At 38.4% G+C, this 57432-nt stretch overlaps 2 protein-coding genes across 7 annotated transcripts; one reads left to right on the top strand and one right to left on the bottom strand.

The window, feature by feature from the left end:
• Positions 1-8556: 8556 nt before the first annotated feature.
• Positions 8557-34432, bottom strand: CILK1 (ciliogenesis associated kinase 1). The gene is made up of 14 exons (XM_070954820.1): positions 34343-34432; positions 31652-31924; positions 31078-31132; positions 30016-30137; positions 27276-27355; positions 26065-26197; positions 23985-24156; positions 20314-20481; positions 19071-19373; positions 16445-16632; positions 14864-15006; positions 13395-13523; positions 12376-12504; positions 8557-9944 (listed from the first exon to the last, which is right to left on the bottom strand). The coding sequence occupies exons 2-14, from the start codon at positions 31750-31752 to the stop codon at positions 9790-9792; spliced, it is 1878 nt and encodes a 625-aa protein (XP_070810921.1). The 5' UTR covers positions 31753-31924; positions 34343-34432; the 3' UTR covers positions 8557-9789.
• Positions 34433-35807: 1375 nt separating this feature from the next.
• Positions 35808-56284, top strand: FBXO9 (F-box protein 9). Of its 6 annotated transcripts, none has more exons than XR_011599772.1 (14): positions 35808-36152; positions 39145-39222; positions 39603-39755; positions 40452-40509; positions 44032-44131; positions 45946-46073; positions 47046-47160; positions 48296-48414; positions 49969-50059; positions 51104-51199; positions 51563-51656; positions 52683-52837; positions 55074-55239; positions 56089-56284. XR_011599772.1 is itself a non-coding variant. In XM_070932945.1 (13 exons), the coding sequence occupies exons 1-13, from the start codon at positions 36150-36152 to the stop codon at positions 55180-55182; spliced, it is 1299 nt and encodes a 432-aa protein (XP_070789046.1). In that variant the 5' UTR covers positions 35808-36149; the 3' UTR covers positions 55183-56284. The 6 variants fall into 6 exon arrangements, 4 of the variants coding, with proteins under 4 accessions (XP_070789046.1, XP_070789048.1, XP_070789047.1 ...); XR_011599771.1 differs by having other exon boundaries at positions 55074-55778; XM_070932945.1 differs by having other exon boundaries at positions 55074-56284.
• The last annotated feature ends 1148 nt before the right edge of the window (positions 56285-57432 follow it).

Below are 57432 nucleotides of genomic sequence, written 5' to 3'. Positions count from 1 at the left end.
ACAGCCGCATTCTGGACCAGTTGGGGCCTCCGCGTGCACCTCAAGGGGAGCCCCATGTAGAGAGCATTACAGTAGTCCAGTCGAGAAGTGACGAGGGCATGAGTGACTGTGCATAAGGAGTCCCGATCTAGAAAGGGTCGCAACTGGCGAATCAGGCGAACCTGATAAAGACAGCCGCGTGTCCAGGAGGACACCCAAGTTGCGAGCCCTCTCCGTGGGGGCCAATGTCTCACCCCCAATAGTCAATGATAGTATCAGCTGGCTATATCGGGATGCCGGCAGCTACAGCCACTCGGTCTTGGAAGGGTTGAGTCGGAGCCTGCTTCTCCCCATCCAAGTCTGCACGGCCTCCAGGCACTGGGACATCACTGCAAGGGCATCATTGGGGTGGTCTGGGGTGGAGATGTACAGCTGAGTATCATCAGCGTAAAGATGGCACTGCACCCCAAAACCACGGATGATCTCACCCAGCGGCTTCACATAAATGTTGAACAGAAGAGGTGAAAGGACCGACCCCTGAGGCACCCCACAAGTAAGGTGTCTTGAAGTTGACCTCTGTCCTCCTGCCAACACAGACTGCGACCAGTCGGAGAGATAGGAGGAGAACCACCGTAGTACAGTGCCTCCCACTCCCAGCCCTTCCAGTCGGCGCAGCAAGATACCATGGTCGATAGTGTCAAAAGCCGTTGAGAGATCTAATAGAACCAGGATAGAGGAGCAGCCCCTATCTCGAGCACTCCAGAGATCATCAACCAATGCAACCAATGCCGTTTCAGTGCTGTAACCAGGCCTGAAGCCGGACTGGAACGGATCTAGATAGACAGTTTCATCCAGGTACTGCGGGAGTTGCTGTGCCACCACACTCTCAACAACCTTAGCCACAAAGCGAAGGTTGGAGACAGGATGGTATTTTGCTAGAACAGCTGGGTCCAGAGAGGGCTTCTTGAGGAGAGGCCTCACCACCGCCTCTTTCAAGGCGGAAGGCAAGAAACCCTCACTCAGAGAAGCGTTTATAATCCTCTGGAGCCAGCCTCGTGTAACCTCTCGGGAAGCCAGTATCAACCAGGAGGACACGGGTCCAATAAACATGTGGTCATGTTCAACTTCCCCAGTAATCTGTCCACATCTTCAGGGATCACAGGGTCAAACTCATCCCAAATAATATCCTCAAGATCCGCCTCCATCACTCCGTCTGAACCTACCCAGTCAGAGTCCAAGCCTTTCTGAATTTGAGCGATTTTATCATGCAGATATTGTGCAAAATCCTCAGCTCGACCTTGTAAGGGGTCTTCCTGTGCTCCCAGGTGGAGGAGGGAGCGAGTCACCCTAAACAAGGCGGCTGGGCAATTATCTGCCGATGCAATAATAGCGGAAAAATAGTTATATTTTGCCGTTGCTATCGCCACTAAGTAGGTCTTAATATAGGACCTCACCAGTGTTCGGTCAGATTCGGAACGACTGGCTCTCCAACTACTCTCCAGGTGTCTTTTCCGGCACTTCATTTCCCTCAGCTCCTCGGAAAACCAAGGAGCCGGGCGACTTCGACGCTGGGTCAGAGGCCGCAAAGGCACAACCCGATCCAAAGCACCAGCAGCCATCCTATCCCAGTCTGCCGCCAGGTCTTCAATCAAGTTGTGAGCTAGAGTCTCAGGAAATGGCCCAAGCTCCATCTGGAATCTATCAGGATCCAACAGGCGCCTGGGGCAGAACTACTTAATCGGTTCCGCCTCCCTGCAGTGGGGTGTAGCGGACAGAAAGTCAAGCCTAAGGAGAGAATGGTCTGACCATGACAAGGGTTCGATGACTATATCCCCTATATCTAGACCATTCAACCACTGATCAGATACAAAAACCAAGTCCAGAGTGTGTCCCCCCGTGTGAGTAGGGCCATGAACTAACTGGGTCAGGTCCATGGCCGTCATGGAAGCCAAGAACTCCCGAGCTACCTCAGACTTTTCACTGATGGACGGCAGGTTGAAATCTCCCATGACCAGAAGCCTAGGAGTCTCAACCGCCACCCCAGCTATTACATTGAGGACCTCAGGCAGGGCTGCTGCTACGTGGCAGGGAGCCAGGTACGTGATCAGCAGGCCCATCTGTAACCCATGACCCCATTTCACGAGGAGAGACTCACATCCGGCTGTCTGAGGAACAGTGGTCTCCCTAGGATCAAGACTCTCCTTTATAATAACCGCCACTCCTCTACCCCTACCCTGTGCCCTTGACTGATGGAATGCACGGAAACCTGGTGGGCACATCTCTACAAGGGGGACCCCCCATTCATGGCCCAACCAGGTCTCTGTAATACCCGCCATGTCTGCTTTCCCCTCCTGAATTAGTTCACAAATGAGGGGGGCTTTGTTAGCTGCGGACCTGACGTTGCGTACATCCGCCTAAGGCTCGGGCCCTGAGATTCTAGCTTGATGAAGAAGCTAGTGAACCTTCCTATTGTAATTGCTTTGAATCATTAGTGCACAAAGAACAAATGGGCTTTTCAATGTGAATATGTTTTCAGAGCATAATGTGTGCTGAAACTTTGTCATTAATTTTAACTGAAATAACTATAAAATAATCAGTGAGAACTCATTGGAACTGAAGCCATGCTTGCCATACCGAACCCAAAGTGAAAAAAACAAGCAACATATATACTATAAGAATTCATCAAGCTTTTAAATTCTTCATACATTGTGAAAACTAGTTAAACTATTTTGATTATGAAAAAATAGAGAAAGAATAAAGTAATAGAAATTTAAATCCTCTAATGTTATATAAGAGATACTTTTCATGAAAGTGCTAATGTTGGAAGATGTAATAATTTATGTTAGAGGTCAACCATATAATGCCCCTAAGATAGTGCAACACCTGTGAAGAATTTTATTGTGACAGCCTGCGATATACACTGCTCAAAAAAATAAAGGGAACACTTAAACAACACAATGTAACTCCAAGTCAATCACGCTTCTGTGAAATCAAACTGTCCACTTAGGTAGCAACACTGATTGACAATCAATTTCACATGCTGTTGTGCAAATGGAATAGACAACAGGTGGAAAGCATAGGCAGTTAGCAAGACATCCCCAATAAAGGAGTGGTTCTGCAAGTGGTGACCACAGACCACTTCTCAGTTCCTATGCTTTCTGGCTGATGGTTTGGTCACTTTTGAATGCTGGTGGTGCTGTCACTCTAGTGGTAGCATGAGACGGAGTCTACAACCCACACAAGTGGCTCAGGTAGTGCAGCTCATCCAGGATGACACATCAATGCGAGCTGTGGCAAGAAGGTTTGCTGTGTCTGTCAGCGTAGTGTCCAGAGCATGGAAGCGCTACCAGGAGACAGGCCAGTACATCAGGAGACGTGGAGGAGGCCGTAGGAGGGCAACAACCCAGCATCAGGACTGCTACCTCTGCCTTTGTGCAAGGAGGGACAGGAGGAGCACTGCCAGAGCCCTTCAAAATGACCTCCAGTGGGCCACACTCCATGAGGGTGGTATGAGGGCCCGACGTCCACAGGTGGGGATTGTGCTTACAGCCCAACACCATGCAGGACGTTTGGCATTTGCCAGAGAACACCAAGATTGGCAACTTCGCCACTGGCGCCCTGTGCTCTTCACAGATGAAAGCAGGTTCACACTGAGCACATGTGACAGATATGACAGGGTCTGGAGACGCCCTGGAGAACGTTCTGCTGCCTGCAACATCGTCCAGCATGACCGGTTTGGCAGTGGGTCAGTAATGGTGTGGGGTGGCATTTCTTTGGGGGGGCCGCATAGCCTTCCATGTGCTCGCCAGAGGTAGCCTGACTGCCATTAGGTACCGAGATGAGATCCTCAGACCCCTTGTGAGACCATATGCTCGTGCGGTTGGTCCTGGGTTCCTCCTAATGCACGCAAATGCTAGACCTCATGTGGCTGGAGTGTGTCAGCAGTTCCTGCAAGACGAAGGCATTGATGCTATGGACTGGCCTGCCCGTTGCCCAGACCTGAATCCAATTGAGCACATCTGGAACATCATGTCACGCTCCATCCACCAATGCCACATTGCACCACAGACTGTCCAGGAGTTGGGGGATGCTTTAGTCCAGGTGTGGGAGGAGATCCCTCAGGAGACCATCCGCCACCTCATCAGGAGCATGCCCAGGCATTGTAGGGAGGTCATACAGGCATGTGGAGGCCACACACACTACTGAGCCTCATTTTGACTTGTTTTAAGGACATTACATCAAAGTTGGATCAGCCTGTAGTGTTTTTTTCCACTTTAATTTTGAGTGTAACTCCACATCCAGACCTCCATTGATTTCTATTGATAATTGTTGTGTGATTTGTTGTCAGCACATTCAACTATGTAATGAACAAAGTATTTACTACGAATATTTCATTCATTCAGATCTAGGATGTTTTATTTTTGTGTTCCCTTTATTTTTTTGAGCAGTGTATATTGGGAAAACATCATTTTGTAAATGCAGAGGCTGCTTTAGTGGTGATGGAGACTTAGATTCTATTGATAGCTTTCTTAAGATGATCATTGTACAAAGTCTTTTGTAAACAAAGAAAAAATCTTCAGAATTACTGATGGATAAAGTGCTGCATTGCATTAGTACCTAACCATTCAATTGTTTGTGCTTAACCATTGATGGAAGTTACAAAAATCTAGAAATAGTGAAAATTCAGCTCAAATATCAACAACCAACAAAAGTATTATGTGACACCCAAAATGTATTTAGGGATTTATTATTTATTAATAAATGTATGACCACCCAACTTACAGTAACTCAGGGTGGCTTAAAAAAATAAAACTCCAGTGCAAAAACCAATAAACCCCCACCCTCCATGTTGACAACCACTCAATGGGTTCCATACTGAGGTCCCCAGACTCGTTGGCAAAACTGTGTCCTCAGGTCCTTTTGAAAGTGTGTCAAAATGGGAGCCAATCTTACTCTAGCAGGGATGATGTTCCACATTAGGGAGAGAGCCACCATGGAGAAAGCCTTTCTGCTTGGCCCTGCCAGATGGACCTCTTTAACAGAAGGGACCCGTAACATACCCTGCCTCCCTGCTTTGGTGGGTTGGGTAGATATAACTGGGAAAAGATGGCTCTTCAAATAACTTAGCCTCAAGCTATGTAAGTCTTTAAAGGTGACAGCCAGCTGCTTGAATTGGACCCAGAAGCAAACGGGTAGCCAATGCAGCTCCCGCAGGAAAGATCACACATGAGCAAATCTAGACTTGCACAGAGCCATGCAGGCTGCCACATTTTGAACCAATGGTAGCTTCTGGATACTTGTCAAGAGAAGTTCCACGTAGAGCATATTGCAGTCAAAATAGGAGTGACTGTAAGCAGGGATTGCTGATCCAGGAAAAGGAATAACTAATGCACAATCTGCAATTGTGTAAAGGCCCTCTTGGCCACAATTGCCACCTGCTCCTTGAGTAGGAGTCATATGAGTCCAGGAGAATCCCCAGATTACCCACCAGGTCTGTCTGGGGTGGTGTGATCTTATCCAAGACCAAAGCGGGCAATTCTCCATGGACCAAAAAAGTCCAAACCCAGACCCATTCTGTCTTGCCAGGGATGTTTCTGTTTCTTGCTCTGTTGATTCCCATTCAGCCCTTAACAGCCGCAAGGTATTGTGAGAGGGAGGAATAAAAATAGAAATATAAAAATCAGATTTCTCCATGCCCAGGTAAATATTCTGTATTATTATCTGAAGTACCTGAGCATATCAGGAATTTCAATGTCTCACAATGGACCTAACAAACAAAAGACTGGAGTTTTACTTGAAGTATCAGGGTTTTCTTTTGCTCTTTTCTTTTTAAACAAAAGGGAAGACTTTTGAGTGGAAGTTTCAAGGTTTATTTTCCTATATGCCCCCATCTTTTTGAGAAATGCAGCCCTTTCTTCTATCAGCTATATAATTGTCATTGCGATTGGGGGAATGTTAATTTTACATAAGGACTTGTTCTTATGTTTTATAGAAGTAAAGCTATGGAAGTAGAAGATTTTGAAGATTATTTATATGCATACAGATACAGACATAGATGCATGCAAATGTATGCATTCAAAGGAGGGTTTTTTTAAAATGCTTAAAAAAACCATATGCAGCCCAGGGGCGGGTTTCAAAACCTGTTGCTACGGTTTGCTCGTGGGCACGAGCACCCTCATGTGCGACGCTTCTGTGCATGTGCAGGTGGGCAAAGCCTCCCATGCCGCTACTGGTTCGCCCGATTCGGGGTAGCAACCCACCACTGGTGCAGCCTCTTTCATTTAAACATATTCTATACTGTGCACTATATTTTATAAACTACACTACATGCAGTTACTGGGGGAAAAAAATCTCATTTAGAGGAATAGCTAGTTTCTCTTGCCATATTCCTTGTTCAGCTAGAACATTTGGTTTACTAATAAAACGGCAATTATTGCATGCTCTGAGTACTTCTGATACTTAATACTCTACAGAATTTCTCACAATCATAAAAACTCACAACTGGCTCTTAGCTAGTTAATTTTGAGAGCCATCTTAGCTCTTCACTTTTCGATTATAAATATTTACATCATTATTTCCTAAGAGCAAATAAATCACCTTGGAAAAATGTGATATATATTTTCAATTACACAGCAACCAGAAGACTTCAAAGTGTATTTCTTTTCAAAGAGTATTTAGGAAATCACCACCACATTTGTTATTGCAGAAATTATGAAACAGTAATCAAACAATGTTTAAATAATTTTATTTTGGAAAGGACTTTCTGAGATAGAAAAAGAAGCAAGCACAAACACAAAGGAGGAAAAAATGAACAATTTTCATTTGTCAGATACACCTGCTTATTCAAATTAAATTTTAATACTTTCTATACCTACTGTTCTCAACCACAGGACACAATACTTTTATTTTAAAAAATATCTAAAGCTTTCTATGGCTGCAATGATCTGCAAGTCATAGATTTCTGATGGCAATATAGTAACCTCATTCAACACTGATAAATTTGTACTGACAGAAGTATTAACAGAATTATTTTTATATCCTCAACAAATGCTATGAATAAGTATTGCTCAATAGGATGACAGAAACTTTGTTTACTCATAAGTAACTTCCCAGGAATGTATTACAATGAGTAATTATATTAAGGATGGTTTAAATAAATGAGAAATAGATTGGTTTGCGTTACTTTAAAATAGGATAAAGGGAGCATTTATCTTTCAAGTTCTGATCTGCTGCATGAGTATATGAATGAGTTTGCAGTTTTTATCTGGTACAGATCTAATTTTACCACTAATTACGCATGCATTCTTCTTAAATCATCTCACGTTTTTGATAGAATTTTTTAAAATGGCTCCGGGTTTTTTTTTTCCTTTCCAGGTTACTTCCTTCCAGACAGAAAGAACTATGGAGGACTATAGTGGCATGGATTGCTTTTGTGCATATTCCACTATATGATTATATTATTTAGTGGTTTCTCAAAATAACTAATGGCCAAATATAGCTGGTATATAATTTCAATTTAGACAATGAGATATTTTTAAACACTGCAGATTTTTTTACAATTTAGAAAAAGCATAAAATCCAATACCAGTGAAAATGGCTAGAGGAGTTTGCATATTTTTGTCTTCAGCATAAATGCTGATCAATTTATATAGCACATCCGTTTGGGGGGGGGGAAATCCTGCTCTCTTAGGATAATATTGGACTAGCCTTGTTGAAAATTTTATTTTCCAAGGCACTTCTGTTGTCTTTGACATTGTTGCCTTTAGTAATCAACTGCGATTGAACAATTCTGATTTATATTGACAGTTCTGCTACATTGTCGCTTCTCACAAGTTGAGCAGCACCAGGGAGGAAAACTCTGCTGCAACCAATGAGGAAGAAGGTATGCAACAAGGTGTCCGAACAAATGAGTGCTTTTTTCCAGCTTTAATCTGGAGTTTTCAGATCCAGCACAAAAGACAGATACTTGATTAGCTATTGAACTAATTGTCTTAATAGGGAGAACTTAACATATACAAACTGTAGCTTTTCTATCTACAGTGTCAGTTTTATGAAAAAGAGAAGTAAATAGCATGCAATAGACTGAGGGGTCTAGAAAACAGCACTACAGAAGAGAGATGGATGCTACATCCAAGACTTAACTGGAATGCTTATTTGGGATTATTATTTCTCCCTGAGAAGATGCAGCCTCCAGCCTTCTCTGTGATTTGACATGCATAGAGTTTAATTCTTCCTCTTTTTTTCCAGCATAAGAGGAGATAGGGCCACTGAACTTCAACACCTGGATTCTTTTTCTTTAAAATAATGCACTGTAACTTTTATTACCTTTTTCCATCCCAAAGCTCCAAGATTTCCACTTCTGATGTACCAAAAAAAAAAAAAAAAAAACCAGAAAAAAACAACCCCAACCCCCTATGTTGATTTCTAGAAGGGATGAAATTTACTTCTAAATACTCTAAAAATCAGCAATGTCAACTTATTCCTGAAAGTAAGACTTTAATTATATGAAATAAATTTTTTTACTCACTTTATACTGAAGCAACAAAATTGCATTTGGGCAAAAGGAAAGCTAAGGAATTAAAAATAAAATGTAGGCTATGAATATATAAAAATCTTCAACTCTGATGCTGCCGCTGGTACTTATTTTAATACTTTATACTTCATTATATTACTGTACAAACCCAGCTTTGTCATATTTAATATTGCTTTAAATAGTTTCCAAGACTTACTACCCTACAAAACATATTGCTCGCAACTGAAGCAGGATCCCCTATAATAAATTTAGTTTTCACTGTGAAACGAGGCTAGTGTTAAGTATGAAATGGCATGGGGTCCAAATGCGACCATCTTAGTACATGACTACTTTAATATTTCACTGCCATTAACAATGAGCAGAATCATGTTGTAATGCTTATGGTGAATTATACCAACCAGTAACTTTAGAATTCCATAGAGCAGAGATCTTCAAACTTGGCAGCTTTAAGACTTCTGGACTTCAACTCCCAGAATTCTCTAGCCAGCTATGCTATGAAGTCCACAAGTCTTAAAGCTGCCAAGTTTGAAGACCTCTGCCATAGAGATATGATACTCTGACCAAATACTGTTCAAAATATAATTAAAGAACATACTTCTTTCCCTGCCAAAAGTACATTTTACCATCTATATCCTAAAATTATACAACTGGGGGGTGGGGTCAAGATTGTGCTCTGTTGATTTTATACACTGGCCTAATAATTCCCAGTCATGTAAAAACAAAATGCCCATCTCATATTTTACTACAGAAAAGTGAAGCTTTGTACCATCACTGTGGCTATTCCATTATGGAGTTAGAGAAGAAGGTAGCTACTCAGTGGATTATTTGCCCAGCATACCATATTCAGAAACTTAACTTATAGAATATTTGGTAAATGTCGTTACAGTATGAACCGTATCGTAATTATATTAAATACTGCCTTATTGCTACATTTATTCGTTTATATAAAATGTGGTCAAAAAAGAAAAGAAAAAATCCTTTTCTTTCTAAAAATGTGAATTTTAAAAGTTATTTAGAAAAGCCCCCAGAACAAAAAAATTCCACAATTCTATGCTGATATACAAATGTGCATTGGTCCTATGAAAATAAATGCCTCAATCATAAAATAAGAACAATACAAAAGTTACACAACTTTGCATTCAAATACATACAACTAAAAAGTAAACTCTCTTAAAAGGTCCTGAAATGTCACAGTCATAGAAAAAATGGACAGAAGAAATGTTACAGGAGACTGGATGTTTAGCCAATGTCATGGAAGGCATGCTCCATCCCATCATTCAGCGGTGAGCAGCATATTTTGAAGACCAGTCAATCCTTCCATGCACTGGTTGAACAGGAGGTGGGGCCGGCAGCAACCCTGGTGTGCTTTTCATAGATATGTTAAATGATGGCCTCACAATATGAGCTCTGATAGTCTTCATGGAACTGTAATCTACAAATAAAGAAGAAGAGCATGAAAAAGAAGGAGCAAGTCAAGGTGACAGTCAGACACGGAACTCGGATTAAAGCATCCTATTTCAAATTAAAGCACTGGATTCAGAATTCTGCGAATAGAAGACACGGTTGGATCTTGGTTCATCCAAAATCTATTCAGATTTTGCCACTGTTTTTCCCAAATAAAATATAGTTGGGAGGGGTGATGTTCTATATCAGAATAGGGAACGGTAGGAAAGAGTTCCTCTCCTAATAACAATTTAATCAACAGGCAAGCAAAATGCTGTCTTTTTAATTATAAAAACTACAATGGCCAAGTTCTAGTTTGCCTAGAAAGACGTCGGCAACAGCAGGCGGGATCACCAGGCTGAATACCAGTAAGAAGTGTTACTGAAACGTCTGCAGGATTTAAGTCATTCTGATCCCCACCATTACCAGTTTTCTGAATGGGATACTTCTAAAAGATCCCTGAACCAAGACCTTAAAGGCATTCTTAGTTTGATTGAGTTCATTGTGTACTTTCTTCCTAATAATTCTGGTGTTGATAGCTCTGTAGGCATCCCATTACACAGGTGTTGGTCACAGAGGTGTTAGCCCTGTGAGGTAGTCCAGACAAGAAGCACAACCAGTAGTAACAGCACTATCTTTATTGTAAGGTTACATTAAGCAAAATCTTGCAATCTCCTATTGTTGTAGTCTCTGGAAAAGGTCCCTCCTGAAATGCTTCTCATGGTGTTTTTTTTTCCACCTGCAGACTGAGCTGCTGGTTATCAGACTGGGCTGGGGGGGGTCTTCCTTTTGCCGCTTAAGGTCATTCCCACATACCATCACAATAGGGCAGAACCAACATGCCCATAAGACAGACTCTTCTCAGCTAAATAAATAATCACCATCAATCACTTGAAATAATGGTCCTAAAATAGGACCATCCATCCAGGACCAGAGCAGGGATAATCCTCCCAATGAATGAACCTCACTTCCCTAAAAGGAAACAGTTGGGCAATGAAACATCTACCCCCCAAAAGCCAAGCTCAAGAGAAATTCAACAATGCAATAGCTGTGTAAGGTTTCCACATAGCTTAATCCATATATTTTTCTTCAAACTAAACTAAAATCTCTCCACTGAATCTTTCAATTTATTCTGTGCAGCTCCCAGAGGTGAGTTTTAAAAAACAAAAACACATTCCTTACACCTCTGCTTCAAAAAGCCCCTCCCTACTCCCCCCCCCCCCAAATGACAATCTCTGGTTAACATACAATAACTTATCAACAAAGGAGAATATTTGTAGCCCAGGGTTGAAATAAGAGGTCTTTGGTGCTTTCGGAGCTTGGTTGTTTTCTTGCAGATATTTCATTATCAAAACTAGGTAACATCATCAATGCTAGGATCATCAGATAGTGATGATATTACCTTGTTTGGATAATGAAATGTCTGCAAATAAATAACCAAGGTCAAAGAACACCAAGGACCTTTCATACTATAACTTATTCTATTAGTAGTACCCATAGTCATAAGGAGAGCATAGTCATAAGGAGAGCATAAGGCAGAAGCCTCTTTTGCCTTATGAAGACTTATTTGGGCATTGTCTAAGCAGTCTTTGCTACTGTAAGAACTAGAAATGTTCTAAAAAAGAGAAAGAAAAACCAAGATGAATTCCCAAGTTCCAAGTATAGAAAAAGCACTGGTCATATTCAAGAGCACACTTCTCTACTGAAGAAGAGAACATTTTCTGATTAGTTATGTTTTCCTGATTCTTGGTTTTGTTCTTTTGCTATTTACTTGTTTGTTGAATGTTAATCCCAGTTTATCTAAATTTTAATACATAACATTCAAATGAGACAATAAAAATCCCTAAAAAGGAAACAGTAAGACCAGAACATATATTCTCCAGCAGTCAACACCCAGATAAGCAGGGATTAACACCTGACAAACAGTCAAGCTAAAAGCAGTGCCCTTATCAAGGAACTATCAAGGATAAAACCAACCCCCAACAACATTGGCAGAGCAAGCCCCATACTCATTATCACTGCTAGTGGGGTAATGAAACACCTGCAAGCAAACAACCAAGCTCAGAGACCACTTAGCACTCCACCATTCAACTCTGAGCTACGGATATCCTCTTTTACTGGAAGAGAACATTATGTAGAACAGTGCAAGGCACAATAGAGCATACAATATAAGCATCTATATTTCTTGTTGTTTTTGACTGTCCAACACAAAAAGTCAAAAGTTTCCAAAAGAAAAGATCCTTTCAAAGCAGTTACTTATTAACATGAGGTTTGCCTGGCTGGTTGCCCAATTAACATCGAGTTGAAGCCCAAGAAGCTGTGAACTGTGAGGATTTCTCAAACGAAATGCCAGAGTTTCTAGAGCGGTGGCTTTACTATCATAGTGCATATCATCATTTCCAGAGGGAAACAGAGCTTACGAGAAGATGAATCTGCAGGAGACGGATCAAGAATTGGTGCCAACTGCACTCTCTGGCCAGCAGAGCCAACTTCTTTTTTCAGAAAGGAAGGGACATAAGCACCCAGTAGGCCACTTGATCCTGTGCAATCTAAAATAAATTACAAAAAGAAAGGGGATGCATCAATGCAGAAGGTCAAGATAAACATTCCTTAGCCACCATACACCATTTGCAATTGATTCTTTAAAAGTAACATCAGTTAATGCCTAATCCAAATATGTTAGACACCGGCATTTAATTAACATAACTTCAAATGCAAACATTATTTCAATCAGCATAATAAGCCCCAATTTTATATATATTTTGAGCTATATTTTAAGGGTCTTGTTTTAATAACCTATGGGGAAAAATACCCATGCCATCAATCTCTAAAGAAGGGGTGTCAAACTGGTGGCCCGCTGGCCAGATGTGTCATGCGCAGGCCACGCCTACCCCAGCTCCACAAAGGGGGGAAATGTCGCGACACATCACATGACAGCAATGCAGCAAGTTTGACACCCATGCTCTAAAGGAACACTATCCCCACTACTTTCGTTAAAAATGATGCTTATTGGAAGCTGTTATCCTTGTAATAAACCTCGGTCCATATGAAATGATGCCATAACGGTAGCTTCATTTCTCTGATAAGGTTACATAAAGCAGCAACCTGAATGAAATATAATACACTAGCAATGGGCCAAGATTGTACTATAGCCAGCAGACTTTCTGAACTGACAGTGAAAGGCATACTGTTAATTTTAAAAAGGAGTGATTTTTTTTTGTCATAATAATCTTAAAGGTCCAATTCATAGGAAATCAAAAACTGTAATTCTATTCAGAATTATTAGGAAGAAAGTACACAATGAACTCAGTCAAACTAAGAATGCCTTTAAGGTCTTGGTTCAGGGATCTTTTAGAAGTATCCCATTCAGAAAACTGGTAATGGTGGGGATCAGAATGACTTTAGTAAATCCTGCAGATATTTCAGTAACACTTCTTACTAGTATTCAGCCTGGTGATCCCGCCTGCCGTTGCCGACGTCTTTCTAGGCAAACTAGAACTTGGCCATGGATTTGGTAGGACAGAATCTTTGCTTGAACTAGATACCAAATTATTTCTTGGACTTATTCCTAAGGTCAAAACAAGACAGCTGTTAAAATGCCACAGATATATTATATATTAATATATCTTTTTCTCTTCTATTTCTGTGCTATTGTAATTCCCAACTAACTTATTTGCCAAATGTTACTGCTGATTGGTGCTGATTATTCTTTTCAGAATAAGAATATTCTTAGAAGTTTGTTTCTTCTTAGAAGGAATCTAGACATTTGGACAGTTAATCAGTATGTGGCTTTAGAGAAAAGAAAAAAGAGATGCTGGAATAATGAAGAAATGGCAAAGTGGACTGCTCAGAGATAACATTGTGTCACTTTACTTAGTTAATTTAAACAGCTGGATGGTGCAAATATATTGTGAAAACTGACTACTAATTAGCACAAAAGATCTTTCTTTGGCATTCTTAGTTTTCAACCAGATGATGACTTCCCAATGTCCTCCTGAGTTTCAACACAAAACCACAAGTTTGCATTCTGTCTAGTTATGATAGATACACCATTTAGTTTGGATATCACCATTGCTTTGTCTGAAAAGCTGTTTGATTGCAGTTGCTGACCCTATAGAGCAAGGTGACCAACCTTCCGCCAGCTAATTATTGTAGGCTTTTGTTTATTTTATTTTATATTTTTGAAGGATGCGGTTAAGAGCCACAATGAAAGAAGAGATCATTGTCTGATTAGAGGGGAGAATTATTTTGCTTGCTTTTGGGTGTGTTAAGGCAACAAAAGTTGACATCCCTTTAAAATGCTTTCTACCAAAAACTGATGGGAAATTCAGTTTCTGTTTGCTGCTTTGGTGGTATATTTTCTGGAAGTGACAGAAAGGCTAATGTTGCCTGCCTCTTTTGCAAGCTATATTTTGACAATTTACAAAGGGGGGAAATAATTTGTGATACATTTCAAGTTTTAGACAAGACCAATTTATGTTGAACTTTGAAACTCAACAGTTTGAGCAACTTGCTCCTTTGAAATCTGGCATAATTCACAGGATTTCTGTGAAAGTAAACCAGCTACTATCAAAAAATAGACTGAGCTCTGTGGAGGAAGGATGGCCTAAGTAATCATACAGTTCATAAACTGAATAGAATTTAATCTTGGAAAATATTGTCCGCAAAGCCCACAATAAAGATACTGCTTTCACATGGTAGAACAAATTTATAACATTTTGAAAAGTCAGCCGTTTAGAATATCTGCTGCTATTTGGACACATGAGCAAAGGAAACAAAAACAAGTATTTACACAAGCAATTTGAGGTTGTGAATTCATATGGTACTCCTCCCCCTCCCAATCTAAATGCCATTTCTTATGAAATATTACAGTAAAGATTATGGTTTGGGTTTGCTTGTTTTACTAACCAGGTAAATACCTAGAATGTTTCAAGTAATGTTGTTTGGCTGCAGAAACTTGGCATGTTGGCATGTCCTGTTGAAGATAGGAAGGTGCACTGTTTCCTGTCCCTATGCAGGCTGAAGATTTCAGATCCAAAATACTTTCAAATCTGTAACCAAAAACAAATAACCCACTTCAGACGCTCACAATACACCCCTCTATATCAATTCACATGTTTTTTTTTTCCCCTGACCAAAAGAAGGTTCAACTGAATCGTTCCAGGGCTGCTGTTGTGGGGGGAAAACAGAAGAAGGAAGGAGTATTGGTATGGTTGCTGCCTTGATTTGATTTGATTTGATTTGATTTGATTACATTTCTATACCGCCCTTCTCCCGAAGGACTCAGGGCAGTGTAAAGCCATATTAAAACAAACCCATCACAAAAATTAAAAACCGTTAAAATAAATTAAAGCAATTTACCCTTAGCTAAAACCCCTTGAAAACCAATTTAAACCCTTTAATTTATTCGGTCAGGCTCGCTTGATTGAACAATAGAGTATTCAGAGCACGACGGAAGGCGCGGAGGTTGGGGATCCTTCTTATATCCGGGGGCAGCTCATTCCATAGGGCAGGAGCCCCCACAGAGAAGGCTCTCACCCTGGGGGTCGCCAGCCGACATTGCTTGGCCGACGGCACCTTGAGGAGGCCCTCTCTGTGAGAGCGTATCAGACGGTGGGAGGCATTCGGTGGTAGAAGGCGGTCCTGCCTTGAGTTGCATATAAAATAAAAGGTGGGATAAAAATCTAAAACGAAAACTAAAGGTTCAGTGCAAATTCCAACACACGTTTTCTGATGCTCGAATACCAAAAGGAACTACATCCTAAAATGATTAATTAAGGTCACATAGAAAAAGAGACATAATGTTCGAATAACTTTTGCCCTGCTCCACCACATACTTGTTATGCAAGTACAGGAGTCTCCAGTGAAGGAAATAGGCACATAATTAGTGATGTGTCGATTAGTGATGTGTCTTAATAGACACGTCACTAAGTTGTTCTTCTCTGAGAGTAAGCTCCATTAAACCAATTTGGATACATTTCTAAATAAATATGTGAACAAACAGCTAGATAGCTATTGAACAGTCTGAATAGCTATTGATGAGGCAGTTTTACCTTAACATCAAGAGATCTTTGTATGTTAATTGAGCAAAATCACCACATGACACACAAATGCATATTTACACAGGATACTGAAAATGTGATTTTGTGCTCTGTAGGAGTACAAACTGGTTGCACACATGGTGACAATACAATTTGTGCATTCATATTTCCAAAGAAAAGGATATTACTAAGTTCAACTTTTAATTGATCTTACATTAAGCAGGAATGGAATATAGCCTATAAAATCAGGGAGGAGCTATATGCAGCCCTACAAGGATGTCTGAACTTCCTATCAGCTCTAGCCAACATGGCTAATAGTCCTCCATCATCAGAGAAGCCATATGTTGCCCATCCTTATTTTTAAAATATATCATTAGGATAGGAATGGCTGGCTGGCTGGGGAATTCTGGGAGTTGAAGTCCAAATACACAGGAATTCAAAAGCTTACCTACAAAGAGCATCATCACTCTGCCCTTTGTTTTTAAAATCCATTCTGCTGAGGGAAGACTTCCTAGCACTCTCTTCCACAGTATCCCACTCCTCAGAACTTTTTAGTGTTCCAGTAATGTGGCCCCATTTATGTCGGTTCTTTGGTTTGAGATCACCGTTGGCTTCTTCTGTGGCAATGGAGGTTCTCTGTCAAAATAAAAAATATGCCAGAGTTTAAACTGCTTTGTAAATGAAAGGAAATTGGGGGTTACTCTCTGTGAGCATGTGATCGGCTTCCAGTTGTGATTTCTCATTCTCCTATAGCTGCTGGAGTCTGATCCCATGGTCAGTTCCTTCTCTTGGTCTACTTCCTTCTCAAAAATGAAGATATTGCAATGATAGGAAAGCAGTGATTCAGACAGAATGCAATGTACACACAAAACAGATATGCATAATTTATTCCAATCACAGAAAGCTTCTCCAACAGAAAAAAGCTTAGCTAGATAGACAGGTTTGTTACAAGATAAAGTATCCCACAGGTGTGCGTTGCAAAGAATAGAACATCATTTGAAATGGCAACAATAGTTAATATTGGATCAGATATGAAGCAGCATGAAAACAAAACCTATAAAAGAAGGTTAAAAACAGTAAACAAAGTTGGGTACAAAAGCAGCCACCACAAAAACTAAATAAAATTATCTCATACATAGATTTTTTTTATATTTCTCTTTTGTATGCTCTTATTTTTAGTAATATTTGTGTAGTGGTTTTGCAAATAACAATGAAAAAGTCATGTCTATAGAAAAATCCTACTGGAAATAAAAAGGAAGACACAAAAAATAAACACAAAAAAGGGTTTGTGAAGTAGAAGATAAAGTGGGACAGGAGGATGAGAAAGATTCTGATTTGGATTGAGGAGACAAAGTACAATCTTGTCAGTGTTTCTATCGTATTAATAGTTCTCTAGTTCCCGTGTGATGGAGAAGTAGAATTGTATTCAATCCTTCCTAGTTAGCATGTATAAATAACAACTGTATGAATGCAAAATGAATGCTATGAATAGTGCAATCTGTACCACAGGTAAAATCTTTGGAACGGATCATAAAGTTTGGACATGCCCACAGTAAACTTTGATTTAGGGATGCTTTTTCAAATGTTTCCCTCATGTACTGGCACTAGATAAATCTGAAAGGATCAAAGCATGTGAGCTGAGAAGAAACATACAGGTAGTCCTTGACTTACAACCCTAATTGAGCCCCAAATATTGGTGGTAAATTGTGATGGTTGTAAAGCAGATCACCACACAGCTAGGTCCAATTTTACGACTTTCATTGTGGTGGTCATTAAGCAAACCTATCGTTCGCTACGGTTTTTGATAGAAACTAAGAGTAAATGCTGGTTTCGAGGGAAAAAAAGCTAACATAAATCACAATCATCTGATTTGGGGTGCTGCAAGCAGCTATGAATGGGTGGGGGGGCAGATATCAAAGTTTAAATCCAGATCAGTAGTCCCTTTTGGGGGGGGGGGAGTTCTGTTGTAACTTTGAACTATTTCTAATCTATACATTCATGGTGATTTACACATCAGAAACCAAACCGAGGCAATATAGTTTTAATTGTTGGAACATAGTCTCAAATAGCTGCTTCACAACTGTTTTCATTAAAATTAGGCATCCTTTGACCATTTAAGGATTACACACATTATCTCAGCAACTGAACTGAGCAGAAACTTTATTGTTTGTAATGGTGTAGCTCAGTAATCAATACCCTTCAACATAGTGAAGTTCACTCCACTTGATCTGTAGTAATTCAACTCTAATGCACTACAACTCATCTTCTGATAGGTGGTTCCCAAGACTGCTCTAGAATAGCCTCTGAGCAACTGCATACTGCCTGCTGATGGAGTGCTAAGTGTGGCGAGAGCAGATCCCCCAAGGACAAAGGCAAACTCCTGGTGAAAATGGAAGTCTCCAAGTAACCAACCTCTTCTTCCCCCTCTACTTCCTCAAAGCAACCTGATGAGGGGAGCTAGTCTGAGGGAAAGTAATAGAGTGAGAGAACAAAGTGAGGTACTAATACCACTCTATAAAGCCTTAGTAAGACTATACCTAGAATACTGCATCCAGTTTTGGTCACCACGCTATAAAAAAGATGTTGAGACTCTAGAAAAAGTGCAGAGAAGAGCAACCAGGATGATTAGGGGACTGGAGACTAAAACGTATGAAGAACGGTTACAGGAACTGGGCATGGCTAATCTAGTGAAGAGAAGGACCAGAGAAGACATGATAGCAGTGTTCCAATATTTGGGGGGCTGCCACAGAGAGGAAGGGGTCACACTATTTTCCAAAGCAACTGTAGGCCAGACAAGGAATAATGGATGGAAACTGAACAGGGAGAGATTTAACCTGGAAATAAGGAGAAATTTTCTGACAGTGAGAACAATCAACCAGTGCCTTTGGAAGTTGTGGGAGCTTCATCGCTTGAGACTTTCAAGAAGAGATTGGACCACCATTTGTCAGAAATGGTGTGGGGTCTCCTGCTTGGGCGGGGGGTTGGACTAGATGACCTACAAGGTCCCTTACAACTCTGTTAATCTGTAATAATTGCACCTGTTTTAAAAATGCAAAGCGTTCAAAGCTTCTTACCTGTAGAGAAATCTTGGCGTGAATTTCTGGGAAGACTACCTGACTTGGCTTGGCTTCCTTTAAGTGGTCCCTCACTGATGAGTCTGCTTTGTGTGGGTAGGTCAGGGATTGGGAGGAATGGCTCTGCGGACAGGGTCTCAATGAGAGGCCACTTTGTGCTTTAGGTGGGGGTGCTGCTGGCGGAATGGGCTTAAGGTGGCTTTGGCCTTTCTCAAGAAGGTCTCGCTGTTGCTTTCCCAGCTCCCGAATACACTGAGAAGGGCCCAGGGCGTGGCCAACTTGGAAATAAGGATATCGAAGTGCCTAAAATCCAAGGGAAAAATTCATTATTCAGTGAAGAAGGCCAAGCAATCAAACAAGCATGCTCAGTCAGGTAGCAAACCTCATCGTATGTTTTCAGAAAACGAGATGCTGTGTTAATGTAACAACTGCATGAAGAACTGAAGAATATGTTGTAACAGTAGCAGCAACAGCACATATATTTTAGAGCAGAGTTCTCCAACGTGTCCGGCTTTGTGGACTGGCAAGGGGGGAGAGGGGATGGTTCTGCACAAGAGGCCAGCAAGCACACTCGTGCGCAGCTCCATTTGCACGAGCAGCGTGCATGCATGAATGCCTCTCACTTAAATGGAGTGTGCAGTTGCCTGCTCTCGTGCAAGTGAGAATGAGTGTGCACGCTTGCCAGCCGTTTCCGCAGCCTGTTTGCAAACTCCTCATGGTCCACTAATGGGCAATGTTCCAAGGTTGTGTACCCCTGCAGTAGAGATTTGTGCCCACCCTGCATAGTAAGGACATTGATTTAGGGCTTGTAGCAAAAGGAAATCAACAAAGATTAGAAGCAGTAACAGGAAAAACTATTCTGCATATTCTCCTTTTTTTTTTTTTTTTATTTGATTTATATGCCGCCCTTCTCCGAAGACTCAGGGCGGCTTACAATGTGCTCAGCAATAGCCTTCATCCTTTTGTATATTTATACAAAGTCAGCTTATTGCCCCCACAAACTGGGTCCTCATTTCACCTACCTTAGAAAGGATGGAAGGCTGAGTCAACCTTGAGCCTTGGCGAGATTCGACCCCTGCAGTAATTGCAGGCAGCTGGTCTTAATAAGCTTAATAACAGGGTGCCTTAAACTCCTGTACTACCAAGGCTCTTTTTGATGGTTCCTTCAGTTTTGAGGGAGAAAATGTGCTATGCTATCAACAAGTATTATCTATAAAGAGCTGCTAATAAAAGAATATCAAACCTGACTGGCAGTTGGCCGCTTTTTTGGGTCCCATTGCAGCATGTCTCTCATGAGCTGGATGGCCTCACTGCTGGCATTAGGGATGAGGGTCTTTAGGTTATTTGGTACACACTGGGGCCACCGGAAATTCATGGTTCCTGCGAGCTGGTAGCCTTCGGGCCAATCGTTCTGAAAAGGGTTAAAGAGGACTGATATTAAGGGAACATTTGTAATATTATTGCAGCCTTACATGCATATTATAGGTAATCCTCAACTTGTGACGGCTGGATTTATTAGGACTGCAATTTTCATTGCTAAGTGATGTAGTTGTAAAACTGACTGCATCACTTTAGTAAAGGCAATGCCTGCAATCTGGGTTGATATTGTTAATCACATCTCACTGTTGGTAGGCGAGACAACTTCCTGCTGGCTTTCCACAAGCAGTGAGTTGGGAAGCCAGCAGGAAATTGCAAGTCCCAGACTGGAAGACAGATAAGTTGCTGCTGTTGGGTGGGGATGGGAGTGAGGAGGTGCGTTGGCGGTATTGTGAGAGGTGGGGAGGGTGTACAAGAGTTTGAGGGGTGCATGAAAGGTACAGCATGATGCATGAGGGTGCAGTGTGGGTCAGGAAAGTGTGAGACAGTAGACAAGAGGCACAGTGTGGATTAGGGAGGATGCACAAGAGGAATGGCATGGGTTGGAGAGGGTGAGCAGCGGTTCAGCATGAGTCAGATGTGCAGGGATGTGGTGCAGGTTGTGGAAGGAATGTGAAGGCATACAAGTGGCTGACATGGCATGGGCATACAGGGGCTGAGAGATGGCTTGCAGATAGGGGAGACTTGTGGCCTTCCCTGCTGGCTTCTATTTAAGCAGCTGTCAGTCGGCCACCTGTTGTCAATTGTGTGCCTTATTAAAAGTTAGCTTGTTGTTAATAAAGAGCTGTGTTACGCCGTCCTGCTTTGTTCTCCGAATAGAACAGCTTCATACAGCACCAGTACATACAGTACAGTATACAAATGGCTAACAGTCAAGACCCCAGCAAGAAGAAAGAAATATGAAACCAGTTTTAAACTTAAAGTTGTAAACTTTGCCATGGAACATAATAACTGTGCTGCTGCAAGACAATATGGAGTAACAGAAAAGATGGTTCGGGACTGGAAAGCAAATGTAAAAGCATTAAAGAGTATGCCAAGGGGTAAGTGTGCATTAAGAAGAGGCACCTCACATTGGTCAGAACTCGAAAAACATGTAGCAGACATGGTGAATGAGCATCGCCAAAACGGTTATGTAGTGACACGAAATAAAATACGTTTGTTTGCACTTCAGTGGGCCAAATCTAACCCAGATCACAGCAACAGATTTAAGGCCACTGTATCCTGGTGTACTAGATTCTTGGAAAGGCATAATATGGTACTGAGGCAAAAGACGAAAATTGCACAAAAATTACCTGTAGATCTTGATGCCAAAGTAAATAGTTTCCATCGATACGTAATACAACAGTGCAATAAACATGGCTATGCGTTAAGTAGTATCGGAAATATGGATGAAACTCCAATGAATTTTGATATGATTGGAAATAAAACTGTCCATCCAAAAGGTGAAAAAACAATTTTAATTAAAACAACAGGACATGAGAAGTCCAGTTTTACAGTGGTACTAGCATGCACAGCTGATGGCTCCAAACTGAGACCAATGATTATTTTTAAAAGAAAAACAATGCTGAAACTCAAGTTCCCTGTTGGTTCTTTTGTACATGTGAATGAAAAAGGCTGGATGGATGAAGAAGGGGTAAAGCTATGGCTTGATAATGTATGGAGCAGGCGACCAAGTGGACTTATTCAAAAACGTAGTCTACTGGTGTGGGATATGTTCAGGGCTCATTTAACTCCCAACACCAAGCAAAGGCTTGCAAGAATAAACACAGATGCGGCAGTTATTCCTGCATGATTGACATCGTTGGTACAGCCACTGGATGTGTGCCTAAACAAGCCATTTAAAGATTGCAATCGAGAACAGTGGAATGAGTGGATGGTTAGCGGCGAAAAGTCATTCACAAAAGGAAGAAACATGCATGCTCCACAGTTGGATGTTTTGTGCAAGTTTGTCATAAAAGCCTGGAATGATATTGATGCAGAAACAGTAATCAAGTCTTTCAAGAAGTGTGGCATATCAAATTCATTAGATGGTATGGAGGACGACTACTTGTGGCAAGATGAAGAGGAAGCCGAAGCTGAGACCACACCATCTGATACGGAATTAGATCCATACGATGACTGCCTTACAAATGTATCACAAGATGTCATTGATGTACTTATGATATCAGATGATGAACAAAAAATAGCTTGCAGTTATGATGGGCGTTGCTGACTCGCCAGGGACTTGCCTGGCACTTGCCCTCTATTGTTTGTTATCTTCCTCCTATCATCATCAGTTCCAGTTTGGTTGACAGCTTAGAAAACAAACAGCATGGCAGCTCCCATGGGTTTATTGTCTTATCCTTCCTTTCAGCTTTAGAGTGAATTAGGAAAAGTTTAATCCAATTGCACTGTTTTATGTTTACATGTTTGATGACAAACAGCCTTATGTTTATAAGTGACAGTTTTCCTGCTAAGTACCTGCATGTCATAAGCATTTGAATTAAAATTACCATATTGAAATCAAATCTGATGTTTTTTAATTTTTATTTGGTGTGCGTTGGAAGAGGGGTAGTCTTATACGGCGAGTATAGCCCAAACCCTATATTTTAACAGGAAAAGTAGGGTGTCGTCTTATACGCCCAGTCGTCTTATACGCCGGAAAATACGGTAGTTGGAGGAGAAGAACAAAGGTACAATGCAATTCACCTTAAGAGTGGACCAATTATTGTAGTATGATCAACTGGATCTATACTACAACAAAAGATACCTCATCTAAGCTTGACTGAACACTAAGGGAAAGACAGATGAGTATCCTTCAATCATCCAAATTTTCTTGTCCTACAGCTTTCATCTTCCCTAACTCTGGGACACATTATCTTTGAAAATGTTTTTGCTGATGAAAATTTGATTGATTGTACTCCAATGTACAATATCATATCAAATTATGCATACACAATATTGTACAAGTCTATGTATACTACAGGTATATATCACCTCATCCTTCTGTCATTTGAAATCCATTCTTGGCATACTTGAGTTTTCAAAGTGGGGATTTTGTCAGATGAAGGAAGCCTTATCTTTGTAGCAATTCAACTACACATATATGAAGAAAACATATACACAGTGGTGAAAGAATATTATGCCTGGAATTTCTTGCTGGGAAACAATGAATAGCCCAGAAGTTACCGGGGGGGAGGGGGAGGGGGGAGAGTTATAGGAACTATAATGGGAAATAATCTTAAAAACAAACAAAGAATAATAATAAAGACAAATATGAGCAATCTAGGCATATCTTCTTCCCAAGTGCTAAGTCCCACTGAGCTCACTTAGTTTCAAGTAAATATACACATGATCAAGAGATATATGCTATCTTGTGTTCTTCATACAGTGTGCCATTGTTTAGCTGTTGATAATATAAACCTGGAGTCATTTTAATTGTCTATCTGATATCAACACAGCATAATGGGACCTGTAATGCACTGAGAGAAAGACAAAATCCATATTCAGGCCTGCAATATTCCATATGCAACAAAGGCCCAGATCTCATTTAGATACCTTTTTCGGTGTTCCCAGCACTTGGCAAATTTTGAAAATAGTATCAATTTCACTGCTCCCGGGAAAGAGTGGCCTGAGGGTATAAACTTCTGCCATGATGCAACCAACAGCCCAGATATCAATGGGAGAACTGTAGTTAGTGGACCTCAAGAGCACTTCAGGAGCTCTGTACCTGAAAGCCAAAAATAAGCAAAACAGTGGTGTTTTTTTTTTAAATGAACTATAGTAATTAAATAAGCTGCTAATACAGGACTCAGACATTGTGAGGGTTCAGTTGTCACTGCCCACTCCTTTCTCAGGGTAAGACTCTATAGCAATTACACTGAGATGCACCTTAAGTGTTCTATCAGGGCTCATGAGTTTGCTTATCTCATTGGATTGCCTTTTACATATACTGCGTTAAGCTATTCACTGGAGTCACCCACAGTTCTTATCTATCAAGGTATTAAAACAGGATTTATGAAAAGACTATATATGGTTCATGCATTGTGCTAAGCCCAAACTGGTCAAATTGGATGACGGTTGTGCAATGTTGGACTCAGTTGGACTCAGTTTCATGATTCAGTCTGTGGTGTAAAACTAAACAACAGTGGTTTATTCAATAAACCACACTTAAGCAAAACATAGCTTAAGACAATGAATGAACACAGCCTTTGAAGTTGTATAACACAAAGTACTCATGAATCACTATGCATCTGTATTTGTTTAATCATCCTTAATTTTCATATAGTCATGAGGAAAATCTATGGGGTCTCTAAGAGTCAAACACAACTTGATGACACATATTAATTAATCAATTCCATGTAACCTGGCTGAAATAAAACAAGTGGAGCCAATTGGTAGCTTTCAAGTTACGGCCAGTTGGCTAATGACTGTTCAAAGTTATGACAGACTTACCTGAGGCCTACTTACGACCCAGAGTTGAAGTTCTAATTGTCACCCTCCCCTGGTCATATAACCAAATTTCAGGGGCCTTGCAACTGGGCTGCATTTACTACTGTTTGTAGTGCCCTGCAGTCACATGACTGCATTGTGCTACAGTTTTGGCCAAAACTGGCATTTACTTTGTTTTTAGCAAAATTGTGCCCAGAGTAAACCACTGGTTCGCTTAACAACCATAGCATTCACTTAACCATAGCAAAACAAGTCACGACTTACAACTGTGATGGACAGGCACCATTATGGTTGTAAGTTGAGGACGATCTGTACAAATGTGGAGCAGGTATAAAATGCCTTGGATTCGCTACAAGTTAATAAACGTATCTCTATTGAAAATGCTGAAGCCCCTATACGAAGTCAAGAAAATCTTGTTGCTGAAAGAATCTTCAAAATTTTCTCCATACAGAGAAACACTATTCCCATCTACAATTGCAAAATACTGTAGTTATGCAAAACTCAGGAAGCTCTGTCCAAACAAGCAATTCCATGAACAGAGGAGCTTCATCACTGCTAAAGTGATTGGTCTACTCTTCATTCATTTCAAGATGTGCCGCAAAGATCTCTGCCAATAAAATTCCATCATGCCATTTACACAGATAATGCCAGTTTTATTCCAGATAAAATGGCAGCTGTTTCAAATGTACTACAGTTAAGCTAAGAACGTATGGGCAGAGCTCTCAAGAACAGCTTAACATCATGTGATTAGAGACATCGAGCCGATTTTGAATTAGTGAAGTCATGACATGGACGTGTTTCTATTCGGTCTACCTTTTCTCTTTATAGCCAACCAATTCAGCTGGGCCTCCTGATCCTCCATGTAATGAGGGCCTAGAGCAGGGTTTCTTAACCTTAGCAACTTTAAGACATGTGGACTTCGACTCCCAGAATTCCCTAGCCAGCCATGGGGAATTCTAGGAGGTGGAAGTCCATGCATCTTAAAAGTTGTCATGGTTGGGAAGCCCTGCATTAGAGAGATTGATACAGAAAGGAGTGCTCTTTTTTTATCAGCCCTGTTGCATATGCTCAAAGCTGGATTCAACTTCATTATTTACCTAACAGATACAAAAAAGAAAATTCAAATAGAAGTGTCAATAATTATTGCTAATAATCCAACTAATAAGCCTCTAACTTAAGTATTTACCACCGTGTCGAAACATAGTCTGTATAGGGAGGTCTGGATCTAATTTCACGTGCAAGTCCAAAATCTGCTATTTTCACAAGTTCTGGTCCCATGCAAAGGAGATTCTCAGGTTTTAAGTCCCTATGAAAAAAACCTGTGTGAAAAGACAAACACTGGTTAGGCTTTTCTCTCATCCTTCTGCTTAGTTTTCACCTTATAGTTTTTAAATTAGAAAAAAAAGTTATTTGGTTGTGCTTTAAGTTTGGAGGTAAAGATCAGAACAAAAATCTTACTAAACAAAAGTAAGCATGAAAATTAGTATTTCTGAATAGAAAGCAAAAATAGTTACATTGACTATATATAGACTCCATAAGGACAGCTGAAGAAAAAAATGATGCTTTTGAAATGTGGTGCTGGAGAAGACTCTTGAGAGTCCCTTGGACTGCAAGGAGATCAAATCAATCAATCCTGAGGGACCTCAACCCTGACTGTTCTTTAGGACAGATACTGATGCTGAAGGTCAAATATTTGGCCACCCAATGAGAAGAGAGGACTCCTGGAAAAAAATTCTGATGTTGGGGAAGATGGAAGACAAAAGGAGAAGGGGACAGCAGAGGATGAGATAGTGTCATCGATGCAGTGGGCATGAGATCAGGCAAATTCCGGAAGACAGGGGAGAACAGGGGCCCCTGGTGTGCTATGGTCCATGGGATTGCAAAGAGTTGGACACAACGTAGTGACTGGACAACAACAAAAATCATAAACTGAAATATTCCTGGGTTTTATGGATAAAATATTTAAAATTTGGAATGATACTAACATGGTGTTACTGTTATAGCCTGAAACAATAATAGCAACACAACTTGCTATATATTCTCCCGTTGAAATATCCTGACTTAAAAATGAGAACACTGTTGGGATTATCAACTCTTAATCCTTTTATATGATAGATCAGTTTAATAAAAGAACAGATGTAAATAACACATTTTATATCAGTGCAGCACTATGTCAGCTGACCTGAAATCAGTTCCTTTGGTTTCTATGGGATTCAGAATTATCATTAAGAAGTAACAATTTATTTAACAACAGGGCTTTTCAGAAAACCTTGATGATAATATTGTTTAGTTCCCTGAATGCAAACAAGAAGTTTCTGTCCACATATATCTGAGACATTCCTTCTGTGTTATACATACAGACGCAGAGAACCACCCAATTTGTCATTTAAATCTTACCGTGTTTATGTATGAATGCAAGGCCTTGAAGAATCTGATACATAATATTCCTAACAGTGGACTCTGGAAACAATTTGTTCCTGTAAAGCAGAAACAGAACTCAAAAGTTAATATTCACATATGAGGTTTTTTATCGGCAGTCGTTTCCGAAGTGCAGATATAATGGGAGGCTATAAACAGATCAGAATACAAGCAAATTAGCTCAGACATTCTGAAATCGTTTGGTTCTGGAGCAAGTCCTCTTCTATTTATTTACAGATAATCCTCAATTTACAACAGTTTGCTTAGTGACCATTTGAAGTTACAGAGGCACTGAAAAAAAGTGACTTATTACTATTTTTTACACTTACAAAGTGTTGCAGCATCCCCATGGTTACATGATTTACATTCAGATGTTTGACAACTGGTTCACATTTATGAGGGCTGCAGTGCCCTGGGATCACTTTTTGAAACTTTCTGACAAGCCAAGTGAATGGGGAAGCCAGATTTACTTAACTGTTGTGTTACTGACTTAACAACTGCAGTTATTCACTTAACCAATGTGGCAAGAAAAGTCTTAAATGGGACAAAACTCACTTAACACAATTCTCAATTAGCAACATAAATTTTGGGCTCAATTGTGGTTGTAAATTGAGGACTACCTGTATTTAGGACACTCACATGTAGCTTTACTGTTATTGATGTCATATAAGCAACTGAGAAAAAGATTCTCACAGTAACTTACTCAGCTTCAGAACAAGGGCTTCAGGGCCTGGTGGCTCAGCAGACTGATAGCATTGTGATTAACACCTGTCTGCAATTACTGTAAGTTCGAATCTCACCAGGCTCAAGGTAGACTCAGCCTTCCATCCTTTCTAAGGTAGGTAAATTGAGGACCCAGTTTGTGGGGGCAATAAGCTGACTTTGTATAAATATACAAAAGTATGAAGGCTATTGCTTAACGCATTGTAAGCCGCCCTGAGTCTCTGGAGAAGGGCGGCATATAAATCAAATTAAAAAAAAAAAAACAAGGATGCAAATGCCATGCTAGTCAGAGTGCCAGCCTACTGGTTGAGCATTGGCATTAGCTCTTAGTATCCTTGGGCACGTGGTGAAGTTAAAGCAGAACCCATTGTTGCTGTATGCCCAATAAATAAATAAATAAATATCCCTCCTCTGGACTCCAAGGATGATGGAAAACTGAAATGGTGGTTCAACCCAGCTGTTGCTATTTCTCAGAAATGCTAACTTAAAGAGCCTTGGTAGTACAGTGGTTTAATGCTGTAATTAACACAGCTGCCTGCAATTTCTGCAGGTTCAAATCTTACCAGGCTCAAGGTTGACTCAGCCTTCCATCCTTTCTAAGGTAGGTTAAATGAGGACCCAGTTTGTGGGGGCAATAAGCTGACTTTGTATAAATATACAAAAGCATGAAGGCTATTGCTTAACGCATTGTAAGCCGCCCTGAGTCTCCGGAGAAGGGCGGCATATAAATCAAATAAATAAATAAATAAATAAATAAATAAATAAATAAATAAATAAGTAAACCCCAAGAATACCATTGTGCCTTGGTTACATGAAGTATCAGATCTATTACAGTTGGTCACAGTTAGCCAGATGATTAGACTGGATTTGACATTCTTGTCTACTTATTGACTCCTTTCCAAGGATCTGGATAGGCAGATGTTGTTTAATATTATTAAAGGTATCTTTGCAAGATGTCAGCTGTTTCAAGTAAAACTGTCTTTTGCAACTGACTGATGGTGATTTTGTCAATGCCAATGGTATCAAGTGGTACTCCAGATGTTTTGGGATTGCACCCAAGGTGCCCATTTTACTATTGATACTACTACCTTTGCTTTCTTTTGCCACAGTCATTCTACTTCCGTTTGCAGGTTTTTGTATTTTGTGATTCTGCTCCAGTTCTTTATCTGCTATTCTGCTGTCTCCAGGTAATGCAGCGTCTATAATCCAGACTCTTTGGTCTTTCTTATCAACAATTGCTAAGTTTGGGATGTTGTGTGACAGATGCTTGTCTGCTTGAATTCTAAAGTCCCAGATTATTTTAGTCCCTTTATTTTGTATAATTTTGTCTATTTTGTAGACCAACTAATTCTTACTTGCAGGCAAATGATATTTTTTGCAGATATTCCAGTGCACCACTATTGATTCTTTGTCATCATGTTTGTAATCAGTCTGTGTGACCTTGCAGCAGCTAACTAGATGGTCTATTATTTCAACTTCTTTGCAGAGGCGGCATTTGTTGTATATAAAATATATATTTGATGATGAAGAAGTTTGACTTCAATTTTTATTATGTTATCACAGCTTTTATATCTATATCTACTATATATGCTTTCCATTTTTATTGTTTCAGAAATATTAAATTTTAGGATTTTAATGTTTTAATGATGTAAGCCACACAGCATTGTTTCGATATGAGATGGGCAGCAAATAAATTTAACAAATAAACAAGCAGTTTTCACTAAGTAATTCTCCAGCAGAAAGCATAGCTGAGAACTCGTAGTAGTGGAAAGCTAAACTTCTCATTCTATCTTCTAACCTAATGCTTTTGCTGATCCTTGTACTAGTTGTTTCTTACATGCCTTCAGAGCGCTACAAATTATCATTCTTATCTTCCTTTGCCTAAGTGCAGAGAGCTATTGGGAGTTTTAGTTTAATAACATCTGGGAAGCCAAATGATCTCTCCCTCTTTCTTAGGTTATGCCATTGAACTGTGTCTGTGAGAAAAACAACATACCTTTCTTTCATTAACTGATAAAGGTTTTCTTTCATATACTCAAATACAAAGTACAGATTATCATTTTCTCTGATAACTTCTTTTAGTTTCACTACGTTGGCATGGTTAAGTTTCTTCAAGGACTGGGGAAAAAAAAACAGAAAACAATTACAGACATTGTGACACAGCAGACTTCAAGATAAGAGACAATGAATCTTTGTTCTAGAAATGTAATTTAAGATGCAGCTAAATTTAAATATGACCCCATTCAACAAACAAAATACATCTCTAGAACTAGATGTATGCAGTGCCCCAGTCTTTCAAGTTGTGTGCTGATGGTAAGTCGCACAACTCACTTTTCAGCACCAAGGAAGCCAATTTCTTTACAGAGATCTTCATGTAGCGAAATGCAACATCTAACCATAAGCTTTTGATTAACACTCCTTCCAGCTCTGAAAAAGGCAGTATGAACACTGCAGTTTCAGGTTCTTTCTTCCACATCTTCCCATTATACTTACAATAGATTTTCACAATTGTTTTGTTATTTAGATGCTTACATGCCAGCTGCTGGGCAATGGATATGTCAGTCAGTTTCACAACAGTCTTAGAAGGCCTGTCAATAGATCTCCCTTTTCATAGCTAGAGAAGGACCAAGCATGTTACCAAACTTGCCTCCGTTTGTAAAACAGCTCTGATCTGAAGAGCAAAATAACTTCAAAGTAATACTAGAAAAAGTGACATGGACATGGTCTCACTGGAGATGAAAACCCTTGTATAGCTACTGTGGTTTTTTTAGCACTAATTTCCTGTTGCCTTTTCTATCAACTACTGATTGCCCAAATCAAATGTCTGTTTATAACAGTCACCACCTACAATTTAAATGTAGCACTAAACTTTTACCTTTGAAGTAGTCTCAAGAAAGCCTGTTTAGCTTTCTTGCATCATTTATAAACACAAACAACATAGGTCTGTCTTACTTTCAGGAAAAAAAAGGTTTTAGAAAAACAAAGTGTAGGTTACAATATTACACAGCTGATTTAAAACTGAAACTCCTTCAGGGAATCAGAAGGAAGTGTAAAGTACCTTGACTTCACGAAGATTCATGCATTCCTCCCAGGAATAAAATTTTCTCTTCATTCTGCAAAAGGAATAAGAACTCTATTATTGGGCACAATTTGTGCTCCAGTTCCATTGTGACATAAGACTGGAGAAATAAATTCAAAGCCACAACAACCAAAAATCTACAAACTCATTCTGTACCTCTATGCTTTTTTTTTTTTTGGTTGTTTCTCAAACATTTGTTTTCATTTTCTAACATGAAAAGAATTTTCAAAAGCAGATTTTTGTGTAATATGAAAATCTAATTATGTAAGGGGGAAACAGTCAAAAAGCTATTTTGTATTCCCAAGTGGTTGAAAATCAGTCTCAAGGTTAGTACAATTGAAAATCTGAGTTTTTATTTAGTGGTTTCAAAATAAATGAAATACTAATTTTTCCCAACTAAAGGATCAACTTTGCCTTTGAAAAGTTGAAGCAATATCCTTGTGTTAGAACAAGTTTGAACCACAATCTTCAAAAATATGAACATGTGTCATTATCTGATGCTCAAATGTGATATGTAGGGTTAAAAGGACAGCAATTCAGAAAGGTCCCTTACCTCTTAATGGCAATCAGCTCTCCTGATTCAATACTTCTTCCTAGGAGGACAGAGCCGTATGTCCCATCTCCCAGCTGTTTGATAGTTGTGTATCGATTCATGACAGGGATCCTCCAGAAGGCAATCTCATTTCAGTCCTTGGCATTCTCTTTGCTGTGGATGAAGCATTTCCCCTCAGAGTGAAGCCAGTTTTTCTAATGGCAGCACAACCCCAAAGTATCCAGGATTTTGTGAATGTTGCCAAGTTCATATTTTCAGGGATTCTCTTTTGGTCTGTGAAAATACAGAGAAATTGTCATCACTTTGCATGCCTTACAGTATGAAGGCTCATACAGTATTTTTCTTGATGGTTACCATCTGAATTCTTTTGAGTCTGCTAAATAGAAGAATCAAGCTATAGCCAACCCTTGAATAAGAGTGTATGGTAAAAGGCTCACACAGCCTAGTCAGATCTTCCTAGTAATACAGTAGATATATTCTTCTAGCTCTTCTCTAGAGTAGCAGTTTTCTATCTCTCCCACTCTTCTGTCAAAGAGTCTATATATTTAAGAGACTTATATGGGTACAATAATCCTCTGTGGTTCACAGAAAAAGCAACACAACAGAAAAGAATAAACCTAACACCATAACTATACCTCATGGCATCCCAAATGCAACACTCTTATACATTTGTTGAGCTCATTGTAGGCAATTGCCTTGAGGAAGAGGCAGCACTTCACAGCCTACTGAAAGAGCAGAGGCCTAGTCAGAAAGGAGGCTAATTCCACAGGGAAGGGGCAACTATATAGAAGGGGTACCTCTTAGGTCGCTCTAGATGACAACAGTTAAGAGAAGAGACTTGACGTACACACACCCTATTTGACATGGTGGGATGGGCAAGACCTCAGGGAGAGGGAATTGATTCACAAATAATTTGGTCCTGTGCCATTCAAGGTTTATCAAAGGTGATAATCAATGCCTTGAATTGCATCCAGAAAGAAATTAGAAGCCAGGGTAGCTTGCACTGAGGAGTATAATACAGGTAGCCCTCGACTTACAACCATTCATTTAGTGACCATTCAAAGTTACAATGGCACTGCACTGAAAAAAGAGACTTATGACTGTTTTTCACTTATGACAGTTGCAGCATCCCCATGATCATGTGATCACCTTTTGCAACCTTCTGACAAGCAAAGTGAATGGGGAAACCAGATTCACTTAATAACCATATTACTAACGTTAAAAACTGCAGTGATTCACTTAACAACTCTAGCAAGAAAGATAATAAAATGGGGGCAAAATACACTTAAGAAATGTCTTGCTTAGGAATGAAAATTATGGGCTCAATTGTGGTGGTTAGTTGAGAACTACAGTACCTGTATAGACAAATAAACTGTACAGATATGAAGACAAAAAGGCATTTTCCCCCAAGGAAAAATGTATATATTTACATGCATTCTGGCATTTGTAAATTATGGTTTTTATTATAAAAAACTACAAAAATACTTTGGACTATGATCTTGATCACCATAGGTGCAAAACACATACATAATTAATAAATCAGAAAATTGTGATAATTCAAACAAGACTTGAGGTGGTGTTTCACTAAATTGCCCAAATCAAAAGAACATCAAATCTCACAAAAATGAAAGTGGTAGGCATTGCATCTAATTTCTTCCACATTCTTTTACTGATTTCCAATTATGAAAGGAGTGGAATCAAATGAAAAGGGATATATTTACATATATCCAAACCTCTTCCAGTTCTGAATCAGCAAAGAATCTGGGGTCTCTTAGAAATTTGGCAAATGCAGACTATCTCAGTCCATCTTCTACAGAACCATCGCTTCCTTTTTGACCCTTCTGATGACATCAGCCTTTCCTGACACTGGAAGAAACCAATCTCAGTGGCTAATAGTGGTTGGAGTTCTTTCCCAATCCCTGGAAGAAGAAATGGATGACTTTCAAAAGCTATCCTAGGATTATGAAGTCACAAATTTGGGCCACAACTCTAGAAATTGTAGGAGGATTGTTTAATATTCAAAGTATAGGAGGTAACACCTCCTATAACTCTTTTTTAAATAACATTTGTTAAAAGAATAGAAATTATGGCAGATCAAATTGCTTAATAACCATTATCTCTTATTCTTGGAAAACTGCATTTATCATTAAACAAAGATTTATATTCTGAAAGTTCATCCAGTGATATATCTAGTCTAGTAACAAAAGAAGCATTTGTATTAACAGATCAGTAGCAAATTAATATATTTAAAGATTGCAATTGTTTAAAAGCAGTAGCTTTAGAATCTTTCTATTAATAGAAATCTAATCCAAATTAGCCAAATTTCGTACGTGAAAAACTTCAATTTAGCAAATAAATCCCCTTTTAACTATTTATACACACACACACACACATCCCACAGTTTCCATTTCCAATTTATTAGTCAAGCCCAGCGACATAACGCAATCTCAATAATTTTGAGCATAAACAAAGGCTGGAGGATTAACTTGAGCTTCTGAAGCCCCAAATCTATCATATCTGGAGGATGATGTAAACAAGCTTACATCAGTGCTCCAGATGAAGTCTATTAGTTCTACAGCACATGCAGCCTCCACATTTAGAAGGTTGCAACGGCTACAATTAAGGAATTCATCCTCAAGAAAGAAAGAAAACATGAGCGTCGGTAACTGGAATCTCAAAGATTATACAAACCGTGCTAAGAGAAGCTGTGAATTCTTCCATCAGAGGGAAAACAAAGCTGAGAAGGATTCAGTGCATTCAGATGGGTAACGACAATATTTCCGCCCAAGAGAAAAATGCATACACAAAAGGAAAATACAGCCACATTGGAGAACAACCAGGAGCTTTCTCTGGTGAAAGCAACTCAGCAGCTCCCCCATATGGACTTTCATTAAATCTGCATGGAGATCGGTGTAATTCCCTGCCACCCCCCACCCCCCTTGAGAAACAGTGAACTCAATTTAAGTTTGATCTAGAAGTACGGTCTGTGAAAATTCTCCACTTGTTTTCAAAGGGGGGTGGTGGTGGTAATCTCCAGTATATAAGTGGGAAAAGGCCTTACCACATATACAGAATAGTATATATTTATCAGTGAGTTACTGCAGGTACCATAATGCAGATTTGAACTCAACCCAGTTTTTAAATACAGATTTAAGGCTCGGTACCCATTCTTTACCGATATGCATTTTACCATTGCACAGACCTGGAATAAACTGTATTCTGTGCTATGAACATTGATATCACCAGCAATTTACATAACTTTTTATAGGTTTAGGAACATGGGATAAATCACAAACAGGGTAGGAACTGAAATCTAAGAAAGACACCAAACAAGAAGATTAGCGTCAAAAATTATTATCAAAAATTATTATGGCTGTTCACCGCCCTGAGTCCTTCGGGAGTAGGGCGGTATACAAATATGAAAAATAAATAAAATAAAAAAAATAACGACGGGATAAAATTGCAGTCCACATACTTAAATCTTAGCTTTAGTAAAGGAGAAAATAAAACTTTGGTATGTACATCCTTATTTGGAAGTGTGTCTAGTAAATGCATTACATATACATTTTATGCTATTCTGCTTTTGTCTGCAAAAATTGTGACAGATCATCTAGAGCAGGGGTGTCCCACTTTGGCCACTAAAAGGACCTGTGGGCTTCAATTCCCAGAATTCCCCAGCCAGCATGGGGGATTCTGGGAATTGAAGTCCACAAGTCTTTAAAGTGGGCAAGGTGGGACACCCCCCCCCCCCATGCGGAGGTTCTGCTCGTGCAACCTAAAAACTGAAGAGTGGCATTTGAGGGAGTCCTGGGGCAATATAGAGAGTGCTTCCCCTATTTTCCTCTTTCTCATCTGGGAATTAAGGAGGCAAAATACAAGAAGTTTGTAACTGGGGCTGCCCTTCCATAGCCGTAACTGCAGGAAAAAAAAAACATTCCCTACTTTCTAAATTCGAAAGCCCTAAACCAGCCAATCCCAGCGCCGACTGGTTTGGCCAGCTCCCAGAGTCCCTTGCGACGCTTACGTTTCCTAGCGCAAAAGACGAAGGGAATAAGTCACAGGGACCGCGCGCAGCCTTCTGGGAAGCGCAGTCCACGTGAAGGTCTCCGCTCCTTTTCTGTTTATGTTGGTCTAGGCGCATGCGCGCTCCGCCGCTTTGCCTGCTCCATCTCGTTCGGTCGCTGACGTTCCCTCGCGCGCTCGCAATCGCTCCTCGTTGTCTTGAGAAAATGGCTGCTGTACGACGCGCTCGCAGTGACTCCCGCTGCGTAGTTCGCTTTTCTGACCGAGAACTCTGCTAAATTTTCTTCCCTGCTTGGTACCCGTTCGAGAGGGAGGTGAATAAAGAGTCCAAAAAGAGACCCGACAGCCGTTGTGAGGCGGCGGAAACCTTCAACCAACCGGACAGGCCGCCCGAGTTCGAAACGGCCACAGCGCTGCCGTTTGACGAGAGTGACAGTTGGACAGACGGCCTGGCTGCCTCAGCCTCGGCCTCAGCATGGTGAGGGGAGGGGCTGCGGAGCGGATGCGCGTGACGAGAGCGCGAGAAGGGCGGGTTGGTGGGGGTCTCGCGCTCTTAACGGACTGTCGCCGAAGCGGATAGGTAGCCCCGCCCTCGAGAGGGAGCGACGCGTGAGGGGGAGGCGAGGCGGCCGATACGCTAGGCTCTCAGTCGCCTCAGGTCGGCCTCTCACTGAAGGTTTGTGGAATAATTATAGGCTTATAATTTGAAGGTGCTTAGCGAATAAAGAAGCCTCTCCTTAACAAAGTGCGCAAGGTAGCTTTAGGATATATATATATATATTTAAAAAAACCGCGAAAGGTGCACAAGTGAGCACGCCATACAGTTTAAAAGATTTACAAGGCCAAGCTGTGCAGCAAGTCTTTTAAGTAGATTCGATCGAAAAGACCAAACATAGCCGTCCATCGCCAGAAGGTGCTGAAGCCTTTAGTTAAATAAGCGGTTTCCGCCTGATGTCAGAAACAGTTGGAATAAGATATTGGATGAATGCGGTTCGGGATGTCAAGAATAGAACTAGGCACTTGTTTCTAGCAAATCCCTGGAAAATGCCAGCAAAGAGACTAGCGTGACATCTGCACTGCCTGCTCTCTTTTTCACGTGGTTGTTTCCAAGAAGAAGAAAGAATATCATCAGCTTAACAACTTTGGCAAAGGTAATTTGTTTTTTAAACAATCAGACAGAATCATACAAGAGAAAATTAGGTGGGCACATGCAGTTTAACTGCAATTTGTTGGACAACCATAGTGAATGTGCAGATATTGAGATTTTTTTTGCCAACCACTTGCCAATTCTATGTGGCTTACAATATATGAAATAAAATTTTAATAAAATGCCTTAGTAAAACCAATAAATATAGATGTCTTTAAAAAGTCTGTTTTTGTCATCTTCTGAAACATCATGGAAGAGGCACATCTGATTTGGGCAAGGTGTTCCAGCGGAAAGGGTCTATTGCTGAGAAAATGAAGCCTCTGGGTTCCCATCTCCTTCCCCCCCCCCATCTGGGGTATCCATTCTCTAATAGATCATGAACGTAGTACAGATTTTACATGAAGGAGACTGTTCCAAAGGTTATAAAGGCCCAAGCAGAAATGTATCCAAAGGCTTGACATCTCTTCTGCAACAGCATCAGATTGATACCACCCTCTCAGAAAAGAGTGGAACTACTTCAAAACTATCTCCAATCCCCCTCTCTTGCAAGCAGCTCAAAAAGATACCATGTTATGATACCGAAACTTGCACAGAGGTCTACAGGAAAGGAGAGAGTATCACAGCTGTTTCAAGTTGCATCTACAAAAATAAGTGCTCTGTTTCATGCCTTGTTTAGAAAGGATCCAGATAATCTTGTCTCATCCAGGACCCTTTTGTAGTTGAAGCCTAGCTACCTTTTCTGCAACTTTTTCAAGCAGTAGTAGGTTGGATAAGTGGATCCAGGGAAGTATTTGTAAGAAGAGAGCACAGCTTCTTTAATGGCTGAAGGCATTGCCCCCTCCTCCTTTAGTAGTGCATTGATTTATCAGCTGAATCCATGTACTCCAGTTCTTGTTAGAAATTCACATTGAAGAGCAAGGATCTAATTTGCACATAGCCTCCTCAGGCATCTGCCTTGAAGAAATCCTGAGAAGTGTGGGACAGTTTTACAAATTGATTAAAGAAATAAAATAATTGCAACACAATATTTTCTATATAGAGAGTGAAAAGCATGGGAGTGGGGAACATTAGACTGGATGGGCCTTTTAACTGAACAGTTTTAAACTAGGGATGATGTACATCTCTATTATTGCTTATCTAGTTCCAAGGAAGGAGTTAGTTTTTGTCAACATTAAACTTGATAACAGATGAGGGAGAACAAGTTGAAATTAAATCAAGACAAAACAAAGGTGCTTTTGGAAAACAGAAAGCTGGACTTGGAGAGTGTGGTAAAACCTGTTTTGGATGAGGTTGCCCTCCCTCAAGAGGAGCAGATTTGCCATTTGGCAGCAATCCTGAATCTGCAGGTGAAGGCTATCACATAACATATCTATTCTTTGGTTACAACCTGTCTGAGTTCTGCAATTTGTTTATCTTATGGCTCTTCTTAAAGTGTACTTGAAAATAGTAATTGGTGCAAAAATGCAATAGATAGGTTGCTATCTGATACAAGGTACAAAGATCAGACAATGCTTGTAGTTTTGTAAGCTTGTAAGATTTGTATTAGGCTTGATTACTTGAGGTACTGCCTTTGTTATTGTGACTCTTCCCATTTAGTAAGATAATGAGGCCTTTTGGAAGATTACTCTGTGGTACCTCTTGTAGGGCATCAAAGCAATAGCTCCAAAAAAGGATGTTTGGTTTGCAATCTCCCATCCATGCCACTAGTGGATACTATTTTGTCAGCAGGATTATAGAGTTGGTTTCAAGACAATGAAATTTTGCTTCATCTTGGAATCAGTTTTCCAGTTGTATACTGGCAAAATTTTGAATGCATACACACTGAACTTCAGAAATATTTGTTGGGTTTCCTACATTGTGATAATGCAAACCTCAAACATCTGAAACAGTTCTGAAATTTTAAGTGAAGCAATAAAAAAAATCCTTAAAATTAATGAAATAAATAATTACCCTGATAAAATCTAGAGGAGACTAGATACATTGTCAGGTCATGGCAAAACTTTTGCACTATGGAAGATTTCCTAATCTTCAAAATAAATTTATCCCTAGAGTAGATATACCACAGGAAACACCTGCCTCTATAACATCATTAAAGGAATTTCAATAAGCCATAGAATCACTAATATATCGTGAATATAAGGATTGATTAGGCCTATATTGAAGCAATTACCTAGGTAACAGTTGTTTAGGGCTTTTCATTAACATTGCAAATGTCTCAGCAACTGATTAAAATGGACCATCTCTAATAATTTTTTGTTAGTATTTGATTTTACGATACTAATATATAATGACTTGGAATACTAACTTGATCTTTCTTTATTAGGCAGAAGGAGAAGAAGATTCTTGCTCTGACATAGTAAAGGAGAATGACAATGACAATTCTGGTGAAGCAAATCTTGAGGTATGCTGTTTTATCTTCACTTGTGTAGTCATATATACAATTTTATTCTTTATTCCATGTGCCTTTGTACTTTTGTCTCCGCACTTTAAAACTTTCCTGTATATTAGCTTTAAATGGAAACAGTTTTATTTTGGGGAATGCAGTTGCAGTGATCCTGGAAATAATTATTTTTTCATAAGAATAATTGTTTATTAGAGAGCATGAAAAATCAATTTACTGGTAGTAAAAAAATATTTCTATCCATGTGACAGAAATACTTTATATTCTTGATAGGAACATACATCCCTAGAAATGCAGTATTCCTTTTCTTTCTATCTGTAGAACTTCAGCTGCTGCTTTTTATAATGTTTATTGATCATTCTTCAAAAATGGATTTTTAGGCAGAGCTTCAGATGTTCAGAGCCCAGTGGATGTTTGAACTTACCCCAGGGGGGAGCTCTACAGGTCTGGAAACTCGATCCTGCAGAACAAGAGGGTCTTTATTAAAGACCATAGATACCAAAGGGAAACTCGAACTTGCAAAAGAGGAAAAGGTAAACAATTTAAACCTCCTAAGAGCCATGGTGGTGCTGCAGGCTAATTCTGCTGACTGCCAGCAGTTCGGTTCCCACTGGCTCAAGATTGACTCAGCCTTCCATCCTTCCGAGGTCAGTAAAATGAGGACCGAGATTGTTGGGGGCAGTATGCTGACTCAACCGCTTAGAGAGGGCTGTAAAAGCACTATGAAGCGGTATATAAGTCTAAGGGCTATTGTTATTGCTATTGCTATTTCTAAACTTAACATTCATCTTTTAGTGTTTCAGTATATATAAAGTATAACCTATTTTTTATTTCTATTCTTACAATTGAGTTGTATCTTATTTTATTGAAATAATAAGTATTCAGTATTAAAAGAAAAAAAATTTGTCCTGAATTCCCTGTACATTTGTTTGGATTTATGTTCAAGGAAGTAAAGGCACAAATATGATTAAAAACACGATTAGATATTGAAGTAAAAAAAAAAAGATTGCAGTGCTTTAATATGATTAAAATTAAAGTAACCAGTTTTGGTCCATAATTAGGTTGTTTATTAAAATTTAATTAGCCATGGAAAAACTGCTTTTGATTTTTTTTAAAAAAAAATAGTATTTAAAAAAAATACTAATAGAAGATTGTATTTCATTACTTAAGTCAATTTTCATTGCTTACATGTAAGGGATTCCAAAAACAAATGACTAATTTTTGTGCAGGCAAGAGAACTGTTCCTGAAGGCAGTGGAACAAGAGCAAAATGGAGCTCTTTATGAAGGTAATCTAACATTCTGATGTAATGTCATATATTAATTTCTTGGACCATGCTCCTTATGAGCTGAAACCATTTAGTGTTATAGTGAAAAATGCAATATAGAGATTAATTATTAAGAGGCAAAGTGGTTGTCAAACTCCCAGCATATAATTTGTGTATATACTGTTCTCTGGGAGGTGTTGAGCCCCATCTAGTAGCTGGAGACAAATCCTTTATTGTTTTGAAACTGATCTGGCCCTTTAAGGCATCCATCTTCCCATTATCACTTATTTCCAAAAACAAGTGCATTTGAAAGACATCAAGCAGTCATTTCTCTTCCACTTTCCTTAGTGCTGTGGTGCTGCAGTGTGTTCTTGCCCTTCTAAAAAAGGGTCTGAACACAGCTTCTTTTGTGTGCGGTGGGATGGTTGCTTGCGAAGCCGAGGATCTGGTCCATGTGAATAGGTTTGCAGTAGACACGGGTTTCTAGTTCTTCATTGCTTATTCTCCTTATGTCAGTATCAAGGAATGGGAGTCTTTTGTCTGTTTCCTCTTCATGTGTGAATTTGATCCTGGGGAATATGTTATTGAGTAGGTGGTGTGTTTGGGAGCATTTGGTGGTGATGATGATGGTGTCATCAATGTAGCATGTTCAAAATTTTGGTTGGATGGTGGGTAGGGCTATGGATTCAAGTCATTGCATGACTGCTTCTGCTATTAGGCCTGATATAAGTGATCCCATGGGGTGCCTTGTACTTGCAAGTAAATTTTGCCATTAAACTTGAAGTATGCATTGAGGCATAGATCCAGAAATTTCATGATGGTGTCTATGGACATGGAGTGTTCTATGGGAGTCACCTTTGTGGCTATAGTGTATAGTGAGTAGATGGTGTATGGTTTGTTTAGCCAGGTTAGTGCCATGGTGACAAGTGCGGTGACATCGAAGGAGACCATAATTTCTTCCTTGTTGAACTTGGTGTGCTTCATGAGTTGGAGAAATTGTTCTGGGGAATTTATTGATTCACTTTTGTCAATTTTGTTATGCTGCATCCTGATTCTGCAGTTGTTGAAATTCATTTTTTTTCTCATTAATCTACATTCAGTAGATGACAAAGTGAAAACATAATTTTAGAATTGTATATAAATTTATTAAAAAGAAAAAAACTGAAATATCACATTGGCATAAGTATTCAAACCCTTTGCAACAACATGTGAAACTTAGCTCTGGTGCCTCCCATTTCTCTTCAACGTTGCTCACATGTTTCTATACCTTGAATGGAGTCAACCTGTAGTAAATTAAATTTATTGGACATGATTTGGAAAGGCACACACCTCTTTATAGAAGGTATCACAGCTGACAATGCATACTGTAGCAGAGCAAAAGCCATGAGATGAAAGAAACTGCCTACAGAACTCAGAGATAGGATTATTGTAAGGCATGGATCTGGGGAAGGCTACAATAACATTTCTGCTGCATTGAAGGTTCCTAAGAGCACCGTGGCCTCCATAATTCTCAAGTGGAAGAAGTTTGGGCGGGACTCTTCCAAGAGCTGGTCACCCGGTCAAACTGAGAAATCGGGGGAGAAGGGCCTTAGTAAGAGAGGTGACCAAGAACCCAATGGCCACTCTGACTGAGCTCCAAAGATCCTGTGTGGAGATGGGACAGACTTTCAGAAGGACAACTATCACTGCAGTCCTCCACCAATCTGGGCTTTATGGCAGAGTGGCTAGATGGAAGCCTCTCGTCAGTGCAAAACACATAAAAGCCTGCTTAGAGTTTTTTCCTCACAGTCTGAGAGTCCTTTTGGTGCCTTTTTGCAAACTCCAAATGGGCTTGCTCAGATCTGTGCTTTGCAATAATCCTGTTTCTGAGCTCTGTAGGCAGTTTTTTTCACCTCATGGCTTTTGCTCTGCTACAGTATGCATTGTCAGCTGTGACGCCTTCTATAGAGAGGTGTGTGACTTTCCAAACCATGTCCAATCGATTAGATTTACCACAGATGGACTTCAATCAAGATGTCGAAACAGGTCAGCAACAATGAAGAGAAATGGGAGGCACCAGAGCTAAATTTCACATGTTGCAAAGGCTCTGAATACTTATGCCAATGTTATATTTCAGTTTTTTCTTTTTAATAAATTTACAAACATTTCTAAAATTCTGTTTTCCCTTTGTCATTATTGAGTATTAAATGTAGGTTGATGAGAAAAAAACAAATTTCAACAACTGTAGAATCAGGCTGCAGAAATTGACAAAAGTGACAAAAGTGAAGGGGGTCTGAATACTTTCTGAATGCACTGTAGATTTATTTGTATTTGTTAATTGTTATACTCACCAGCAACTCAACATTGCTTATTTTGTATTTAGGTTCTTACTGTATGTATTTCTATTTCACTCAGTCTCACTATCCTGTTCCTTTATTAAAACATCTAGATCTACACACATGGTCTGGTTTATTAAAGGATAGATGGTTTTAGCTGCATGTCAAGCTGCACACAGTATAATATGTAGTGAGGATAGAATGGATTAAGAGTTATATTTGTTTTTTCAAATGCAGACTAAATAATTTAATTATAAAAATAAAAATGGGTCACAATAGGTCAGAGGATCACATACTTTAGCTAGTTTTGACATGGATGAACCATATTCAAAATTGTGCTCAACTCTGAGTTGAATTAGTTAGGCAGTTGGAAAATAAAGATTTCTGACTAACTACCCACAGGGTTATTATAAAGATTAAAATTTATTTGAAAACATTTTGAATTGTGAAGGATATTATAAAAAACCATTTTACTGGCACAGTAATTTTGAAGTAAGTATTGTGATAAATGGACTTTGGGATGTTTTAAAATATTTTTAATAAAGACAGCAATATGGTTAATGTATACAAAATCTCCTCTCCTGTCCCTTCTGATTTATCTTTTCTCTCTCTTTTTTTTTTAATGGGAGGGGAGTATGTTGCCAAGTAACCTTACAGTCTTTATTCCAATAATATTTCTGGTCCTCATATATTCAAACAAGAGTCTTGTGATATTAGGTGATATTATAAGGCCACAATCTTACCAGTTTATCTTCTAGTGAATGGGTGCTTAGTGATTGATCATACTAATGAAGACAGTAGCCAAAATATGTTCTCAACATTTCAAATCTGCTAACTGGCCCAAGCAACTGTGCCAGTTTTATTGTTACACTTCAATCTCGGAGTACTTACCTTGCCCTGTCTATTAACTACTCAATGATCCTTGTTGCTGATTCAATTCATTGCTCCACTCCCCCCAGCCTGGTCACCACATTTTATGAATACCTGTAAAAAGTATGGAAATAGTTAAATATTTATATTATTAAAATGGCCTTTAATTAATTACAGTGATTGTACTCTCCTATCATCATTTTTTGCAGAATATGTTTTGAATTAATAGTATAATAACAAAAGAAAGAAAAGTTGCATAAGAACTCTGTTAATGTACTGATTTTTAAAAGTTCATTTTAAATAGTTATTCCAAAGTGTATGAACAATCAATTTAAATAACCATTGCTTTTATTTTTAGCTATTAAATTTTACCGTCTAGCTATGCAATTGGTCCCAGATATTGAGTTTAAAATTACCTATACCAGATCTCCAGAAGGTGACAGTATTGGGAAAAACTAGTAAGTATATATGAATATATATATCTATGTATTATTTGAAAAAGTTGTACTCGGTATATACTGGATTTCATATATATATATAGTTAGTGGTGATGTTAGATGGACATGACCACAGTAAATAGTCTAATCCACATCTTAGTGGATTAGACTATTACTAGAGTGTAAATTCACAAATAGCTCAAGTATAGAAGATATTCTTCTGAATTTACTTGGTAAAAACTATCCTGTTGCACAATTAAGGTAGTATCCAAAGGCTTACTGTTACATATATATTTTGGTCTGATTGATTTTTTTGAACCAAAAACTCTATTGAATCATCAGAATTTTTAAGGATGTTCTAGGTCTCAAATTACTACTTTTCTAACAGAATTTACTTTGTCCTATACTATTTGTGAAGAAACTAGAAGAAGAAAAGGTAGTATCCCCAAACAAGGCAAAAACAATGTGATACATACACAGTTATTCCAATATGGGAAATCCAATATGAACTGAAGGAGCCAACCCTCCTATCACAGTTAGAAAATACAGGTAGCCCTCGACTTACAACCATTTGTTTACTGACCATTCAAAATTACAACGGCAAAAGTAATTTATGACCATTTCTCACGCAACCGTTGCAGCATCCCTAAGATTACATGTTCAAAATTCAGATGCCTGGCAACTGGCATGTATTTAAATAGTTGCAGTGTCCTAGGATCATGTGATCATCTTTTGCAACTTTCTGACAAGCAAAGTCAATGGGGAAACAGATTCACTTAACTGTGCTATTAACTTAATTGCAGTGATTCACTTAACAAGTATGGGAAGAAAGATTGTAAAGTGGAGCAAAATTCATTTAACAACTGTTGCTTAGTAACAAAAATTTTGGGCTCAATTGTGATCATATTCTTTCTCCCACTCTCAAAATCTAAGTGTGTCCTTTTGTAGTAATAAAAGAAAATCCTTTGAAAGTTTAAAACTGGAAAAAATGGCAGTTGGGAAAACCATTATAGCATTCTCTTTTACTGGTTCTTGTGTCTCATTTGCAATTCTGGGAAGCTGTTAAGGCAATATTATATGCATCAGTGTGTTCTTGACTTCACGTTTGGGAACATTTCCTTTGCCAAATACTAGTTCGAATGTAAATGTAAATATGATTGACATTAATGGGCTTTAATATTAACAAGTCTGTTCATCTGTTGTACAGGTAGTCCTCGAGTTATGAATGTAATGGAGCCTGCCCATTCCATTCGTAACCTGAGAATTTGTTGGAGTGAATCTTGTACCTTGAACAGGATCACTCCCTCCTTTTGCCCATGCATTCGCTAATCGAATGCGAGGCTCGTTAAGTGCACCTGAGATCCGCCCCTCCGACACTCTGTTCAGGCCTCCAGGCCTATTGCGGGCGGAAATTGAGCTTCTGGGGTGCGGATCCGCCCCTCCAACGCTCCATTCAGGCCTTTGTGGGCTCCCCCGGCCCATTGCAAGCCGAAATGGAACTTCCGGATCCACCCTCCCAAAGCTTCATTTCAGCCTGCAACGGGCTGAGCAGGCCCGTGGACACCCAAACAGCATCAGAGGGGTGGATCCGCCCCTCAGAAGCTCCATTTCAACCTGCAACGTGCAGGATGAATGTTGCAGAGCCTCTGCGGTTGTTCGAAAGGGTGAACAACTGCCATGGTGCTGCAAGATTCATAGTTTCAGGACTTGTTTGTAAATGCTAGGGGGCGCTTATCGCGTAACTTTGAACATTCCCTAAGGGAATGCTCGTATCCTGGGGATTACCTGTAGTATATTATGATTTTCTGGTCTCATATTATGCCTGTGTTTTGTAGCATTGAAGATAATGAAGATGATAGCAAAATGGCTGACCTTCTCTCTTACTTTCAACAACTCACTCTTCAGGAATCATCCATCAAACTATGTCAGCCTGAGCTTAATCTGAGTCAGACTCATATCTCAGGTAAAAGAACATTTTCTATAGGAAATTAGTGGGCATATTTTAATATAGAAGATCATGAAAGGGATGTTCAGAAACCATGCTGAACAGGAGAAAACAGTTTGAGATGTTTAATAGGAACCGTATAAATTTTAGCAATAAAATAGTTCCTTCTTCATTGTTATAATTCATATATGTTGCAGGCTTAACATAATGCTTTCCTAGTAGTAAATACATTTAGCATAAGAAATTTATTCTAAAAATAGGGATCTGTAGAAATTTTTTTATTTAAAGTTATCTTATAAATTGTAATTCACGTTTTGTACTAAATTTCACTGGGTTCCTAACTGAATGCCAATTTATAAAAAAGAATGTTAATTGTGACAGTTGCTGTAAGTGCTTGTTCTAGAATTCTAAATCTAACAATTAAAAAATAAAATATGTGCTGTTACTATATTTTGTTATCTGAAATTGAAAGAAGAAAAGTTCATTTTTTGATATTCATATCCATTGTTATTAGAATACATGTAAACATGTTGACATGCAGAGTAATTATTTTTGTAAAATGAATGATTTATGAAAGATTCAGCCACCTGCAAAAATAGCGGTTTGGATGAACATATCACGCTTAATGTAATTTTTTAAAAACACTAGATTTGAAGATGCATTGATGTTTGTTTAGTATAATATAATACCACATTAAGTGTGGAATCCTTTGTTCATCCTTGGAAGTAAGAAGGGAACTTTCCCTAAAGCCTCTCATATCCCCCGAAATTGGAGAGTTCAGTGATTCTCCAGTTGCTTTTTGTTGCTTGCTTGCTTTTGGTGCCAAGGGCTATAAGAGGGAGTAGAACTAATAGCAACATTCCATTCCATCCCAAGCCAGTAATTTGGATGCCAAGAGCCTCCCCCACATTGGGTTTTTTTTTTTTTTTTTAGCATGGATCCAAATCAAACTACTGGAATTATTCTAATTTTTACATTTTTTTTCCATAGTGTTGCCTATGGAGCTGTTAATGTATATTTTTCGATGGGTAGTTTCCAGTGATCTGGACCTGAGATCTTTAGAACAGTTATCACTGGTCTGCAGAGGTTTTTACATTTGTGCCAGGTAAAATTGAAACTATCATGCAATAAAAATTTCATTTATCCGGATAAAAGTGAGTAATTTTAGGATATTTGAAATAAGTGGTGACAACCAATTTTTTGTGGTTATAAAAATAAGGTCTTTATTAAAAGTTACTGAGTTTTTTGAAGTTTTAGGTAAAAGATGTGGTCAGTTAACTAATAATACAAAGTATTTTTAAAGAAGAAGCTTCACTAACCAACTAAAAACTTATTTATCAGGCATTCTTAAAAATTCCTTTAAAATGTTTAAATGAATTACTATTACTGCAGTTAAGTAATGCTCTTATAAATGTAAATTATTCAGTGACTAATTCTTTTAATTTTGTTCTGAAAAACTAAGGTCACCCTAAGATTATAGTTTTAAAATCATAAAAATAAAAAAATTATGAAATAAAAAGCAAGTATTAAAAAACTCCAGAAATGTATGAAAGTTTGAAGATTAGTGGTGGAAAGTAGTTATATGTTTCCATTAATGGAACAGTATTGAAGCAATTTCTTAGTTCTCTAAGTAGCCTTTGGATTCTCCTCTGACAAATTTATTGGAGGTTTGTAGGTTAGTTCCATTTCAAATAGCTGATTTCATTCCATCTGTTAAGCTAGTTGAATTTGACTATTCAAATCAATTTGGAAAAAAAGTTGTTTTGACTTTCCTATGCAGTTTGATTCAGTTCAAATATTTGATAAAAGTGACTTTGAATTAAACCTCTGAATAAAACTGTGCTTAGCCTATTACTGTATTCCATAAAGTTTTGTTGCATGAGAAGCTCTGTTATTCTGATTTGGCATGTATAACACTTATACAGTCATATATTCAGAAAGAGGGGAGTTTTAAAGATAATTCTAGCATTGATTGTGAGATCTGATTCTAGTCTAATTAAGTTAAAAGCATATGTCCATGCACACACAGAATACAAAACTGATAAATGAGGGATCAGGGTGAATTAAACCTTATCAAAGTGCAATTTTCCAGAATTTATTCAAAACTGAATAATGAAATCTCATTTAAAGACACTATACAACCATCATTTGCAGTGTTGATAACCAGTAACACACAATATTTCTGATACTCTTGTTTGTGTTAACATTTTAAAAATCAGATTACACTTTCTTTTTTCCAGGGACCCTGAAATCTGGCGTCAGGCTTGTTTGAAGGTTTGGGGCAGGACATGTAATAAAATGGTTCCTTATACCTCGTGGAGGGAAATGTTTGTGAAAAGACCTAGAGTTCGATTTGATGGTAAGAAACAGCAATGTTGTAATGATAATCAGGAAAGGCAGGGGCTGTATAATTGCAGCAATAGTTTCTGATTATAAATAGAAAGATTGGTTGGAAATGTGACTGGAGTATACTTGGGATTACTAACAATTATTGGCATTCTAAATATATACTTTGGCCTTATAACATAGTCCGACTTAAAAACACATAATCACCTTTTTACTATTACTATTCTATTTTACTGAATAGAATAATTGTGATATTTGCATTTGATGAGCTATTCTCTGGGAAGGACCATTCCAGGAATTGCTAATGAAACTCCCAAAAACAAAGTGGCAAGGATACAGTTTTCCTGGATAATAAGGAAATTTTTGAATAAGGATGTTTCAGTTTGTGTGTGTATCAGTACCACTTACCTTTGCTACCGGTTCGGAATTGTGAGCGCTCACACGCGGCGCTTCTGCGCATATGCAGAGCATCCACGATGATGTCTGGGCGGAGCCTCCCACCACTGCCACTACCAGTTCGCCTGAACCGGAGCGAACTGGTAGAAACCCACCACTGGTGTATATTCAGAAGCTGCATTGTAATAAAAGAAAGGATCATGAAAACAAGTTAGTTAATTGAATTATTCATTAAAACAATTGCTTTTAAATAAAGTGCCCCATTTGCAAAATTAATTCACTTTTTTCTGTGTATGCAAACACTTAAGTATTCTTCTGTTGGAAGAAACCCTCTGTTTCTTCCAACAGAAACAAAAAAGATATAGTACTGTAGAGGAAATGGCAGGAAGGAAAGAAACATTTACAATAAGAAATGAAGAAAAGTAAAATGAGAGGAGGGAAACAAACTAATTCAGAGATGGGGGTGCAAGGAAGAAAACACAAGAAAAAGATTGTAGAAATCTCAACAGAAGCCTTTAGGCATGAGTGCATGAATGATTACTATGTGTGCCTTCTAGTAATTTGAAATACTTTATTCCCAGCCAAGTATGCCTAGCACTTGCCCTGTTTAGATATTATGCCTATTCTATATGTGACCATTTCCTCACACTTAAAGGAGAATAGTGCAAAACTGTACTAGTCCCACCTATCCCGTTCTTGCCCTTCACATGTTGAGGTGAGTCTGTAGTGGAGGATGAGAGGAGGAGGAACTATTTACGTAACTCTTGTCTCACTGAGAGTAAGAACTAATCTGTGTGTAAACACCAAGGATCCTTCTTTCTCTCTCCTGCCTCTATTGAATTCAGTTTCTTGTATGATTTGCAGGTAGATGCTCTATATCTCTCCTACCATCTTTGTTTGCACAACAGTCTTTATTTAAAAAAATATAACAAGACTTTCCAACTTAAAGATAATTGGAAGAAAAAAAAACTATCATGCTTTTTCAATGCATGATATAGTAATTGAATGATAAAAATCAATGCAATTATATAGTAATTGCAATAAATGAGATTATAATTGATAAATGTGTGCAAAGAAGATTGAAAATTGTAATACATTCTCTATTTCAGAATCCTAAAATATACATAATTGAATGTTTAAAGTATAAAAAGCAGGTAACTATATTTTATAGGGGTATATATCAGCAAGACGACATACATTCGTCAAGGAGAACAGTCTCTTGATGGTTTCTATCGGGCATGGCACCAAGTGGACTACTACAGGTACAGACATTTTAATTATCTCTCTTGCCTCTTAAAATGAGTTAATTATCTCTCTTCTTTCCAATGCAGTTCATGTATAGTGCTGCAAACCATGATATACAGTGAATTCAAATGATTACCTGTGTGTAAAGAGTAATAATGGTTTAGATAATTGGAGCCATGTATTTTGTGACTAAATTTTTTATAATTCTGCTTATAGACATTCCTAAAGTATTTAAAAACTACTAGGAGAAAATTGTGTGGGGATTCCAAACTGACTTTTCCATGACTCCCAGGCTATGAATATACAGAGCTAGCTTAAAGTATGTAAATTAAATCCTGAAATGAGCTGCTTTTGAATCATAATTTGATACTCTAGTATTTAATCTTCATGCTAATATCCCAATACTGGAATACTTCCAGTAACAAAACTGAATCATCATAGTTAATGAGATCCTGTTAACATGTATTCTGTGATAAGATCCTTTATATGCAATGAGGTTTCAGAGCTTTTTTCTAATTGCATATCTACATCATTCACTTTAATTTCTTCATACTTGGACACTTTGGGAAAAGCCACATGAAAAACTGACTTTCCCTTGTACCCAGAAGACACAGAACACTCCTGATTAATATCAGTATTGATTAATACTGATTGATTGATTGATTAATCAATCAAGTATTGATTAATACTTCATATACTGGCTTTTTTTTGGTGGACAAAGCTTGAGTCCCACATTTGTGTGTTCTACTAAGATTGATACATGACAATTTGCTCATTGTACCCATGTGTGAGTAATACGTGTATAGTGTGGGTAATTCAGGCATAGGCTGACATACAACTAACCTGATTTCTGTATGAAAGTGAGCAAGATTTGATGGATTCAGATAGATTTAGAAGTTAGTACAAGGCCCTTTGGATCCTTACATTTATCATTTGTACATTAATATTTGTTTTTAACTAAAATATGTATGTTGGGAAAGATGTTTCTTTATTTTATTGTTATTTTTAATACATTTTTGTGAACAAACCCTAATTGGGAAAATGTTGAACAATTCTTTTAGGTACCTGAGATTTTTCCCAGATGGCCAAGTAATGATGCTAACAACTCCAGAAGAACCTCAGTCTATTGTTCCTCGATTACGGACTAAAAACACAAGGTATCTTCAACATCTGTAATAAAGAATTACAGAATAATAAAGAATGTCCATGGGATCCTGATATTTTTAATGAAAATTAGGTAAATTAGGTAAACAGTAAAGCTACTATTATTTTTCATTGCTAAAGAATGCATTGATCAAGTGATTTGAAAACTACACTTAAAGTTATCTTTAATGAAAGAAAACTGTGTTTCAATCTAAAGTTAATTATAATTTCAGTAAGCTCTTTGAATCATAGAGATTTAAGTTGGACATTATTCATTTAAATCCTATTAATTCTTGGACCTAATTTAGTATCAGCAGTGTTTTTATTAGCACTTGAATGAATATATTTTCATGAAATGTTTTCCTTCTAAATCTCAGAACTGATGCAATCCTGCTTGGACATTATCGCCTTTCCCAGGATACAGACAATCAAACCAAAGTATTTGCTGTAATGACAAAGAAGAAGGAAGAGGTATTTATGTAAGAAAATATTAATGGTCAACAGTAATCAACTGATAAATAGAACAAGAAAACAATAAATAAGTATTGTACTTTAGGATAATTTATTAAGTAAAAATACAACTTTGGAGTAGTTCTTTCTGCAAAATACTCTCTCCAAATATTCTTAAATTCTGAATTTAAAGGAAACTATCTTTTGGCATAATTTTTTCTTTTTAAATTTGGAAGAGTTCAAAAACAAATTAAAAACTCTTCACATCTAGAAGGTGGTGAAATAGAAGAATTCTGCATCCATCTTCGGACATAGTTTAATAATTTTAATTGCTCTGCTTCTTGCTGCCCTGAACTAGCGAAGGCAAGCTATAGATTTAAAAAGAAGACTGATTATTCGGCAATCTATATATGGATTTTCTTTTTCCTACCTTCTAGAGGCATAGAAGATTGGAATTAAGGGCTAGAAGGTGAACAAGAAAAAACTGTAAGGAAGTGTTGAAAGCTAAGGGAGAAATTGAAGCCTAGGAATATTAGAAATTAATAAAAAACCTTTTCCTGTTTTCTAACACTCAATAATTTTTATAGACGCTTAATATTTTCACTATCAACATTTAAAAGTCTAATTTTAGAAATAGGATACTTATATTATTTTTAAGTATCATGTTATATTTTATATTACTATCACTGTAGAAAAATACATTTTATTATAAATGCAGAAATGGTTTTGTCTGAATGAAAATCAATATTCATAGACTCATAGAAGAAACTGATGTAGAAAAATATATCTTTTATTGTATGAATGCTGATTTTCATTCATACAATAAACATATTCTGTTTATTATTTCTCACAATAGGGACATTGTATTTTGATTTTATACATTAGCATAGGATATTGCTGATTATGGTTGGTTAGTACCAGAATATTTTGTAGAAATGAAAATGTCTTTGAAATGTAACATTTTATCTTTTAACTAGGATACAGATTTAGTAGCTATCTTTTGCTGCATATTCTTGACAACCTATTCCTTTCTTGTTTGTTATGTAGAAACCAATTGACTATCACAAGTTCAGATATTTCTGTCGTGTCCCTGTGCAAGAAACTGATCACAGTTTTCATATAGGGTTACAGCTGAATTCCAGTGGCCGTCAGAAATTTAATAAACTCATTTGGATTCATCATTCTTGCCACATAACTTACAAGTAAGGTGTTCTTTTTCCAAATGCTATAAAAAAACTGTAAAAATCCTTGAAACCTAATCTTTCAGTCCTAACTAATAGAAGATATTTTATTTCTTCCTTTTTTACAAGATTTTTTTATGCCTGCATACAACATATAACAAAACTTGGCAACAGAAGGAATTTTATGAACATTTATAGCACATAATCATACCACTTATATAATAAGAAATGTCTGTATCACTACATTTTAAACTGGAGCCTGTAAGATTAGAAATTAGAGTTAATTTTATAACATAAATATAAATGCAACTATCTGAAAGGTGAGAATTCCCATAATATCACATTATTTCCAATTGTTTCCATCCAACTAGCCAAACAAATATTGCCAGCAGAATATAGCGATGGAGGAATTTGGTTGTACATCAATATATAGGAAGAAAAGAAGAAGAGGAAATTCCATTGAGTGAATTGAAATCCTTTTGTAATTAATTAGATAGTTTGAAATATTTGCTAGATATTTACTCATAGATGAAGCAGAATACCAATTTTAATTTCCTAGGCAAATAAATCTAATTCGGTCAATAATATTGAACAAACCTAGCCAGGGCGATCAAACATCAAAAATATTTGCCAGACTTAACTCACTTCTTTACATGGACAATTTGGAACTCTATGGAAAAACATCATCCAGAATAGAATTGCTGCTCAACACTGGATGAAGACAAATACCTGGGCATCCTTCAGGCTGGTAACATTAAGCTCACTGAAGTCAAGAAGAAAGTTAGAAGCAAATACATCAAGAGAGTGAAGAAGATCTTAAAGTCTAAACTCAGTGAAGGAAACACCATCAAGGTAGCTAACACGTGTGCAATTCCAATCACTAGAGCTGAACTAAAATGCTGGGCTAATTCTGGCTGCACAAGACCAAGCCTTAAAAACAAATGCATGGAAAATCTAAATTGAGAACAAAGCAAATGCCAGCTCTGCAAAAAAGCTGAAAAAATAGTGGACTACCTATTAGTGGTTACAAGAATATTATACAGACTGATTATAAATGATAGCATGACAAAGTAGCAACAATAGTGCATTAGAATATCTGCAAAAATATAATTTGCCTGCAAGCAAGAACTGGTGGGATCGTATAGTAGATAAAGTAATAGAAGATGAAGAAGCTAAAGTGTTCTGGGACTTTAGAATTCAAACAGACAGCTGCATAACTTAACACTTATCAGTAACAAAATCAAAAAAGTCTGGATATTAGATGCTATTACCAAAAGAAAAGATGATGTCAATAGTAATAGATGCCTTGGGTGCAATTTTACAAAAAGGCAATTTTATTTGGAACAGCTTATGTTCTGCAACAATATCTTTAACACTATCAAACAACAACCTCTGCCTATCCCAGCTCCTTGGGAAGGACTTGATAGATAGATAAAAATACCAAATCCAGTGTAAACATGCTGACTGTATGACCAACCATAATAATAAATGTATGTTGTGCCCAATTCTCAGTGTCTCTGGGTAGATTACAAATCATTAAAATGTTTAAAACAAGGGAAAAACAAAAAAAAGAATAAAGATAACAAAAATGACAAAACTGGATGGGAACAATAGATGAAGGGGGCTTCAGTTACCCTTGACAAAGGCCTGGGTGCAGAACCACTTCTTCAGGACCCTTTGTAACAACACTAAGATGGGAGCCATTCAGATTTCATGGAAAACCCCATTCCAGAGAGCAGGAGCCCACAGAGAATGTGGGCTTCTGAAGTCTTGACAGTTGATATTGTTTAATCAAAGAACCTCGAATCAGCCTGCCAGATCAGATAAACAATACTAAATTAAACAAATTAGTATGATATTCTTAAATTATTTTGCAGTATTTTAATAATTTGTAAGTTACTCTCGTAATCATTGGCATAGGAAAATGGCATTCATGCCTCAAAGTCTCTTCTAACCATGAAAATCGTACACAACCATTTCTTTGCAGTATAACTTATACATTCATGTATTATATTGGAACCATGCTGGGTTTTTTTCCCCAATAAAGCCTTAAGGTCTGCAGAATTTTGGTGTCCAATTCCATTTTGCAAAATAGCCGTATATGTAAAAATGCTCTGATTTCAAGTAAAATATTTTCTCAGATAGGATGCAGAGAGAATAGGTACAAGTTATATTATTCAAGCCAGTTTTCTTCCTTCTAAGCAAGGAGTAAGACAGACATGTTTATCACTTTTTTCTCTTTTTTTCTCTTTTTTAGGTCTACTGGTGAGACAGCAGTCTCTTCTTTTGACATTGACAAGATGTACACCCCTTTGTTCTTTGCACGCGTGAAGAGCTTTACTGCAGTTTCAGAAAGGCCTCTCTAAGAAGCTCATATTTCTTGCATGAAAGAAATTACAGCAAACAACACTTAAGTTATAAATGTGAGTGTGTGCGTGCGTGTATGGATGGATGTGTGTGTATATACATGCGTGTGCGCACACACACACACACACTATATATATATATATATATGAATTTTATTTTAAAATTGGGAGATCTTTTTGGAAGAATATATACTGGAAATACTTTTGATTTAGGGTGGCAGGGTTATCTTTCTGGTTTTGATGTCAAATTTACGCTTTATTTTAAACTTGTTTATGTTGTGAAAAGACTTTGTAAGATACAAGGCATTTTTTGCCATCTCATTTTATGAGCAAAATTTATAAGCTGTTCTCTTTACAAAGTAAGGCTTCATCTGCCTATGCACCTTAAGTTCAGGAATTGTTATAAACATACTGCTGTACATAAAACATTGTGTGCGTGCTTGGGGAAGGCTCAAAATGTGAAGAATTTGTCCTGCATCTGTGTGTGGCCTATAAATGTATAATAGAAATTTCATGTATTGGAATTACCTTTCAGGAAGAGATGCTGATTTCAGTATAAACTACAGGTTTATGAAAAAAACAAGAAAAAGCAAAAGGTGAAAGTTCAGTTTCAGATGTCATTTTTTTTTTAATTACCTGGTTTGGTTTTAAATAATCATAATCACTTCAGATGTTATTAGGTTTAAAGTAGATGATGACAGGACAGCCACATTGCTGGATTGGTTGCCTTTGTCTTCTGGATCCTGGAAATGCACACTAAAGTGTATCATCTGAATTCTCTTATGCAAACAAACAGGGCTGCATTTTGCTTTGCTTTGTTTTTAGCTCTTCTCCTAACTGCTAAAAATACTGTACACCTCTTGGGTGTTTTGTGACACTTAACCTTTTCTTTTGGGACTCCTACAGATGTTCAGGTACTGTGTGCGGCTTCTCCTGCATATGTCATTTGGGAATTGGATGCGACTGCTGTATTTCACCTATCATAAATATGTATTTACACATACAACTCACCATTCTAAATGTTTTCCTTTTACCAAGTTGTGTCATTTTTTCATTTTGGGGGAGAATATGGTTGAAATAAAGATCACTTTGTTTGAAGTTCCATGATCTGTGTTGTCTGCCATGCTGAGTACCAGTTATTAGCCAGCCTGCAGAAAAATCAGCCAACAGACAGCAATAGCACTTAGACTTATATACCACTTTACTGTGCTTTACAGCCCTCTCTGGTTTACAGAGTTTACAGCCTATTGCCCCCAACAATCTGGGTCCTCATTTTACCCGCCTCGGAAGGATGGAAGGCTGAGTCAACCTTGAGCCTGGTGAGATTTGACCTGCCAAATTGCAGGTAGCCAATAGCCTGCAGTACTGCACTCTAACCACTGCACCGCTGTGGCTCATAGTACCACATGAAAGTAATAAAGTGAAAGTAATAAAGACAGCAGGACCGATAAGCGATTTGCACAGTATGCCATCAGTCCCTGAGAGAAGTAATCTGTTGGGAAGATTGGGGAAGAAGCCTGATGAGGAACAGATACAGGGTTAAGGGGAATAAGGCACTGAGAGAATTAGCAGGTTCACATGCAGGGGTGAAATGCTCCCGGCTCGGGCAAGTAGGTAGCGATGGCGGGCAGTTCGGAGAACCGGTAGCAAACATCCCTGCCCCCCATGCCCAGCTGAGCCGCGCGATCATCAAATCCTTTTTTTCCTTTTAAATGGCTCTGACCAGCCAAGCTCTGACGATCCCAGCTGAGTTGCCTGCTAATCAGGCAACTCAGCTAGGATCGCCAGAGCCATGTAAAAGAAAAAAACTTTTTTCCTTTTAAATGGCTCTGACGATCCCTCCCCCTCCCAGCTTGCTTACCTTAGCTGCTGGTCGCAACACCTTGCTTTAATCCCTGCAATCACTTGCATCAGCAAGCAACTGAATCTCCCTGCCTGCAATCAAGCAGGCAAGGAGTTGTGGACTCCAACTCCCAGAATTCCTCAGCCAGCAAAGCAAAGCTGGCTGAGGAATTCTGGGAGTTGAAGTCTACAAGTCTTAAAGTTGCCAAGGTTGGAGACCCCTGTTCTATTGGGTAAGTTTTTTTCCCCTTTGGGAGCTTTAAAAAAATAGTTAATTGGTTTTTTTTTTTTAGTTCTTTTTTTAGACCTAGCCATTTAAAGTTTAGGAAGTTTTAAATTTAGCTGCTTTTATATAAAAATAAAAAAATAATATTTGTGCAGCTTTCTGAGATTTAGTATATTTCTGTA

This window comes from Pituophis catenifer, unplaced genomic scaffold (genome assembly GCF_029215685.1).
Source record: "Pituophis catenifer annectens isolate HBS135680 unplaced genomic scaffold, rPitCat1.0.hap2 SCAF_1, whole genome shotgun sequence".
NCBI lineage: Eukaryota > Metazoa > Chordata > Lepidosauria > Squamata > Colubridae > Pituophis > Pituophis catenifer.
The sequence above is the reverse complement of the archived record's forward strand: the minus strand, read 5'-3'. Positions and strand labels throughout refer to the sequence as shown.

Coding starts and splice junctions, on each gene's coding strand:
- CILK1 (XM_070954820.1), bottom strand. CDS start 31,752: ATGAATCGATACACAACTATCAAACAGCTGGGAGATGGGACATACGGC. Junction 31,133..31,651: donor GAGCTGATTGCCATTAAGAG/GTAAGGGACCTT, acceptor TTCCTTTTGCAG/AATGAAGAGAAAATTTTATT. Junction 15,007..16,444: donor AGTGATGATGCTCTTTGTAG/GTAAGCTTTTGA, acceptor TTTTGGTTACAG/ATTTGAAAGTATTTTGGATC.
- FBXO9 (XM_070932945.1), top strand. Junction 39,223..39,602: donor CTGGTGAAGCAAATCTTGAG/GTATGCTGTTTT, acceptor ATGGATTTTTAG/GCAGAGCTTCAGATGTTCAG. Junction 44,132..45,945: donor GACAGTATTGGGAAAAACTA/GTAAGTATATAT, acceptor TGTGTTTTGTAG/CATTGAAGATAATGAAGATG.